The following is a 72,089-nucleotide window of genomic DNA, read 5'->3' as shown; positions in this document are numbered from 1 at the left end:
CCTACCGGTGAACTTGTCTGGTATACCCCAGAGCGTTTTGAGCCGGTGATTCCTGATTTTGTAGGCCAACCAGGAATCCAGATTTCCACAGTGGGCTTCACTGAATACGACTACTTTAGTCTTTTTTTCAGTGACCACTTTGTAAATCTAATGGTGGAGCAGACGAACCTGTACGCCCAACAGTTTGTTGCTCAACACCCGGGCTCCTTTTTGGCTAGGCCCGGTGGCTGGACTCCGGTCAGTGCAGCCGAGATGAGGACGTTTTGGGGCCTCGTGCTGCACATGGGCCTAGTCAAGAAACCTAGTGCCAGGCTGTACTGGATTGGGGACGTCCTCTACCAGACCCCACTGTACAGTATGGCCATGACACGCTCCCGGTTTGAGGCCATCCGGAAATGCCTGCATTATGCAGATAATGCAGCATGTCCCCCCCAAGGTGATCCTGCCTATGACCGCCTGTACAAAATCAGGCCGGTCATCGATCACTTTGGGGCCAAATTTGTGCAGGCCTATGTACCTGGAAGGAAGGTCGCGGTTGATGAGTCTCTCATTGCTTTCAAGGGGAGACTCATTTTCCGCCAGTATGTTCCCTCTAAGCGGGCGAGGTATGGCGTGAAGCTGTACAAACTATGTGAGAGTACCTCAGGGTACACTTACAAGTTTCGTGTGTACGAGGGGCAAGATTCCCATATTCAACCCCCAGAATGTCCCACCACTCTGGGTGTTAGCGGGAAACTTGTGTGGGACCTTATGGACCCACTGCTAGATAAGGGTTACCACCTGTACATGGATAACTTTTATACTAGTATCCCCCTTGTTCCAGTCCCTCGCCGCCAGATCCACGTCCGCTTTTGGGACCGTGCGGAAAAATCAACGCGGCCTCCCTACCCACCCCCTCCAGGTACCTATCCCCAGGGGTGAGACCATGCCCTTACCAGTGGAAACCTGTTGCTGGTCAGCTATAAGGACAAGAGGGGATGCCCTTGTACTGTCCACAATTCACGGTAACAGCATCACCACTGTCCCTGTGCTAGGTCCTCAAGCCCGATTGTATCGCCGACTACAAACGGTATATGGGAGGAGTTGATCTCTCTGATTAAGTCCTCAAGCCATATAAAGCCATGCGCAAAACCCGGGCATGGTACAAAAAAGTTGCGGTCTACTTAGTGCAGGTTGCCTTGTACAACTCTTTTGTGCTGTCCCGGAGCACTGGCAACACAGGGACATTCCTTCACTTCTATGAGGCAGTCCTCAAGGACCTGATCTTTTCTGACCGGGAAAGAGCAGGCCGGAGTACCTCGAGAACTGGAGGCGCCCGGATCATCCCTGGCCAACACTGCAGGTGTGATCCCCCATACTGGAAAGAAGGGATGGACCCAAAAAAGGTGCAGAGTGTGTCACAGGAGGGGGATACGGAAGGACACCACTACTCAGTGTGACACGGGCCCCGATCATCCGGGCCTCTGCATTATTGGTTGCTTCAGGGAGTACCACACTTCCACGGAGTACTAAATTTATTTTCCCCTTCCCCAATTTAGCCACTGACAATCGGATAAAAAACTATGGTTCTCAGACTTGAGACACTAAAACTAAAACAAAAAAAATATATATTATATAGACATATTAGGTATCGCCGCGTCCGTAAGAATCTGCTCTATAAAAATACCCCATGACCTAACCCCTCAGATGAACACGGTCAAAAAAATAAAATAAAAACTGTGCAAAGAAAAGTTTTTTTTGTCACCTTACATCACAAAAATTGTAATAGCAAGCGATCAAAAAGTCATATGCCCCCCAAAATAGTGCCAATAAAACCATCCTCTCATCCCGCAAAAAATGAGCCCTACCTAAGATAATCAGATAAAAACAAAAAAAAATTTACTTAGACTATGGAGATACTAAAATTTTTATTTTTTTTTGTTTATAAAAAGATAATATAGTGTAAAATATAAATTTAAAAAAAGTTGACATATTAGGTATCGCCGCGTCCGTAAGAATCTGCTCTATAAAAATACCCCATGACCTAACCCCTCAGATAAACACGGTCAAAAAAAATGAATAAAAACGGTTTCAAAACAGCAATTTTTGGGCAAATTTTCCATTTTAATCCGTTTTTCTCCAGTAACAAAGCAAGGGTTAACAGCCAAACAAAACTTAATATTTATTACCCTGAGTCTGCAGTTTACAGAAACACCCCATATGTGGTCGTAAACTGCTGTATGACTAAACGGCAGGGCGCAGAAGGAAAGGAACGCCGTATGGTTTCTGGAAGGCAGATTTTGATGGGCTTTTTTTTTTTTTGGCACCATGTCCCATTTGAAGCCCCCCTGATGCACCCTAGAGTAGAAACTCCATAAAAGCGACCCCATCTAAGATACTACACCCCTCAAGATATTCAAAACGCATGACCGGTTCGGCATGTTTCCCGAGTCCTTAAGGACCCATGACGTACCGGTACGTCATGGGTTTAAACCGCGGCGGGGGTTAATGTCAATTCAGACCTGCGGTTTGCGGCTTTACCTGCGGTTGCGGCGGCTGTGCGGCGGTGCCATCGGGTCCCCATGCGGCTGTGGGGGGGACCCGATGGCATTGCGATGTCTAAGGAAGACATTGCGCTGCCTTCCGGTGAAGAGCCTGTGAGATCCAGCCCCCTGGATCTCACAGGCCCCGGAAGCTGTATGAGTAATACACGGGTAATACACACAGTATTACTCATACAGCCAATGCATTCCAATACAGAAGTATTGGAATGCATTGTAAAGGAATATACCCCCCAAAGTTCAAGTCCCAAAGTGGGACAAAAAATAAAGTGAAAAAAAAAGTTGAAAAATTTAAGTTTTCCCCCCCAAAAATTTAAAGTTTCAAGTAAAAATAAACGTCATTTTCCCCAAATAAAGTTTAAAAAAATTGGTAAAAAATAGGCGGGGGGGGGAGTATACATATTAGGTATCGCCGCGTCTATAAACATATCACATGACCTAACCCCTCAGATGAACACCGTAAAAAATAAAAACTGTGCTAAATAAACAATTTTTTTGTCACCTTACATCACAAAAAGTACAACAACAAGCGATCAAAAAGGCGTTTGCCCACCAAAATAGTACCAATCTAACCGTCACCTCATCCCGCAAAAAATGAGCCCCTACCTAAGATAATCGCCCAAAAATTGAAAAAACTATGTCTCTCAGAATATGGAGACACTAAAACATCATTTTTTTGGTTTGAAAAAAGCTGTTATTGTGTAAAACTTACATAAATAAAAAAATGTATACATATTAGGTATCGCCGCGTCCGTATCGACCGGCTCTATAAAAATATTACATGACCTAACCCCTCAGATGAACACCGTAAAAAAATTGAAATAAAAACTGTGCTAAATAAACCATTTTTTGTCACCTTACATCACAAAAAGTGTAATAGCAAGCGATCAAAAAGTCACACGCACCCCAAAATAGTGCCAATAAAACCGTCATCTCATCCCACAAAAATCATACCCTACCCAAGGTAATCGCCCAAAAACTGAAAAAAATATGTCTCTCAGACTATGGAAACACTAAAACATGATTTTTTTTTGCTTCAAAAATGAAATCATTGTGTAAAACTTACATAAATAAAAAAAAAGTATACATTTTAGGTATCGCCGCATCCGTGACAACCTGGTCTATAAAAAATATCACATGATCTAACCTGTCAGATGAATGTTGTAAATAACAAAAAATAAAAACTGTGCCAAAACAGCTATTTCTTGTTATCTTGCCTCACAAAAAGTGTAATATAGAGCAACCAAAAATCATATGTACCCTAAACTAGGACCAACAATGCTGCCACCCTATCCCGTAGTTTCTAAAATGGGGCCACTTTTTTGGAGTTTTTACTCTAGGGGTGCATCAGGGGGGCTTCAAATGGGACATGGTGTAAAAAAAAAACAGTCCAGCAAAATCTGCCTTCCAAAAACCGTATGGCATTCCTTTCCTTCTGTGCCCTGCCGTGTGCCCGTACAGCGGTTTACGACCACATATGGGGTGTTTCTGTAAACTACAGAATCAGGGCCATAAATAATGAGTTTTGTTTGGCTGTTAACCCTCATATGCAAATCTGGGGCTGAGGGAGAGGGAGATCCTCCTGACTGATTCCCTGCCAGTGGCCCGCAAAGTACAGTATTAGGGGCGTTATATTGATGATCTTTTCATTATTTGGCAGGGGTCAGAGGAGGAATTTGGGTCTTTCATACAACAACTGAACAACAACGACAAAAATATCAAACTTAGGCCTCATGCACACCACAGTATTTTTTCACGGTCCGCAAAACGGGGTTCCGTTGGTCCGTGATCCGTGACCGTTTTTTCGTCCGTGGGTCTTCCTTGATTTTTGGAGGGTCCACGGACATGAAAAAAAAGTCGTTTTGGTGTCCGCCTGGCTGTGCGGAGCCAAACGGATCCGTCCTGACTTACAATGCAAGTCAATGTGGACGGATCCGTTTGACGTTGACACAATGTGGTGCAAAATTGCAAACGGATCCGTCCCCCATTGACTTTCAATGTAAAGTCAGGAGTTAATATACCATAGGATCGGAGTTTTCTCCAATCCGATGGTATATTTTAACTTGAAGCGTCCCCATCACCATCGGATTTAAGTTACATCGTGAAAACTCATATCCGACAGTATATTCTAACACAGAGGCGTTCCCATGGTGATGGGGACGCTTCAAGTTAGAATATACTATGAACTGTGTACATAACTGCCCCCTGCTGCCTGGCAGCACCCGATCTCTTACAGGGGGCTGTGATCAGCACAATTAACCCCTCAGGTGCCGCACCTGAAGGGGTTAATTGTGCGTATCATAGCCCCCTGTAAGAGATCAGGGGCTGCCAGGCAGCAGACCCCCCTCCCTCCCCAGTTTGAATATCATTGGTGGCCAGTGCGACCCCCCCCCCCTCCGTCTATTGTATTAATATCATTGGTGGCCAGTGTGCGGCCTCCCCCCCCCCCCCCCCCCCCGATCATTGATGGCAGCGGAGAGTTCCGATCGGAGTCCCAGTTTAATCTCTGGGGCTCCGATCGGTAACCATGGCAACCAGGACGCTACTGCAGTAACTGCAGGACGCTACTGCAATATTAGAAGCATCATACTTACCTGCTGCGCTGTCTGTGACCGGCCGGGAGCTCCTCCTACTGGTAAGTGACAGGTCTGTGCGGCACATTGCTTAATGATCTGTCACTTACCAGTAGGAGGAGCTCCCGGCCGGTCACAGACAGCGCAGCAGGTAAGTATGATGCTTCTAATATTGCTAAGTAACCATGGCAACCAGGACTGCAGTAGCGTCCTGGTTGCCATGGTTACCGATCGGAGCCCCAGCGATTAAACTGGGACTCCGATCGGTACTCTCCGCTGCCATCAATGATCGGGGGGGGAGGGGAGGCCGCACACTGGCCACCAATGATATTAATACAATAGAGGGGGGGCTGGGGGTGGGGCGCACACTGGCCACCAATGATAATACAATAGACGGAGGGGGGGGGGTCGCACTGGCCACCAATGATATTAATACAATAGAGGGAGGGGGGGCCGCACTGGCCACCAATGAAATTAAAACTGGGGAGGGAGGGGGTCTGCCCCCTGCTGCCTGGCAGCCCCTGATCTCTTACAAGGGGCTATGGTACGCACAATTAACCCCTTCAGGTGCGGCACCTGAGGGGTTAATTGTGCGGATCACAGCCCCCTGTAAGAGATCGGGTGCTGCCAGGCAGCAGGGGTCAGTCATGTACACAGTTCGTGGTATATTCTAACTAGAAGCGTCCCCATCACTATGGGAACGCCTCTGTGTTAGAATATACTGTCGGATATGAGTTTTCACGAAGTGAAAACTCAGCTCTGAAAAAGCTTTTATGCAGACGGATCTTCGGATCCGCCTGTATGAAAGTAGCCTACGGACACGGATCATGGACACGGATGCCAATCTTGTGTGCATCCGTGTTTTTTCACGGACCCATTGACTTGAATGGGTCCGTGAACCGTTGTCCGTCAAAAAAATAGCACAGGTCATATTTTTTTGACGGACAGGATACACGGATCACGGAGGCGGATGACAAACGGTGCATTTTCCGAGTTTTCAACGGACCCATTGAAAGTCAATGGGTCCGCAGAAAACCACGGAAAACGGAACAACGGCCACGGGTGCACACAACGGTCGTGTGTATGAGGCCTTAGGCTGAGTTCACACTTCAGTTATTTGCTCAGTTATTTCCATCAGTTATTGTGAGCCAAAACTAGGTGCGGGTCAAAAGCACAGAACAGGCGCTGCATACAGAGCATGCGCGGCTATGTCCTATATTCGGCCAGGAAGAAGTCACCATTGCGCATGCATGCGGCAGCGCGGACATCGGCGAGGGACATGCAGAGAGAGAGGACGTGCAGGAGAAGTATCGGAGGACCGGGACAACTTCAAAATATGTGAGTATCTTTTTTAGATAAATAAATTCACCGCCAGTTACTTAGCTACTTGTTAGGTAGTTAGCGCCCACCGCACCGCAGTCACTGATTAGTCGCTGATTAGCGCTATCGCTGTCGCTAATCAGCACTAGTACTATATAGTATCTGTAAGTGATCAGGACTGATCGCAATCAGATCTATATCAGTACATTAGGGTCACCTTAGGCTCTACAAAATAAACGCAGTGTTCGCCCGATCATGGCCTGATCTTGTGCGCACACTTGCGTTCAGTCCGCCCCACCGCAGTGACAGAAATTTTTTTTTTCTGATCAATGCAAAAACACCATAAAATCGCTGCGGCAAGATCACTTTTGAGCTTTTTGGATCTTTATTAGCGATCGCAGCTTTTTTTTTTTTGCACATTTTTTGGCAGAGATTTTTTAATCCACATTGATCGATGCGAATGAAGAAATCTGTGCCGTTCATTTTTTCTTTCAGCCCAGAGGCTGAACGGAAAAAAAAATCTCATTACCCGTATGCTCAATATAAGGCCTCATGCACATGACTGTGCCGTTTTTTGCGGTCCGCAAACCGCGGATCCGCAAAAAACAGAAGGCGCCCGTGTTGACTTCCGCAATTTGCGGAACGGAACGGGCGCCGACAATATAAATGCCTATTCTTGTCCGCAAAGCGCGGACAAGAATAAGACATGTTATTTTTTTTTTGCGGGGCCGCGGAACGGAGCCACGGATGCGGACAGCACACGGAGTGCTGTCCGCATCTTTTGCGGCCCCAACGGTCGTGTACATGAGGCCTAAAGAGAATAGCAGAAACTCCTAATGCTGGCCATACATGTAATGATTGCGGAGACCCTCAAATGCCAGGGCAGTACAAACACCCCACAAATGACCATTTTGGAAAGTAGACACCCCAAGGTATTCGCTGAGGTGCATATTGAGTCCATGAAAGATTGAACTTTTTGTCACAAGTTAGCGGAAAGGGAGACTTTGTGGGAAAAAAATAAAATAAAAAATTTCCGCTAACTTGTGCCAAAAAATTTTTTTTTATACTGCCCTGGCATTCTAGGGGCCCCAAAGCGTGAGAAGAAGTCTGGAATCCAAATGCCTAAAAATGCCCTCCTAAAAGGTACTCGTTGGACTTTCGGCCCCTTTGCGCATCTTGGCTGTAAAAAAGTGTCACACATGTGGTATCGCCGTACTCAGGAGAAGTAGGGCAATGTGTTTTAGGGTGTATTTTTACATATACCCATGCTGGGTGAGAGAAATATCTCTGTAAATGACAACGTTTTAATTTTTTTTATACAAAGTTGTCAATTTACAGAGATATTTCTCTCACCCAGCATGGGTATATGTAAAAATACACCCCAGAACACATTGCCCTACTTCTCCTGAGTATGGCGATACCACATGTGTGACACTTTTTTGCAGCCTAGGTGCGTAAAGGGGCCAAAAGTCCAACGAGTACCTTTAGGCTTTACAGGGTTGCTCACAATTTAGCCCGCCCAAAATGCCAGAACAGTAAACACACCCCACAAATGACCCCATTTCGGAAAGTAGACACCCCAAGGGGCATAGTGAGTCCGTGGGAGATTTTTTTTTTTTTTTTTTGCCAGAAGTTAGCAGAAATGGAAACTTAATTTATTATTTTTTTTCCTCAAAAAGTGTCATTTTCCGCTAAGTTGTGAAAAAAAATTAAATCATACATGAACTCACCATGCCCCTCCGCGATAACTTTGGGGTGTCTTCTTTCTAAAATGGGGTCATTTGGGGGGTATTTATACTATCCTGGCATTCTAGCACCTCAGGAAACATGACAGGTGCTCAGAAAGTCAGAGCTGCTTCAAAATGCGGAAATTCACATTTTTGTACCATAGTTTGTAAATGCTATAACTTTTGCGCAAACCAATAAATATACACTTGTTGGATTTTTTTTATCAAAGACATGTAGCACAATAAATTTTGAAACAAACTTGTATAGAAATGTAATTATATTTGAACAATTTAACCAGAGAAAGTTAAAAATACACTTTTTTTGAGAAAATTGCGGCCTATTTTGATTAATATCAGAAAAACTAAAAATGTCAGCAGCAATGAAATACCACCAAAAGAAAGCTGTATTTGTGAGAAGAAAAGGAGGTAAAATTCATTTGGGTGGTAAGTTGCATGACCGAGCAATAAACCATGAAAGTTGTAGAGTTCCGATTTGTAAAAAAGGGCCTGGTCACTAGGGGGGTATAAACCTGTGGTCCTTAAAGGGGTTATCCCACTTTGCGTTTTTATACTTACCTGCTGCCACCGCGCGTTCACTTCCTGGATTCTGGCTGGGGGCGGGCTTCATCTTGATTTAAGTCTTCTCCCGGCCATGCGCAATGTGACTTATTTCTGGCCAGTATAGTACAGAGCCGGCGTGCGCGTTCGCAGCTCTGTACTATTCTGGCAGGGAAGAAGTCACCGTCGCGCATGTGCGGCAGCGTGCGCGTTCAGGACAGCGAGTGGCCCGGCCGGGAGAAAAGAAGGAGTCTTCTGGGCAAGCGCGACCATCGGGATTTTGCAGAAGAGCGGTGGTCGTAACCAGGGGAGACCGAGTCACAACAATAAGGTAAGTGGGGATGAATTTTATCCTAATCGGTGGGAATTTGTTAATAAAGTATATTTACAAAAATGATCACTGTCAAATCATTAACAGATTTAACAGTGATCATTATGATGGGATAACCCCTTTAAGTGGTTAATGCCGGATTATATCAAGAGACTTAAGTGGTTAAAGAAACTCCCAGTGTATTATTATGGACAGGGTCAGAGCTGAGAGGGCTTCTAGGTATAGAGGAAAGCTGCCAGTACAAGTTGCTGCAGGGACCCCCACATCCAATCATCTGATAGCATCTTGCTGCTATGTGAGTAGGTAATATTTAAATGGTAGAAAAAGGGACCCCCCTGCGCTCCTATTGTATTGATACGTGTGGTTCTACCTGTATGGGGAGATCCTGCTGCTAAGTGTCTGAAAAAGGAGCTATTGTTCACCTTGATAAATGTACAGAGAGTAAATGTATCACCCGCAGGTGATAGGAGACACAAGCGCTGGTACACAGTAACAATCGGCTAGTCCTTAAGCTTTGCACTCTACCTGTAGCTAGTCTGAATGGCCAGGTAATGTGCTGCCAAAATAAATAAATGGTTTCGGAATACAAGTTAGTATCGGAATCAGACCATGTAATCAGTTTTCAAAGGAAAGACATATGGTTAAATATGTACAGATATTGGCATCGGGAAATAGTATCAGGATGCGAATGGGTGACTAAATCAGACCATATAATGGGTTATTGGGGAGGAGTACATGGTTAGGTATATGAATGTTGGCACTGGGAATAGGGTAATAGGGGGGTGGTTAATGTTAATGTAACCACCACCCTCAGTACCTTGTTTGTTCTTTTCACCAAAGTATTCCTTCTGTCGATGTTCCAGTATGCTGGTTTCTTCTGGGTTCCTTTTGTGAAGGTATTGATGTCCTTTCTGATCGCGGCGTTCTTCTTGCTCTTCTAGCTCACCTGCCAGCAGCAGTGCGGCCCCGGCCGGAAGCACGCGCGGCGCGAGGGAGCTTGGTGTGTTACCCGGGAAACCTGTTTGCGGTGACGTCACCTGGTACGAGTATGGTAACCTCCGTAGGACAAAAGACTGTAACCTACGCGTTTCAGAGCCAAGGCGGGCTCCTTCGTCAGGGTTAGTCTACACATTGTTCATTGGAGGTTTAAATAGCTCGTCAGGTTTCCTATGGCAACGGATAAACACTTGATCTTGAGGAGAAGAAGGTGCCAATATGTCAGTCTTTAGTGGACATATTAAGTGTGATTATTTACCCATGGATTCTGTCTGGTATTCATTATTTATTTCATCTGTTTATTGATCCAATATTTTTGTTTAGATTGTTATAAAGAGCAGCAACTACAATTTATTTATACATTCATTTGTACGGTACCACAGATCTGTTGATAATTATAATTGCTGTGTTAGTTGGTGATTGTTTGTTACTGAAACGCAAACAGTTCTATCTCCTGGTTTAGTCCGTTTGGGGCTAAACTGTTGCATCTGAAAATCCATTTGCTTTCAGCTCTGGACATGGCTTTAATAAAGTCGCCTCCTCTCCTATCCTGCTTAACTTTTTCTATGCCCCCAAAACTAGATCCTAGGAATTTTCCCAGATGAAATTCGGTGTAGTGACGTGATAGTGGGTGATTCTCTGATTTCTTTTTTATGTTATTGGTGTGTTCTCTTATACGGACTCGGAGTTCCCTTTTAGTTCGCCCCACATACAATTTCCCGCATGGGCACTTGATATAGTAAATGACCCCTCTGGTGTGGCAGGTAATATAGTCCTTTATTATATGTCTGCCTTGTGGGGTGTCTATTTGGAGTGTCGGTTTGACCTGCTGTCTTAGGATTTTGCAATTAGAGCATAGTCTGCACGGGTAAAAGCCTTTTTTGGGGCATGTTTTTGGGTTCACTTTCTCGTTTTTGATGGAGGGGGCTACTAAATTGGCTAGGTTGGGAGCTTTTTTAAAGATGAAAGTAGGTTTATTAGGCATTTTATTGCCAATAATTTTGTCATATTTCAGAATGTCCCAGTATTTATATATGATTTTTTTAAACTTATTGACCCCTGCACTGTATGTTGTAATAATAGGGATTTTGATATCTTCACTGTGCTCAGCGTCATCTGTTTCTTCTTTTGTCCTAGGTTTTTTGTCCACTAATAGGGTGAGGCGGTCTAGACCTTCTACAGTTCTGGTGATAGGGGTGAGTGTTTCTAATTTGTAACCCTTCTCTATGAATTTGGTGTTTAACATTTTCGCCTCTTCTTGATAGTTAGTATTGCTAGTACAATTTCTACGGGCTCGTATGTACTGGCTATAAGGGATGTTGTTGAGCCATATGGGTAGGTGACAACTATCCAGAGGGATGAATCCATTGGTGTCTGTCGGTTTGTGGTACGTTTTCGTGTGTAATTTGCCATTCTCGACATATATATTAAGATCAAGGAAGTTAATCTGTACTTTGTCATAGGATGGAGTAAATTGTAGATAAAAGTCATTTTTATTTAAATTAGTTAAAAAACTGTCAAGGGATATGGTGTCCCCTTGCCAGATAAAAACAATATCATCGATAAAACGCCTCCAGAGGACCAGACCCGCACCGATCCTGCCATGGGGAAAGATGGTAAGCTCCTCCCATCTGCCCATGTATAGGTTTGCGAAGCTCGGTGCGAATCTGGTCCCCATCGCGGTCCCCCACGTCTGGAGGTAAAAGTCAGGTCCATATTTAAAATAGTTGTGGTCTAAAATGAACATGATGCAATCACCTATAAAATTTATTTGGTCACCTGACATAGTTTTATCTATGTTTAAAAAGTGTTCCACAGCTTCACGGCCCTTTGTTTTTTCGATAACTGTGTACAGAGCGGTGACGTCAAGAGTACCCAAGATAAAATCTGCCTGCCACTGGATACCATCTAATATTTGGAGGATATGTTTGGTATCTTTCAAGTATGCAGGTAATTTAACTACTTTATCCTGTAGCATAACATCTATATATTTGGATAAATTGGAGGTGAGGCCCTCTATTCCAGAGATTATGGGTCTGCCGGGGGGGTTGGTTTTATTTTTATGGATCTTGGGTAGGTAATAAAATATGGGTATTCTGGGGGTCTGGTTATTAATAAAAAGGGTCTCTTCTTTGGAGAGTATGCCCATTTTTTTTCCTTTTAGAATTAATTGGTTCAATTTGAAGGTGTATTGGTTGGTGGGGTTACCTGGTAGTTTTCTATATGTTACATTAACATTAACCACCCCCCTATTACCCTATTCCCAGTGCCAACATTCATATACCTAACCATGTACTCCTCCCCAATAACCCATTATATGGTCTGATTTAGTCACCCATTCGCATCCTGATACTATTTCCCGATGCCAATATCTGTACATATTTAACCATATGTCTTTCCTTTGAAAACTGATTACATGGTCTGATTCCGATACTAACTTGTATTCCGAAACCATTTATTTATTTTGGCAGCACATTACCTGGCCATTCAGACTAGCTACAGGTAGAGTGCAAAGCTTAAGGACTAGCCGATTGTTACTGTGTACCAGCGCTTGTGTCTCCTATCACCTGCGGGTGATACATTTACTCTCAGGTAATATTTAAATGTTTCCATACAGTGGGCCCCCAAAATAAATTTTGCCCTCTGTTCACACTATGCCCGATGACCCCGTCATCCTGCGATCGGCAGCCGTTCATTCTTCTCACCGTCATGTAAAGCTCAAGGTTTTGAAGGACAAAATATTCCCGCCCAACAATAACATCTCCATGGCAACGCTCAAGCTTTTCCGCCAATCCCTCGCTTGTTAACTTTTAGCCACGCCTCAATATATTGTTGCTCCAATAAGATTCGAGGGCAGGGCTGACCGCGGTCGGCGATTGGTCAGAGTGGTAGGCGTTGTCCTCTGCCTTCAGTAGAGGTGACTCGCGGAGTGCCATTGGCAGCAGTCAGTGCAGTCATGGCCTTCTGCATCCCGCGTCCTGCTGCCCGCCTGTCCTCCGGGGTGAGTGTCTCCGCCGCGGCTCCCTGCTCTGTGCACGGCCTGCAAACGTCTCCAGGCTGCGCTTCTTATGGAAAATGGCGTCCGGGGAGCAGCTGTTTAACGTGAAGGCGCCAAGTGTGCATAGGCAGCTGTCAGCGGTGAAGCCTAGGAGGGCAGTGCTGTGGTGGGTGTACTGCTGGCCTCCAGTACTCCATTATTCCTCCTGTCAGGGCGCATTGTGTTAGCTATAGGTGGCTTTACCCATGTCATTCTGCCAGGCCCACATCTGCAAAGTCATTGCGTTTAAAATCACTCTGTGGGCATGCTACAGGGCCATCCTGCAATGTGAGGCTCCAATCTGGTGGCCGGGTAATTGCACTGGCTCGGACTGCAGGACTTTTATGATACTTCATGCAGGTTGGAGGTCGACTCTGAGGACATGTTCCTCTCCCAGTTTTTGGAAGGGCCAGGGGTGCACCACCAACGAGGTCAGGTGAGGCGATTGCCTCAGGCAGCACCAGGTAGGAGGGCAGTGGAAGGGCCATGGGCAATGAGTGCATTCATTGTGGCAAAGGGGTTAGATTAAGAAATTGGTATTGAGGGGCGCTGTTTTAGTTTTCGCCTCAGGCAGCAGAAAGGCTAAGTGTCCCCCCTGGGAGGGGAAGCGACTTCTTTCCATACTGCGATGTGTAATGGCCGCCCACAACCACAAGGTGTTTAGGGTGAATTCACACCTGGTAGATTTGCTGCAGAAATTCCTTTTTACTTAAAGGAGTATCCCGTTTGTTAGAAGTTATCCCTGCCCACAGGATAGAGGATAAATATTAGATCGATGGGGCTCCAATTGCTGGCTGGGGACCCCCACTGATCATGAGAAAGTGGATCTCGTACTCCTCGCAGCCCCCCAAAATGAACAGTGTGGAAGGTTCAGCATGCTCTCTGCCAGTCCATTCATCTCTATGGGAGCTCCCGAAATACTGAGCTGTCTCCGGAGCTCCCATAGAGGTGAAATGCTTTTCTATTTGGGGGCTTTTAGGGATGAGGATTCTCTGTTCTCGTGATGGATGGGGGTCCCTGCGGTAGGGTCTGATAGTTTTTCCTGATTCTGTGGATAGGGGATAACGTCTAACAACCGGAATACCCCTTTAAAAACCTTTTTCGTTTAACTGAGGTTGCTTTGCCGCAAGCGAAGAAATGTTCACCTCGAATCTGTCGCAGGTGAAGACTCCTTGGGTCGAACCGTGTAGAGTTGGCAGTGGGTTGTTGGCGCCCCCGGCCAGTTGCCTATTTTACCAGTGCTGTAATCTAACCCTAGTGACTGGCAGAGTGCCCGCTCACACCTAGGAGACCGGCGCATGGACTGCTACTCGAGTACTAATGACTGGTCAGTGGACTGAAAATATCCCCAAAAAAGAAGTGTCCCAGGAGTCTTCTCTTCGGGAGGCTCTTGTCTGCAGATCTGCTAATGTCTTTTCTCCTAAGGCCACGTGCGCTCCATGTGTATAACACGCAGAGGATTCGCATCGTAATCCAGTACCAGCCACGTAGATGAGATTTTCAAAATGGAAGTTTTCCGTGCATAAGTTGACCTGCTGTGCGGATTTTGAAATCTGCTGCATGTGAATTGTTTGCGCAGATTTCGCACTTTGCAATGCAGATCGAAGGCAAATCCGCATCAAAATCTTGGGCTCATGCACACGACCGTATGTATTTTACGGTCTGCAAAACGTGCGTATAAACTTCACTGCTGTGTGCATGCACCCTAAAGCCTCATGCACACGTCCGTGGAACACTGACCGTGCGATACCAGCCTGGATTCCTGCTGAGTGCAGAAGCGCATGGCGTCATTGGTTGCTATGACGCCGTGCGCCCACTGCTGTACAGTAATACACTTGTATTATCTATACGAGTGTAATACTGTACAGCAGCGGCGGCCTGAAGCGCACGGCGTCATAGCAACCAATGACGCCATGCGCTTCTGCACTCAGCAGGAATCCAGGCTGGTATCTCACGGTCAGTGTTCCACGGACGTGTGCATGAGGCTTTAGGGTGCATGCACACAGCAGTGAAGTTTATACGCACGTTTTGCAGACTGAAATCTAGTAAACTTTTCATTATGCCGACCGTATGGATTATTCTGCCTCCACGACAGACAGGAATACATCTTTAAAGGGGTTGTACAGAATTACCAATACAAGGCTGCTTTCTTCCAAAAACAGCACCACAGTTGTCTTCTAGACTGTGGGTGGTATTGCAGCTCAGCCCCAATCACGTCCCTGGAGCTCGGCTGCCGAGACACAATACCAGACACAAGCCGTGGAGAGGTGCCGCCATGTATTTCTAATCCTCTATAAGATGATGACTGCGGTGGGGCATGAAGACATTGAGGGGGAAGTAGGGCAGCAGGGAAGCCACACAAAATCTCTCTCCTCTTAGCGGTCCATTCACACGTCCGCAAGTGTTGTCCGCACCCGTTCCGCAATTGTGCGGAAGGGGTGCGGACCCATTTATTCTCTATCGGGACTGAATGGATGAGGAGAGCACACTGTGTGCACTCTGCATCCGCATTTTCGGAGTGCGGCCCCGTTGTTCCAGTCTGCAGCTCCGGAAAAAAACAGAGCATGTCCTATTCTTGTCCGCAGTTGCGGGCAAGAATAAGAATTTCTATGGGGGCAATTTGCGGATCTGCAATACACATACGGATGTGTGAATGGACCCTTAGGGTCCATTCACACATCGTATGTGTTTTGAGTACCTGAAAAACACGGACATCGGCAATGTGCATTTTGCGGACAAGAATAGGACATTGTTAATTTTTTTGCGTATCCAGACAGCACATTCCGGCCCCATTGAAAATGAATGGGTCCGCACCTGTTCCGAAAAATTGCAGAACGGATGCGGACGTGTGAATGGACCCTTAGGACTCGCTCTTCATAGTTAATATATTCTGGGCCATAAATCCGGCCACGCAAGTCAGCTGAATACAAAGTCTAATTATTGGGCTGATAGCGGTAGTCATAAATGCGGCGACCGTGCGCAATACTTCTCCATACAAAGATCACTCACTGAGGACCTTTTGTCTTCTACTGTGTAAGCCACCAATCACCTACAGAATACAGAACATTATGGTGACTTTCCAGGTATCCAGGGGTTAATTTTTATTAGGCTATTGGCTATATAAATGATTTGGTAATCAATACCTTTCCTTCCAGTGGCTTGAGAAATTTGGCACCGGCCCGCCAGCTTACATGTGCCACTTATAAGGCCAGAAACAGATGAGCGTGTCAGTGTGAGGTCCTGTTCTGACCGGATCACACAGCCTCTTCTTTTTTTTTTTTTTTTTTTTTTTTGCGGACCGTATGCGGAACAATTCATTTCAATGGGTCAGCAAAAAAAAAAAAAACACTCACGTTACTGTGTGCATTCCGTTTCTGTATTTCCGTTCCACAAAATAATAGAACATGCATTACAGACAAGGATAGGACTGTTCTCTTAAGGCCTCTTGCACACAAACGTTGTGTGGCCGTATTGCGGGTCCGTAATACACGGGCAACGGCCTGTGTGCACTCCGCATCACGGATGCAGACCCATTCACTTGAATGGGTCCGCAATCATGGAGATGCGGATCGGAAGCACTACGGAGTGCTTCCTTGGTATTTCTGTCCGTGCCTCCGCACCGCAAAAAAAATAGAACTCAAGTTGAATGGATCTCGATCCGTCCCGGATGCCGCACGGATGTTGTTCGAGCATTGTTGCGGTCTCCAATGCATGGAACAGATGCACAACTATCGTGTGCAAGAGGCCTAAGTGCCAGCTGTTCTGTTCTGCAAAATACGAAATGCACATGGACGTCATCTGTTGTGTGGTGTGTTTTTTTTTTTTTTTTTTTTTCTTTGCAGATCCGTTTTTTGTGTATCGCAAAATACATACGGTCATGTGCATGAGCCTTTAGGCTGCTGCCGCATGTTCAGGCTTTTAAAGCGTTTTTTAAAGACAAAATCAGATGTGCATCATATCAGGAGAGAAAGTATTACGGATATAGATAGAGATTATATATATATCTCACTGCTCACAAAAATAACACATCCTAGATCTGAATTAATTAAATATTCTTCTGAAATACTTTGTTCTTTACATAGTTGAATGTGCTGACAACAAAATCACACAAAAATAAAAAAAATGGAAATCAAATTTTTCAACCCATGGAGGTCTGGATTTGGAGTCGCACTCAAAATTAAAGTGGAAAAACACACTACAGGCTGATCCAACTTTGATGTAATGTCCTTAAAACAAGTCAAAATGAGGCTCAGTAGTGTGTGTGTGGCCTCCACGTGCCTGTATGACCTCCCTACAACGCCTGTGCATGCTCCTGATGAGGTGGCGGACGGTCTCCTGAGGGATCTCCTCCCAGACCTGGACTAAAGCATCTGCCAACTACTGGACAGTCTGTGGTGCAACGTGACGTTGGTGGATAGAGCGAGACATGATGTCCCAGATGTACTCAATTTGATTCAGGTCTGGGGAACGGGCGGGCCATTCCATAGCATCAATGCCTTCGTCTTGCAGGAGCTGCTGACACACTCCAGCCACATGAGGTCTAGCATTGTCTTGCATTAGGAGGAACCCAGGGCCAACTGCACCAGCATATGGTCTCACAAGGGGTCTGAGGATCTCATCTCGGTACCTAATGGCAGTCAGGCTACCTCTGGCGAGCACATGGAGGGCTGTGCGGCCCTCCAAAGAAATGCCAAACCGGTCATGCTGGAGGATGTTGCAGGCAGCAGAACGTTCTCCACGGTGTCTCAAGACTCTGTCACATGTGCTCAGTGTGAACCTGCTTTCATCTGTGAAGAGCACAGGGCGCCAGTCTTGGTGTTCTCTGGCAAATGCCAAACGTCCTGCGCGGTGTTGGGCTGTAAGCACAACCCCCACCTGTGGACGTCTGGCCCTCATATCACCCTCATGGAGTCATGCACATTTGTGGCCTGCTGGAGGTCATTTTGCAGGGCTCTGGCAGTGTTCCTGCTTGCACAAAGGCGGAGGTAGCGGTCCTGATGCTGGGTTGTTGGCCTCCTCCACGTCTCCTGATGTACTGGCCTGTCTCCTGGTAGCGCCTCTATGCTCTGGACACTACGCTGACAGACACAGCAAACCTTCTTGCCACAGCTCGCATTGATGTGCCATCCTGGATAAGCTGCACTACCTGAGCCACTTGTGTGGGTTGTAGACTCCGTCGCATGCTACCACTAGAGTGAAAGCACCGGCAGCATTCGAAAGTGACCAAAACATCAGCCAGGAAGTAGGGATTGACCGATATTGATTTTTTTAGGGCCCATACCGATAATTTATACCGATATTCTGGGAATTTTCATTAAAAAAAAAAATCCTACACAAATCTGCTGAAAATTAATGTTTATTGTTAACGTGTTTTTTGTAAATCTTTCTCTTTCATTTATACTTAATATTTTTATTTTACTAACTTTTAGCCCCCTTAGGGGCTAGAACCCTTGTCCTATTCACCCTGATAGAGATCTATCAGGGTGAATAGGATCTCACACTGTCCCTGCTGCCCTGTGCTTTGTGCACACAGCAGCATGGAGCTTATCATGGCAGCCAGGGCTTCAGTAGCGTCCTGGCTGCCATGGTAACCGATCAGAGCCCCAGGCTTACACTTCTGGGGCTCCGATCGGAGGAGCAGGGGAGAGGGGATTCTGTGGCCACTGCCACCAATGATTAATACTGGGGGGGCGCACTGCGTCACCAATGAAGATAAGTCTTTCATTAATTCATATACAGGAGGCGGGAGCTGGCTGCAGAATCACATAGCCGGCTCCCGACCTCTATGAGCGGTAGCTGCGATCCGCGGCACCTAAGGGGTTAACTAGCGCAGATCGCAGCTACCGCTCGGAGGTTGGGAGCCGGCTATGTGATTCTGCAGCCAGCTCCCGCCTCCTGTATATGAATTAATGAAAGACTTATCTTCATTGGTGGAGTGGTGGCCACAGCCCCGCCCCTTCTTTTGTCCTCTCCTCTAATTGGCGGCAGCAGCACAGGGGGGAGGGAGACACTGCTTCCTTCTCCCCTGTGCTGCGGAGGGAACACAGAGAGTGCTGAGAGCAGCGCGTTCTGTGTTTCCAATACGTTATCGGTATATCGGCAAAATAGATGCCAATACCGATAACGTTCAAAATCCTGAATATCTGTCTATCGGTAAAACCGATAATCGGTCGATCCCTACCAGGAAGCATAGGAACTGAGAAGGGGTCTGTGGTCACCACCTGCAGAACCACTCCTTTATTGGGGGTGTCTTGCTAATTGCCTATAATTTCCACCTGTTGTCTATCCCATTTGCACAACAGCATGTGAAATTTATTGTCACTCAGTGTTGCTTCCTAAGTGGACAGTTTCTGGCAGCACTCCCTTCAGCAGCATCACACGGTGCAGGCGGTTGTCCCTCGATTCAGGACAGAAGATAAGAAAAAAGATCCGCAGCACTCCTTGAAAGATAAAATGTGCTCTTTATTCACACATCTTTCAAGGAGTGCTGCGGATCTTTTTTCTTATCTTCTGTCCTGAATCGAGGGACCACCGCCTGCACCCTGTGATGCTGCTGAAGGGAGTGCTGCCAGATTTTATATATATATATTTATATATTTTCGCTTTATTAGACGCACCTAGTTTTCAGAGGAGGAAAATGGGGGGGGGGGGGATAATTTGAACTTAAAGGTGGGCTAAAACATTTTAATAAAATAACATATAATGTGTGTAAACATTACCAACAGCAGCATTAGGAAACATTATTATTGTAATTAACGATAACAGATGAGGAAAGATTTACAACATGACCTAGTCATCTGGAAACCCCAAAAACTCCTCACTATTGTCCGAATACTAGCCCAGTGGCTCACTATCGGTGGTATCACTGGTGTCTTCATACAGGACACCATCCTCAGAACCGTCCAGAGCATTAATGATGCTCATTCTGATGTAAACAGAATGAGAACATGTATCCATCCTCTGATGGCTACTTCCAGCAGGATAATGCACCATGTCACAAAGCTCGAATCATTTCAAATTGGTTTCTTGAACATGAAATTGAGTTCACTGTACTAAAATGGCCCCACAGTCACCAGATCTCAACCCAATAGAGCATCTTTGGGATGTGGTGGAACGGGAGCTTCGTGCCCTGGATGTGCATCCCTCAAATCTCCATCAACTGCAAGATGCTATCCTATCAATATGGGCCAACATTTCTAAAGAATGCTATCAGCACCTTGTGGAATCAATGCTACGTAGAATTAAGGCAGTTCTGAAGGCAAAAGGGGGTCCAACACCGTATTAGTATGGTGTTCCTAATAATTCTTTAGGTGAGTGTGTGTAATATATATATTATATTACACACACACACACACACGATATAAAAAGTCCACACACCCCTGTTAAAATGTCAGGTTTCTGTGATGTAAAAAAAATGAGACAAAGATAAATCATTTCAGAACTTTTTCCACCTTTTTTAATGTGACCTATAAACTGTACCACTCAATTGAAAAACAAACTGAAATCTTTTAGGTAGAGGGAAGAAAAAATATAAAAATTAAAATATGGTTGCATAAGTGTGCACACCCTTAAACTAATACTTTGTTGAAGCACCTTTTGATTTTATTACAGCACTCGGTCTTTTTGGGTATGAGTCTATCAGCATGGCACATTTTGACTTGGCAAATCTGTCAGATTGCGAGGGCATCTCCTGTGCACAGCCCTCTTCAGATCACCCCACAGATTTTCAATCGGATTCAGGTCTGGGCTCTGGCTGGGCCATTCCAAAACTTTAATCTTCTTCTGGAGAAGTCATTCTTCTGTTTTGGATGTATACTTTGGGTCGTTCACGTCGTTGTCATGCTGAAAGATTAAGTTCCTGAAGGTTTTGTGCCAATATTGACTGGTATTTAGAACTGTTCATAATTCCCTCTAGCTTAACCTCTTCCGGACACAGGGTGTACGCCCTGTGTATTTCCGATCACCGGCGGGCGATGATCGGAATAAGGTGCCTGCTCAAATCATTGAGCAGGCACCTCGGCTAAATGCGCGGGAGATTCCCGTGACACAACCCCCCCCAACCGCAGGTCAATTCAGACCTGTGGGCGGCGGTGCCATCGGGTCCCCATGGGGCTGTAGGGGGGACCCGATGGTATGGAAGGCAGCGCGATGCCTTCCTGAGGCATCGCCGCTGTCTTCCTGTGACGTGCCTGTGAGATCCAGCCCCCTGGATCTCACAGGCCGGAAGCTGTATGAGTGATACACACAGTATTACTTATACAGCCAATGCATTCCAATACAGAAGTATTGGAATGCATTGTAAAGGATCAGACCCCCAAAAGTTGAAGTCCCAAAGTGGGACAAAAAATAAAGTGAAAAATTAAAGTCCCACCCCCCCCCCCCCCCAAAAAATTCAAAGTTTCAAGTAAAAATAAACAAAAACGTCATTTTCCCCAAATAAAGTAAAAAAAAAATAGGAAGGGGGGGATCGCCGCGTGCGTATCGATCGGCTCTATAAACATATCACATGACCTAACCCCTCAGATGAACACCATAAAAAATTAAAAAACTGCTAAATATTTTTTTTGTCACCTTACATCACAAAAAGTATAACGGCAAGCGATCAAAAAGTCATATGCACCCCAAAATAGTGCCAATCAAACCGTCATCTCATCCCGCAAAAATCATACCCTACCCAAGATAATCGCCCAAAAACTATGGGTCTCAGACTATATTTTTGTTTAAAAAATTAAATCATTTTTATTTTTTTACTGCATTTTACCAGTGTCATGAAGTACAATATGTGATAAAAAAAAAAAAAAAAAAATCTCAGAATAGCCTGGATAAGTCAAAGCGTTTTAAAGTTATCACCACTTAAAGTGACACTGGTCAGCTTTGCAAAAAATGGCCTGGTCCTTAAGCTGAAATAAGGCTGCGTCCTTAAGGAGTTAACTAAGGCCCCAGTTCCAGCTGAAGAAAAACAGCCCCTTGGCATGATGCTGCCACTACCATGCTTCACTGTGGGTATGGTGTTCTTTTGGTGATGTGCAGTATTGTTTTTGCGCCAAACATATCTTTTTGGAATTATGGCCAAAAAGTTCAACCTTGGTTTCATCAGACCATAACACCTTTTCTTCCACATGCTTTTGGGAGACTTTAGATGTGTTTTTGCAAAATGTAGCCTGGCTTGGATGTTTTTCTTCGTAAGAAAAGGCTTTCGTCTTGCCACTCTACCCCATAGCCCAGACGTATGAAGAATATGGGAGATTGTTGTCACATGTACCACACAGCCAGTACTTGCCAGATATTCCTGCAGCTCCTTTAATGTTGCTGTAGGCCTCTTGGTAGCCTCCCAGACCAGTTTTCTTCTCATCTTTTCATCAATTTTGGAGGGACGTCCAGTTCTTGGTAATGTCACTGTTGTGCCATATTTTCTCCACTTGATGATGACTGTCTTCACTCTGTTCCATGGTATATCTAATGCCTTGGAAATTCTTTTCTACCCTTCTCCTGACTGATACCTTTTAACAATGAGATCCCTCTGATGCTTTGGAAGCCCTCTGTGGACCATGGCTTTTGCTGTGGGATGTGACTAAGAAAATTTTAGGAAAGACCAACTAGAGCAGCTGAACTTTATTTGGGGTTAATCAGAGGCACTTTAAATGATGGCAGGTGTATGCTGACTCCTATTTAACAGGATATTGAATGTGATTGCTTAATTCTGAACACAGCTACATCCCCAGTTATAAGAGGGTGTGTACACTTATGCAACCACATTATTTTTTATTTTTTCCCCCCACATTAAAGGTGGAAAAAGTTCTGAAACGATTTTATCTTTCTCTCATTATTTTTTATATATATATATATATATATATATATATATTTTTTTTTTTACAGCACAGAAACCTGACATTTTAACAGGGGTGTGTTGACTTTTTATATCCACTGTCAGCTTTTCAACTCCCCCCCCCCCCCCCCCCCCCCCCCCTCCCCTTCTTCCTCCAGGTTTAGCTGCTCATATCTCTGGATTGAAAGCAGCTAGAGACATGACATTCCAAGCTTTCAAACAATACCAGAATCGCAGCATTATCTTCCCTACATGGGAAGATGTCGCTGTTAGAAATCGGGTGCAGTGAATGCAGCTGAAAGTGAAAGCAGTTTTTACCACGTTTATTCCTGACTCCATTTTTAACAGTGTCTCCTCCTGATGTTGTGCTAATGATGGGCCCATGTCTCTAGCTTCTACCAATCAAGAGATATGAGCAGCTAAAGCAAACTAAGGGTATGTTCACATCTATACTGTCAGATAACGTGAAATCCTGTACTTTTTTCCTCTGTCTGAACAGACTATCGGATCAGGTAGCGCAGATGTGACTGCAGCATAAACGTTCCCAATAATTGCCTGATCATTATTGGTGATGAGGGCTGCAGATCACTGCTTACACCGCACGACCTGCTGCCCAGAAACAAGGATTTTGGTGCCTGCAGAAGGATAGGATCGCCCAATACCTTTTACACGCACCAATTATCTAGCATTTCTAGCTCATCCCCCGATAACTGGTCTGTTTTATCAGTACGTGTAAAAGGACCTTGAATGACGAAAGAGTTTGTCTCAATGTCGGTACGTTCTAATTGTGGAGTACGAGGTTATGTAAGATCAGTCGGATGACCCGCAGCACAGTCTACTAGTTTTTGCATATGTGTGACTTGGAAACGGTTCTGTCTGTGGTTAGAAAACTGTGCCAAATTTTTGCCTTCTGGGATTTTTCAGCTTTTGCTGCCTAATATGCATGTGTAATCGGACTGGACGCAGCCACACATGGCTGACATTCCTCTGCTGGTTTGCAGCAGGTTTTACTCTATGCATTGTAATGGGTTAAATTTGCAGCAGACGTGCTGTAAACTGAAAATCTGCACCGCAGGTCAATTTGAGGGTGAATGACTTTACAAACCCTCAGTATGTCCGCCACGTGTAGATCTACCTTATTGCAAATTCTGTCTATTGTTGCTTGCAGGTGCTGCCTGGTTTTGGAAACCCTACTTCTGACACCCTTTCAGGGCATTAGTGGTTAATAGAGGCCCATCTCTCATTAGGAACGCCTACTAATGCTAGTTTCACACTAGTGTCGGGACCCCCACCAGTCACGAGTACGGGGTTAAATTATATTACATAATAGTTTATCCACTAACTGGAATACCCCTTCCTGCATCACTGGTACTGCTGCGAGTGGAGGGGTTAATTAAAGAAGTATTCCCACCTTAAAGTCATGACTTCTATGTAGGATATGCCATCACTTTGGTTAGAATCTGACCTCTAGAACCCCTGTCAGCCTTGAGAATGGAGGGTAGCGCTGCATTATCTTCAATGTTGCGGTAAATGCTTCGCTAAATCGGCATTGCAGCCCAGTGATACCGTTTTCTACCGATATGCCGTTAATTTTATAAAATGGGAGAAGCCCTCTTGCTTTTTTTTTTTTTTTTCTAGGTTTTAACTGACACATTTGGGGTGTGTGTGTGTGTGTGTGTGTGTGTGTGTGTGTTTTATTTTTTTTATTTCCTTTGTTGCATTTATAAGTAATGATCTGTCATTTGTTCCTTTTGCAGGCGCTGAAATACGCCCAGCGGTCTTATGCATCTCAGAGCTCCTTAAAGGTACGTGTTTTTTATATTTATATTGGCCAAGGCACCTATACTGTAATATATGGTCATTCTGATGGTTTCTTAGGTTGTATATGAAGATGATTGGTTGAAGGTTTTTAGTATGTTACTATAAAGCCTCATACACAACTGTCTGTTTTGCAGTCTGTAACTTGCAGATCCGCAAAACATGGATATCAGCTGTGTGTGTCCCGCACTTTCCTGTCCCGCCCTGTTGTAAAAAGGCCTATTCCTGTCTGAAAAACAGACCTTTTTCAATGTAATTTTTTTTCCGACTGATATACAGCCACATGGATGACATCCATGTGCTTACCGCAATAGCTGCACGCACATCCTGCACACCATTCACGGCGTTCTGATACTTTTCCAGTCCAATGAGACCTTGTCATTGACATCTGTTGAATTATTATTTTTATTTTTTTCTTAGGAGGTGGTGATTGCAAGTGCAGTAAGAACCCCCATTGGATCATTCCAGGGGTCCCTGTCCTCTCTTCCTGCCACTAAGCTTGGCTCCGTCGCCATTAAAGCTGCAGTTGAACGAGCCGGTATGTGCAGTGCCTTCTCTTTGTAATCCAGTACCCTCTGTATGGAGGTAGAAGAGCCACAGTTCACTTTCTTTTTCTTTTTTAGGTATTCCTGTAGAGGAGATCAATGAGGTGTACATGGGCAATGTCCTGCAGGCAGGGCAGGGACAAGCACCGACACGACAGGCCACACTTGGTGCAGGTACTTTTCTGGGCATGCTTTACTTTAAAAAAAAAACTAAGAGCCCATTAACAATGTTTGATAATGTCATTTTTGCTTCTTTGGTTGACCACAGGTCTGCCTATCTCTACACCCACCACCACAATCAACAAGGTCTGTGCCTCTGGCATGAAGTCCATCATGTTAGCAGCCCAGAGCCTGATGTGCGGACACCAGGTGAGACTGTGTGGACATAAGATTACCTTGAAGAGAATCTGCCAGACGGCTCTGATGCCATTTATCTCTGGGGAAGCTGTAGGATCAGGCAGAGAATACTCTGCTCCTTCCCAGTTTTTCCCCCATAGTGTCAAGCAAGCGTCTGGTGCCCCATGCAGATATAGATGGCAGTGACATTGGCACAATGTGATCTGATTATTACAATTTCAGTACTTAGGCCAGACTAAAGTGTACCTCTAATACTGAAGGATGGAGCTCCCTATTTCAGTTAGGCCTCAAGCAAACGACCGTTTCTCGGGTCCGCATCTGAGCCGCAAAAACGGAACGTTTGTGTGCATGAGGCCTTACAGAGATGAAAATCACTTGGTTTTACATAAAGGTGTTGTCCGGCCATGAAGCTGTAAATTGCCCCAATTAAAAGTTAGAACAATGTTGTTATCCTGCAGAATGTGATGGTGGCTGGCGGGATGGAGAGCATGTCTAATGTACCCTATTGCATGAGCAGAGGAGCCACGCCGTATGGTGGAGTAAAACTGGAGGATCTGATTGTGAAAGATGGACTTACTGATGTCTACAACAAAATCCACATGGTATGTTCTACTCTACATTGCAGATTGACTAATCCTGTAGATAGTGTAAGCTTAGACCAGCTGTCTAGGCGTGCACAGGGGATCAGGCTGGATGATAAATGTGGTGCAGGGATAGCTGCTTTTCTCTGCCTCTGGTTGGCTTTCTTTGATTTTATTTATTTTTTAATTTTTTTACACTAGAATTGTGGTATAATTTTGGTGCAAAATAGTGCATCTTGGGGGCACCCCTTTCAGCAAAGCTCAAAGCAGACATCTTAGTAAATCTGGGCCATTGTGCATGTGCTTTCCCTGTCAAATTACTACAAAGCTAGATATTCCTAGTAAGATTGTGTGGAATTAAAGGGAGGTGTCATAGATTTATACTATTCATGGCCTATTCTCAGGATAGGTCATCGGTATTTAATCAGAAGGGATCCGACACCCAGTACCCCTACCAATCTGCTTTCCTGCCGTAATGTCGGCACTACAACTCCATCCGTTCTGTAGGGGTGCTACAGCTACCGGCTCCATCCATTACATAATGGACAGAGCTGTGTAGTTACAGAATCGTGCCTTCAACCAATGCTAGGTGTTGGACCCTTACAAAAAATGGTGCACTACACTGGTAAATGTAATTGCCAATATATGGCTAAACCCTCACACTGATATTAAAATGAGACTTTCTAATATATTCTTATCAAGAACATACCGCAGCCTGCGCACCCCGTCAAGGTATCTCAACGTGGCACGGGACCTAACGCTAACCTACCTGTGCCATATGGGCAATTACAGGGGCCGTATGGGCTATTACAGGGGCATAAGATCTAAAACACAGTGAACAACTCCCAGTTACCTCCAGCGTGGTTTAAATCGCACATACAATGGGAGGAGGCTGAGTCTCACCTATCACTGACTCATGTGACGCAGTCCGCACAGGTGCACCTGAATGTTACCCATAGATCAAAATCGAGGCACATTTAAACCTGGAGTTGCAACACACCTCCAGGTGTGCATGTACAAACAGAATAAAGTGGTCTTAGAAGGCAGAAAATGCTGAAAACTCCATATGCTGTTATACATTTCTAACTGGGGGAGCAAATCCTGCACATGTCCGTTGCTAACAGCAATCCCCAGCAAAAATGCATACAATGGAGGATGCCCATAGCGGACCACATATACCACAAAGATCCTACACAGGATAGCCAAATGTGTGGATTTAATTGGCTATATAAAACTGAAATTTACAAAAAATTGTACACTACACTGGTAAGTGTTACTGACAATATATGGCTAAACCCTCACACTGTTATTAAAATGAGACTTTAGCCAATATATTGTTATATCAAGAACATACTGGAGCCCGCGCACCCCGTCAAGGTATCTCAAAGTGGCACGGGACCTAATGCTAACCTACTTTTGCCATATGGGCAATTACAGGGGCATAAGGTCTGACACACAGCGAACAACTCCCAGTTACCTCCAGCGTGTTGTACCTCCATCGATCAGATATTGATGTCCTATCCTAGAAATATCAAGTTGTATGTTGAATTGATTTGTGTTAAAATTATTGATTTTCTTTAAGAATGGAGATTTGGGAACATTTTTATACTGCTTAAAGGGGTTTTCTGTTAATTTTAACATTGATGACCTATCCTCAGGATGGGTCCTCAATATCCGATCGGTGGGGGTCCAACACCTGGGACTTCCCGTCCAATCAGCTGTTAGAAGAGGCCTTGAGCATCGCAGCTTCCTCCTAGGCCAGTGACATCACTGTACATCGGTCACATGGCCTAGTTGCGGCTCAGCCCTATTGAAGTAAATGGGGCTGACCTGCAGTATCGAGCACCGCTCCTATACAGTGGACAGCGCTGTGCTTGGAGACCTGTCGTAAGCCGGCTGCATTCGCCAGAGCTCCGGAGAGTGCGGTGGGGGACAGAGTCCTGGCCCCCTGCCGATGTGATGATGGTCTATCCTAAGAATAGATCATCATTATACATTACTGGATAACCCCTTTTAATCATGTTAAACCTGACACTTGAGGTTTATGTGAACGCTGCACGACATATGTTTTTATAGTCACGTATCCAATTGTATTGCAGGGAAACTGTGCAGAAAACACGGCAAAGAAGTTCAGCATTGGGCGGGAAGAACAAGATAATTTTGCAATCAGCTCTTACACCAGAAGTAAAGCCGCCTGGGACGCCGGGTTAATGGCAAAAGAGATTGCACCTGTTACTATTGCACAGAAAGGTACCTGCATGACAAATATCTTTTAGTGAGGCAGAACTGGGTGCAATGGGAAAAAAAATTAACCACAGGGAAACCCAATTCTCATTGCGCAGTAAAGTTGTTGTTTTTTTTTTTTTTTTCCTTCAGCAATAACTTGGACAACCCTATTTAATATAGAGTGATCCCTCAAGATACAATGGCCTCAGGATACAATTATTTCAAAATACAATGGTCTATGCTGGGCCATCGTAAGTTGAAACTAGACTCAACATACAATGTCTCAGACTTAAATCTAACCAATCAAGGCCACTTCTGGTAAAATTGTTGTTTTAGTTGTTAGTTAGCAGCTATTCCTGACTGTTATACAGGTGAAACTCAAATTGGTATATCGTGCAAAGTTCATTTATTTCAGTAATGCAACTTAAAAGGTGAAACTGAAATATAAGATGGACTCATTACTTGCAAAGCGAGATATTTCAAGCCTTTATTTGTTGTAATTTGGATGATTATGGCTTACAGTTTATGAAACAGCAAAGTCTCAATTTTGAGGTACCCTTTGCTTAGGGCGTATGGATTAATTAGCTGACTACAGTGTGACACTTTGAGCCTAGAATATTGAACCTTTTCACAATATTCTAATTTTAAGCTCCATTAATGCAATTCCTCTTAATTTGCATTACTAAAATAAATGGACTTTTGCACTATATTCTAATTTTTCGAATTTTACCTATAAGTAAGGACTTGTTTTATCATATATTTTTTTTTTTTTTTTTTTTTTTCTTTTAATCTTAATTTTCCAGGACGTCCTCCATGACAGCACACGTGGAGAATGTCCTTTATACATCTAAAGGGACTGGAAGCACACAGATTAAAAGCCCCTCCCTTCCAATGCCAGTATTCTTCCTGTCCCCTTAGGTTGGGAGTAACAGAGGTTTTCTGTTATATGCGAAACTTTATATCTATTTCAAAGGCCGAGATTTGATTAGGGGGTTCTTCCTCTCCTTCCTTTCTATCCTTGGGCCGGCTAGCACCCCTCAAGGTGGGGTCCCCTGCCCTTACCAGTACCCATGAAGGCCGCCGGGTCTGGTTACCATGTCCGCCTCCTTCTACGTTGGAGGATCTCAGCTTTACGTGGCTCCACGTGTATGTGCGTTGCCTTGTTTGAGGCGGGCCCTGGCTGGCATTCCAGCGTAGGAGCATGCCTGTGAAGTATTCTCGTGAGATTCGCGAGAGGACGGACAGGCCTGAGTAAGCAAGCAATGGATCCCATTCTGAGGACGGATCCATTTCGGGATTGCCGGGGGCACGCTAGGAAGGCGCAGATTTAACGGCGGCAGGAGGCAGGACTATAAAATCGGGTAAGAGATCAGTGTTGTGCATCTCTCTCCATGGAAGGTCCTGTGTCTGGTCGGTCCTTGCCGAGTTCAGACCCCTCTGCCCAGGGGCATGTAAGTTATTTCTATATATGACCCTGTCTGAACTTTTTCTGTCCACAGAAAGCAGTATTTCCTTATGTAATTTCAGGATGATAAAGAGATTTATAAAACATCATCTGAACCAAAAAAAGAGTTAAGATGTGCTACGTGTAATAAGAAGCTGGCGGATTCATACATTAAGCAACTTTGCAGCTCTTGTATTGATAAACTCATTAAGGAGTAACAACCATCTTTTATCTAAAATTACAAGAATCATTAAAGATGAAGTTTATTCCTCTGTGGCTAAATTAATACCAAAATCTGTTTGACTATCTCAGGCTAAAAGACCTAGAATGGATATAGATACAGATTCAGAGGAAGAATCTGTTTATTATAGATCTGAAGGAGAGATTGAGGATGATGATCTCCAGGAGACCCCTCTGCGCCGGCTGCCGAACGTTTTCCTGTGGGGGGAGTGTGCCTATATCACCAATGCTTGATTGCACCTGTGGTCGGGGAACTCGGGTTCCTCTCCTCCTCTGGCTTTGGGGGCAAATATAACATTCAAATTTGTTTTTTGTTATATCAGCCTGATTGAGGTCGCTCTCCCCTCCTAGGTCCCTAAGGAGGCGCAGAAGAAGGTTAGGAAGCCCGCCAAGTGTATCGTGCTTTAGGCGGCTTCCTGATTACCATAAAAGACTATGTAAGGATTGTTTTTCAAGTGTTATACGTGAAGAACAACCTTCCCTAATTGAGGAATTTAGGTCCATGATTCACGATTAAGTCAGATCCTCCTTATCTCAGCTTACCTCTTTAACTAGGGATCCACCCCCAGCTAAAAGACAGAAAATAGCGTCCCCCTCTTCCTCAGACGGAATAGCCGAAGACGCTTCGTCCTCTAGACCCTGGGATGACGAGGAAGCCTCCTCTGACATCGAATTCTCTGAATCTGACAGAAGAGTTTGTTTTTCCTCCGAATGCATGCCAGACTTATTAAAGGCTGTCAGAGCCACCATGGGGGTAGAGGAAGCCCTGAAGTCCCATTCAGTACAAGACCAAATGTTCAAGGGGCTTTGTGTTTTAAAAAAAAACAAAAACGAGTTTTCCCCATAAATGAGAATATTCGTGAGATGGTCCTCGACGAGTGGTCCAATCCCAAGAAACGTCTGGGGGTACCCAAGTCCTTTCAGAATAGACTTCTATTTGATCCTAATGAGTGCAAAAAATTTAATGAAACACCTAAAATTGATGTTCAGGTCGCAAAAGTAAATAAGAAGACAGCTCTACCATTTGAGGACGTCTCAGTTACGCGACCCCATGGACAGGAAGGCTGACAGCTTATTGAAGAAATCCTGGGAGGCTGCAATGTACAACTTAGTCTAATATTGCTGCTACCTCGGTGGCGAGGGCCATGGGGTTGTGGTTAAACAAACTAGAGTCTCCTATCCGCAACAAGACCCCTAGGGAGGAAATCTTGAACTCCCTTCCCCTGCTGAAGTTGGCCACTGCTTTTTATGGCAGACGCCTTGGCGGAATCGGTAAGATTCGCCGCTAAGGATGCCGACCTATTCAATCCGGGCCTTGTGGATGAAGTGCTGGTCCGGGGATTAATCCTCAAAGATGAAGTTGTTCTCCATCCCCTTCTCGGGGGAATACGTCTTTGGCCCGGTGTTAGACCGTATTTTAGAAAAGGCGGCAGACAGAGGTTTCCCTGAGGAACGACCCTATAAAAGGAAATTTCCCTTTCGTGCCTCCGCTAGTAAAGGTAGGCCCTACAGAGAGAAAGGGAAGTCGGGTCGCGGGAGCTACCCCAAGGGTGGCAAGGGAAGAGGCACTCCCCTCCCCTCCTCTCAAAGTAAATCTAGCGACAGACAATGACGCCAGAGTTGGGGGGGAGATTGAAGAATTTTCTAGCCTCTTGGGTTTCCATTACCCAGAATCCTTGGGCCCGGGAGATCATAAGATCCGCTCTCCAAATAGAGTTTTCTTCATCTCCCCCAAACCGTTTCATTGTCACCAGTCCCGCCTCATCCTCAGTAAACAAGAAAATCCGGCAGGGAGTCCAAAGCCTTCTAGAGATGGGCGTTGTAACCCAGGTCCCATTTTCACAGGTAGGGCAGGGGTTCTATTCAAACCTTTTTCTGGTCCAAAAGAAGGGAGGCTCATTTTACACTATTATAAATTTAAAGACCCTAAACAAACAAATTTATAGTTTATCAAAGATTCAGGATGGAGTCTCTAATACCACTGATAGGAAGAAACGCTCTGATGTGCTCTGTAAACCTAAGGGACGCCTACTATCACATCCCGATCCACCCAGATTCCCAAAAATTTCTGAGATTTGCAATTCGGGATCGCAAAGGCTCAGTCCTCCACTTCCAATTTACGGCTCTCCCCTTTGGAATATCATCTGCTCCTAGAGTCTTCACGAAGCTGGTGGTCGAGATGGTGGCCTCCCTGAGGCACAGAGGCTTGGTGATCGCACCATACCTGAACGATTTTCTCATAATTGGGAACAGCGAAAGTCGGCTCATAGCGGATCTAGACACCTTCCTATCATTCATACAGAATCTAGGTTGGTTAATAAACCAGCAGAAATCTAATCTCCAACCATCCAGTATGATTCAGTTTCTGGGGGTCATTCTAGATTCCCAAGTTCAATGCACGTTCCTACCATTGGACAAAATCGGGAACCTTCGTTTTAAAGATTCAACATTTTCAGAGCAGAAGGTCCTGCACCATAAGGGAAGCCATGAGCCTTTTAGGTGGTCTTTCATCTTGCATACCCTCTGTACCTTGGAGTCAGTTGCACTTCCGGATCCTCCAAGCCTGGATTCTCAGAACATGGAACAGGCAGCAGAACTCCCTAAATCAGAGTGTCCATCCCTCTACTAGTGAAGACTTCCCTAGACCGGTGGACGAACACGAACAACCTCTCTTTGGGAGTGGCCTGGGAGAAGGCTCCTTACGTTCAGATCCTAACGGATGCAAGCGAAAAAGGATGGGGAGCGAAGGTGGGGGAACATTACTTTCAGGGTACCTGGCCGCCAAAAACTCATTCTCAATCCTCCAACTTCAGAGAGCTGAAGGCGGTTTGGGAGTCATTGAGGGCAGCGGAAGACCTCCTCAAAGGCCTTCACATAAAAGTCCTATCCAACAACACGACTACAGTAGCGTACCTTTCTCGTCAAGGTGGGACAAGATCAGGGAAACTGATGTACATATCGGAGAAGATTTTCAACTGGGCAGAGCTCCATGTAAAATCCATCTCTGCGATTCACCTAAAGGGGGCTCTGAACATAGAGGCGGACTACCTCAGTCAACCTAATGGACCACACGGAATGGTCTCTGAATCGGACAGTCTTTCAAATGCTGATAGACAGATGGGGCGTCCCTCAAATAGATCTGTTCGCCTCAAGAGAAAATGCAAAGGTGCCAACATTCCACGGGACTGACCTTGTGCGCTGGATGCATTAACCATACAATGGAACTGGAACCTTTGCTACGCATTTCCTCCATTGCTTCTGATTCCCAGAATAATCCAGAAACTCTGCCAGGAATATACAACTCTGATACTGATAGCTCCTTACTGGCGGAAGAGAAGTTGGTTTCCTTCTCTGAAGAACCTCTCTGTAGAAAGCCCGTGGCCTCTGCCGCCCAGGAGGGATCTCCTTCATCAAGGAGCAATCTTACACCACAACCCGAACTTCCTAAAGTTGACAGCCTGGATCCTGAGGTGCGGATGCTAAAATCTCAGGGTCTCTCCGACCGAGTAATACCGTTCCTGGATAGGCGGTCCAGTCCCCAATTCTGAACCTCCTAACATTCAAAAAATCTTGTAGTTTCTCCAGCAAGGCCTTGAACTTGGCCTCAGACCTTCCACCCTTAAAGTACAAATCTCAGCCCTGGCTTGCTGCTTTGACCAAAACCTAGCTAACCACCGCTGGATCAGAAGATTCATGTGAGCAGCCTCACGCCTCCGTCCTTCTCTGAAATCTCGTATCCCTACTTTGGACCTCAACATGGTACTCGCAGGCCTGACACTCGACCCCTTTTGAACCTTTACTCGATTGTTCTATTAAGCATCTGTCTCTAAAGACTACTTTCCTTTATAGCCATTACGTCTGCAAGGAGGGCGAGATGGGAGCCATATCTCCGTATCACTGATGATAGATTCATACTTGGATTAGATCCAGGTTTTCTCCCTAAAATCTTATCTGATTTCCATCGTAACCAGGAAATAATATTGCCTTCCTTCTGTAACAATCCCTCTAACAGTAGAGAATCCACCTTTTCATTCCCTAGATGTTAAGCGTTCAGTTTTAAGGTATCTTGAGGTTACGAAAGATTTCCGCAGATCGGATAACCTTTTTGGTCCTTTTTCTCAGATGAGAGTAAAGGTTTAAAATCCTCCAAGTCCTCCCTAGCTCGATGGATTAGGGACACCATCTCCCTTTTTTATGTGATCCAGGGCCTTCCTTGTCCCTCCAATTTAAAAGCCCACTCGACTAGAGCCATGTCTTCCTCTCGGGCTGAGAGGGCCGGGGCTTCTTTGGAGGATATTTGCAAAGTTGCTACGTGGTCCAGCATACATACCTTTTATGAGACACCTATAGACTCGACCGCTCTAGTAGCTCGGACCCCCGCCCCCCTTAGTTCTATTATTTTTTTATATCTCCTTGTGGGCCGTCGTGGTAATGAAATGGAAAGCCGGAATTCGACTTGCCAGTAATTCAGTTAACACAAAATCACCACGACGGCACATATATTCCCTACCCTAATTTATTTATTTTATATATTATTATGTTTTTATTTTTTTTTTGCTTTGTTTCTGAGGTTATGAATTAATATCCTCTCGAGTTCTTTTTCTATCCACCACCTTTTTGTCTCTGTAATTTTGGACACACTGGTGTTTGTGGTGGGAGGGGGTGATTTAAACCCTCTCTCTGTTCCTGCCCCTACAGAGGTCAGGGGTCAATCTCCTTGTGGGCTGTCGTGGTGATTTCGTGGAAACAACGGAATTACCGGTAAGTCTAATTCCGGGATTTCAAAAATAGTGGCAGAGGTGATGTCCTGGTTGAGAAGGAAAGTATAATAATACCTTATCTGGACGATTTCCTATTGACTGCTCCATCGGCCACAATGCTAAGTAAACAGCTGGAATACACCCTGTCCAGCCTCTCTCGCTTAGGGTGGATCCTTAACCTAGAAAAATTAAACCTAGTTCCAGAAACGAGGAAGATTTTCTTAAGTACACTTTTGGATTCAGAGAAACAACGTTAATTACTTCCAATAGAAAAACAAGTAAAAAATGTGCCAGGAAATCTCCTTATTCCACAAGAAGGTCTGGTCCATAAGATCGTCCATGAAAATCCTGGGATTAATGACATCTTGCATTTCTATGTTCCCCTGGAGTCAGTTCCACTCAAGACCACTGCAGAAGACAACCCCGCCCTCTGTAATCCGGAGTATTTCATGGTGGAAAGATCCAGAGAATCTTTAGTTTGGGAATTCCTTGGACTATAGAACCTCAGATTATAGTGACAACAGATGCCAGCAAGTCAGCCTGGGGCGCCCAGGTACAAGACTCTTACTTCCAGGGCCACTGGGATCATAAAATTTCCGGGAGTTAAAAGCAGTGTTGGAGACCTTTCTAAAATCAGAAGATCTACTACAAGGTCATCATGTTCGAGTTCTCTCGGACAACATTGTAACAGTGTCCTTTCGGAAACATCAAGGGGGATCAAAATTCCCGCCCCTTCAGCATCTATCAGTACAGGTTTTCAGCTGGGCAGAGAAAAATGTTCTGTCAATATCAGCAGTCCACCTGAAAGGGGAACAAAATGTTACCGCGGACTCTTTAAGCAGACACTCCATACAACCAGGGGAGTGGGGTCTCAAGAAGGAAACTTTTTCATCTACTTTGCAGAAGATGGGGGACGCCGCAAGTGGATCTTTTTGCAACACGGATGAATTCCCATCTTCCCTGTTTCTTCTCACTAAACCCGTGGGACAGCCTACTAGCAGTGGATGCCTTGTCTCAAAAATGGCACATGGATCTGGCTTATGCCTTTCCCCCGTTTCCTCTGATTGGGTCGATCAGAAAAAAACTGCTCTGATCCTAGTAGCTCCCCATTGGCCGAAACAGAGCTGGTTTCCAGTTCTAGAAAACTTGGCATTGGAGGTTACGTTTTTTTTTCTTTACCCAGAAAAAGACCTATTGTCTCAAGGGCCGCTATACCATCCACAAGTGCACAAATTAAAACTGACAGCCTTGATTCTGAAAAGCAGATGCTGAGATCCAGAGGCTTGTCGGAAAAAGTGAGATCTACTATGGAAAAAATTGAGTTCCTGGTATCTGTGCTTGCAGAAGGATTCGGACTCTCCTTCCGTACAGGACATTTTAGAGTTTCTGCAAGAAGGTTTTGATATGGGTCTTCGACCCAGTACAATAAAAGTTCAAATGTCGGCCATAAGTTGGTTTTTTGTTACAGATTAGACCTCTCTTCTAATACAGACCTTGCCTTTGGACATAGTCTTACAGGCAGTAGTCCCTCCCTAAAATAGTTATCTGGTATTGCTCCATGTGTGCTGTCATGGAGGACATCCTGGAAAACATAATTTAGTCTTACCAGTAAATATCTTTCCAGGAGTCTGACATGACAACACCCTTATTCTCCCCCCATTATTGTAGATATGTATATATTGAGTATCAGTTTCTTACATGCCTTCTGTTACTTGACCGGTGTGATGGTTTAGAACACTGGCATTGGAGGGGAGCGAGGGGCTTTTAACCTCCTGTGCTTCCTATCCCTTTAGAGGTATAAAGTACATCCTCCATGTGTGCTGTCATGTCGGACTCCTGGAAAGGTATTTACTGGTAAGACTAAATTATGTTTTCTCTCATCTTGAGTGACATTTTGGAGCTTTGGAACAAATTACTCAAGTTACAATGGTCGTTCCTAGAACCAATTAATATTGTATCTTGAGGGACCACTGTAATTTTAAATGGTAAAATCTGATGTACTGAAAAGAAATGACATGCCAAAATGAGCCACTACTTGTATCCGTGTCCTATGACGTTGCGAATCAGCTTATTTGCTGAATCTCAGATTTTTCTTGCAGGGAAACCAGATGTTGTTGTACAAGAGGATGAGGAATATAAGCGAGCAGATTTCACAAAGTTTCCAAAACTCAAGACCGTTTTCCAAAAAGACAATGGTGAGGAGAGCTGGGATATGAGTGACGCAGAGGGGCTCATGCATTTATTATGTAGAGAACTGAATAGACTATAGACTGTCCATGTCTTCCCCTCTAATCTGTCTATCGTGAACTAACATGATCACGGAGAAAATGAGCAGTAAAAGGACCAATCCCAGTAAATTCTATATTGATTATTCTTTTAATCACATCTCGTACTATAAAAAAAAAAAAAAAAACTCGGTACAGATCCATCTCTGATTGTAAGGCAACTAGCTGACACAGGAGCCCTACCCCGCTGGTCTGTCTGCAGTAGTTGACTATGCATGCTAAGCACGATTTTTGTTGGCCAAAGCCTCTACCCTCAGCTACATGCAAAATCTGACTGTCAGGTGCCAATTAACCCTTGTGTTCTCTGCAAAACGTGCTTCAGGTACTGGCAATAAATCCTGCAGACTTGCACTGTGTGGGCAAGATTTTATCATGTATTTCCACAGCTTATGGTATAGAAGCTAACCATAGAACTGTCCCTTATTTTGATCAGAAGCGATGATCTGCGATTCCATTGACAATGTACTTAGTATGAATGTCTGCTCTGCTTGGCTGCTGGTTGAGGAACATTTCTATAATTTTATCTTCTTTTCATCTTTCCAGGCACAGTAACTGCAGCCAATGCCAGCACGCTGAACGATGGGGCAGCCGCCTTGGTTCTTATGACTTCAGAAGCTTCAGACAGACTCCAAGTCAAGCCTCTGGCGCGGATCCTTGGTACAAAACAAAATGCAATGCTTCAAGTTGTTACATTGATTGCAGAGCATAGTCTACGTCGACATCTGCGTCTCGGTGACGCTGGATAAAACCTAGAAAATGCTTTGTAATCATACGGCCACAGGAACCCATACTAAGCATTCACTGTGTATTTTAAATAATGTAATTCTATGGGTCGTTAAAATTATGGGGATACCAAATTTATAGTTTTTCTAGCTTTGCACTTCTAAAAATCTTTAAAAAAAAAGTTTGTGTTGCTTGTTCCAAGAGCTGTAATGTTTTTATTTTGACAGCTGTATTAGGGCTTAGTTTTGCAAGGTGACTCGTCATTGGTTACATTTTAGGGCACACATCTTTTTGATACATTTTTATTCAGTTTTTTTTTTCGATGGGGGGGGGGGTGAAGGATGAAAAAGAAATGGTTCTGACAACTATAAAAAAAAAAATCAGCATTAAAGGGGTTCTACATCCGTATTACTAATATATCCTTTGGATAGGTCACGAGTATCTGATCAGTGGGGGTCCGACACTCGGGATATCTGCTGATCAGCTGTTTGAGAAGGCAGCGGCACTCGCAGTTGTGCAGTGGTCTTCTCGCTGTTTCCTGCAGGCCAGCGACGTCACGACTATAGGTGATGTGTCCTGGACACAGCTCTGCCCCTTTGAAGTGTATGGGGCTGAGCTATGGCCAGGCTATTGAAATAGTCTTGACCTCACTGGCCTGGGGGAAACAGCGAGAAGACCACTGCACCTTTTATAGTTTGGGTAGTTTTAGGCCATTGGCATAAAGTGTGTGTGGTGGTTTTGTTTTTTTTAATTTTAGTGTTATACTTGGTGTACAGACAGCATATGGTAGGTCCTGTTTTAGGCATGTCGAAATAGGCTTACATCCATGGCAGACCCTGTTTGCCTTTGGATTTATAGTGGAGTGACCACTTCTGTCTGTAAAACCACTTAAATGATGTGTTTGTGTGCACAACACTTAACAAGTTTTCCAAGATTTTGATGATGATGACCAATCCTCAGGATAGGTCATCAATATTAGATTGGTGGTTGTCTCGCTGCACCACTGCCAAACAGTTGTTTGAACAGGCTGCATCAATCCGATGAGTGCCGCAGCTTCTTTCTAGGCCATGTGACGTCACATTTATCAGCCACATGGCGTAGGTGCGGCTCAGTTCACTTCAAGTGAATGGGGCTGAGCTGCAATATCAAGCACAACCTTTGTACAATGGACAGTGCTTGAGGAGGACGCGGCCTCCTCAAACTGCATGTCAGCGGGGGGTGCTGGGTGTTGGACTGCCACCAATCTGATAGGGAATAACTATCACAAACAGTATACCTCTTTATTAGAGAGTGTAGTGTCCTACTCATCATATCTATATGCTGTACTGTCACATGTGTGTTGCTTTATGTAAAATATATATATATTTTTTTTCCTCTACCCTTGTTCAGCTTTTGCTGATTCTGCCGTAGACCCAATTGACTTCCCTATTGCACCCGCATATGCTATTCCTAAGGTAAGGATTATTTCTCCGCTGGTTAGAGTAGCCCTGGCACCAGAGGTTGGCAATGGAACTACACAGCTCGTTCCACTGTGTAGTGGATGCGGCTGATTCCTGCAGCGCTGTTCCCATTGAAGTTGACTACACAGTGGACAATGCTGTGTAGTTCAGTATCGAACCTACGCTGAAACATCTGGGGTGCGGGATGTCTGACCCCCAGCAATTAGATATTGATGGTCTAAGGCAAGCTGAGGATGGGCCATCAATAACAAAATCCTGGAATACCCATTTATTTAAATGTCTACTTTTTAACAGTGTAATGTTTGCATCTAACTTTGGGCTGATAAATTTCTTTAATATGTTTGTACAACAGTTATAACTCTATTTTTCTGATAGAGCTTCAAATCATTACATAGACAGTTAATGAGAATCTGGTGCAAAAAGTATAAACAATAGGAGGGCACTCAAATATCTTGGACCACCAAAAACAGTTGCCTATAACCACATTTAATATAAAAAATTATTTTCATAAAATTGTACATACATGAAATAATAATACTATGCAAGTGTTGTACGAATGTGCCCACTTGGGCATAAAAGGCCTGAACGGCACCAACAAGCAATATAATAACCGCTCTTGAAAACTGTGGGCTTGATCCTAGGAAGGCACTCTGAGTCCCAATGTAATGTCCTATGGGGATCTACAATGGTATTGGTCTATGAGTTAGACTGCGCTACCATGAGTGACATAGCGAGGGTGTAACCCCATGGGGCAAGCTACATTACCCCTCTTCTTTTGCTTGGCGGAGGTGGAGAGCAGTCCTTGCTTCGCCGCCCGGACTCACCTCGTCATCCCGTGTGGTCTCTAGGTCTGATACGCGGCGTCCCACGTGACCTGGCGGCATACCACGTGATACACGCGGCTCGTTGGGGAACAGATCGATTGATATGTTGGGTCCTAAAGTCCAGACCATGCAATTATCCACAACTCCAGTCAATAAGGATCCAGGGGGCTGCCTTATAGTATCGACACCTCAGGAACTCGAAAGGAGGACTTGAAAAAAGAAGAACTTTGCTGTCTCGATCCAGACCTAGAGACCACACGGGACGCCGAGGTGACTCCGGGCGGCGAAGCAAGGACTGCTCTCCACCTCCACCAAGCAAAAGAGGGGTAATGTACCTTGCCCCATGGGGCTATACTCATCGATACACCATCGCTACGTCACTCATGGTAGCACGGTCTAACTCATAGACCAATACCATTGTAGATCCCCATAGGACATTACATTGGGACTCAGAGTGCCTACTAGGATCAAGCCCACAGTTTGCAAGAGCGGTTATTATATTGCTTGTTTGGTTCCATTATATTGCTTATTTGGTGCCGTTCAGGCCTTTTATGCCCAAGTGGGCACATTCGTACTACACTTGCATAGTATTATTTTATTTCATGTATGTACAATTTTATGAAAATAACGTTTTATATTAAATGTGGTTATAGGCAACTGTTTTTGGTGGTCCCAGATATTTGAGTTGACAGCACTAGGCAGGGGCTGAGGAGAGCAGAGCAAGCATTCCTTTTCATGACGCTTTTATCAGGAGAAGTGTAAATGTGAAGTTTTATTCTGCTCCTGAAAGTACCCAGGAGGCGGTGCTTCATTGTAATCTCTGCATTGAGCTGCTTCATAGCCCCTCCGCTCTGAGTGACAGCTGTATTGGTCTCCTGGTTGGATACTACAGCTGTCACTAAGAGCAGAGGGCAGGGGCTGTGAAGCGGCTCAATGCAGAGGGCAATTCACAGCAGTCCTCAACAGAATAAAGCATATTATATTCATATTCACCTTACTGATAATAAAAGCTCTACAATAGGTGCCCTATATGGCGTGGTCAGCAGTTTTGCCTGGGCAAAACTGCTGACAGACCCCATTAAAATGATTAAAATTCTGTGGGGTGTGGTCTGATTCAGGATGTGACAGGATGCTTTGCTCGGGGCTTCCGCCATAATTTTCTGCATATCTGATATTCTGTACATCTGGGCTCCTGACCGCTTGCAGCATGTTTTGAGATGCTCATGACTTGGAAAAAAGAGAGATGGAGGAGCGGCCACCCCATTATGGCGCCAGAGCCACTCCCAAGCTGAATATGGCTACCTGACTGGAGCGGTTCGCTTGTGTGACGGGGGACTCCAGATCTTACCCAGCTGGACCTTCCATGAATTCTCCGGTGAACGTTCTCCGACCCTGGATCCGGTACAGTGAGTCCTGCTGCCACTTCTAGTCTGGGAACTGTTTCGGACATGAGATGGCCCGCTCATGATACTGGCCCACAGTCTTTACATTTTTGATTCCTTGTACCGGATCAAGGTTCGGAGACAGTCGCCGGAGAATTCAAGGATGGTCTAGGTGGGTCAGATCTGGAGTCCTCTGTTGCATGGGCGAACCGCTCCAATCGGGTAGCCACTAGAGTTGAGTGAAGTGAGCTTCGGATGCTTTATCTGAAGTCGCTTCGTGCAAAACATCGAAATAATACTGTACAGTTTCGTCTCCGTACAGTAATAAAATGTGTGGGCTCCGATGAGCTGAAGTTATTCACGAAGTCGCGCGTGACTTTATTAAATAACTTCGGTAGTTGATTTTTTTTAAAACTTGAAACAGAACTCTGCTTCGGTTCCAAGGTACTAGTAGGAACCGAAGCAGAGTTTGGTTTCAAGTTTTAAAGATCAACTACCGAAGTTATTCAATGAAGTCACGCTCAACTTCGTGAATAACTAACTTCAGCTCATCGGAGCCCACACATTCTAATACTGTACGGAGATGAATCTTCGTACAGTATTCCGAATTTTTTAAAGAAGTGACTTTGGATTAAGCCTTCGAAGCTCTCTTTGCTCAACGCTAGTAGCCACACTTAAAATGTCTATCAAGCGGTGACAGGCTGCACTTCTTCCTTAGCTATGCTTATGGCACAAATGAGTGGCCTTAAAGAGGAAATTACTCTTAAGAGACAGGACATACGCAATATGAATGAGCACATACCAGCAGCTGAATGGCGAGTTAGTGACCTGGAGGACCGATTTCCGCCTGTGCAAAGAAATGTGAAAAAAGCGGGACATACACTGCCCTTCCTGTTGATCTTGAAAATTAGTCACAAAGAAGCAACATTAGGCTAGTAGGGCTGCCAGCGAAGGTTGAGAGGGCACTAATGCTACAGCCTCTTTTGAGTTTTGACTGTTGGAGAAATTTGGCGCAGAAACGCCATCTCAGCTCTTTGCTTTTGTACGCACCCATAAGGTGCCATTCCACCCTTTGCCATCGCCCTTGAGACCGGTCCTTCTGAAATTGCCATATTTCCTGGATCATGATACCATCTTCAGGAAGGCACGAGACCACCTGGATCTTCCTATAAATGGAGGAAGGGGGGGGGGGGGGGAATCGGAGAGTCCGGATAGTAATATTTTATTTTTCTGTTAGCGTATACTCCTGTTCACCATTTATACATCGGGGTGTAATGGCGAACCAGACTAATATTATTGCCTGGAATGTGTGATGTTTGGGGGATGCTGACAAGGACTATGCCATTTTACTTTTATTTTTTTTGTACTTGCAACAATTTCACCCATCCATAGTTTCTCACACAAACGTATCTTGTTGCGAATACTGCCCATTCCTATCATTCAAGATTTACTACTCGTGCTGGAGTGGTCAGTATCTTAATTCATAGGGCTGTTATTTTTCAATGCTTCAATCTTTTCACTGACCCGAAGGGTAGGTTCGTTTTGTTTGTATTGCTCCCTTTTTGAGAACCCCCTTGATTCTAGTAGCAGTTTATATTCCTCCCCCATACCCTTCTGAAGTTCTTAAACAGGTAATGGCATTTTTGTCGGCATACCCCATTGCTGCTTTGTGCATATTTTTTGATTTTTATATGTGGTATGTGATGTCCTGACTTTAGTTTTTATTTTTACAGATCCTGAGCGCTACTGGGCTAAAGAAAGAAGATATTACTATGTGGGAGATCAATGAAGCATTCAGTATTGTCGTATTGGCCAATATAAAAATGTTGGACATTGACCCTGCAAAAGTCAACATTAATGGTGGAGCAGTGTCTCTTGGCCACCCCATTGGGTATGAAGCAAATATCTCTATAAATTAGGGGAGGTTGAAAAAAATTATACAATGTATAGTTGATAAATGTATGACTACTGAGATCCCCACCAATCTAAAGAATGGAAGTCCCCTATGTGAATGGAGCAATCCTAAGAATAGGGGTCCCAGAGTTTCCTCTCTGAATGGAGTCATTGTGCATATGTTGGACTCCAATGCTCCTTTAATTTCTGTGGGACTGATGTCCCATCCTTTTGGATTGGTATTAAATATTGTTAATTGCACTGCTCCTTTACCAGGCCTTGCATTCTGTGCTCATGACATATTTAAAGGGGTTTTACCATGTAGGATAAGCCGGCACTGGCTGATAGGAGTCCCAGGGTGCAGAATCCAATGAATTGCTTGACTTAAGGATCCATTATCTTCTGTAAAACACAATGGCTCCTCCCTAAATTTTTCTCTGCACTGTGCCACTTCTGTCCAGGTACTGGTACTACAACTCCTTGACTTGCATGGGACTGAGTTGAGGTGCTGTGCACAGCACCTGGAGGGGAGCAGTGACGTGCAGATAAAATACTGAAGAAGCCTATGCCCCATTGATCTCGTGACTGGTTTAACTTTCTTTGATTAGAGTGACTGCATTCCCTAGTTTTTATGTCAACACCTGCAAAAATAGGAAAGCCCTCTTTATGTTGCCCCACTTTATTGCTGACTGAAATCTTTTTATTTGTCCTCCGCCAGGATGTCGGGGGCTAGAATTGTTGGTCACATGGCTCACGCGCTGAAGAAGGGACAGTTCGGTATTGCCAGTATCTGTAATGGTGGAGGAGGTGCCTCAGCGATCTTGATCGAGAAGTTATAGAACTTTAAAAGCCAAATGTCAGACCGTAAATCGGAGCATCCGCAGTCCACGCACTTTATAATCTTTTCTGTTACACTTAGAATTCTGTTACAGCTTTCTTTTTGGCTACAGGGATCCTTTTTATAATATAATTGGCTTACAAGGTGTAGAACCATTAAATGTCTAGGGACCTCTGCACTGCAGGACTTCACCTGCGATTGGGAATTCTCTCAACGTTGGCACGTGCTTGTACCCTGCCTTTACAAAGTATCTGACAATCTAGTACAGATGTACATAAGATGTACGTGAATATACAAGATTTCTGTCATCTCAACGGCTGAAGTGTTTAGACAGAAATCCTACATGTCGGTATCATCGAAGACCTAAAACTACCCCATGCAGTTTTGACCCGTAGGTCACACAAGATGCCGTAAAGTAGTTGTCAAAAAAACAGCGGCACTCTTATTAAAGTGTAACTGCCGTTTTATTTGTGTAATGTATGGGGGCAGTGATGGTGACCATTTTTGTAGTATACTTTAATTACTAAAATTGTACATTTTTATTAGAAAAATAGCTCTAAAGTATACTACAAAAATGGTCACCATCACTGCCCCTATACATTAGCTCAGTCACCGTCAAGTGATCAGAGCTGCGCTGCAATACCATACCCGGCCTGTTTCCAGGAGAGGTGCTATTTCTGGAGGGAAGGACATACCATTTCAAAAACCTTCCACGTTACAATAAATAAGTGACTCAGTTTCTGTAATTGGAAAATAAATGAATAACTTGTGAAGTCTATATGAAAAAGTTGACCTTTTTGTGAGCCATCCCCCATATTTCTACAAATTTTCTCTACAATAACTATCATTACAGTTTATGTAATAAAATCAGTTGCAAACAAACGTCTAATTTTTCAGTTATTTATGACTCGCTGCAGTAAAAAATATACATATGTTTTCAAGTGCAGTGTAATGTATGTACAAAGTCCTCTGGAAAGCTGAGTAGCAGCACATTTTTATTTTTCACACCCCAGCCGTAGCAGCGAAGAGATTTTTCTGCTCCCCAACAATCCGTTCCGGCTCTGTGGCACCTGGGCTGTCTAAACTGCACTTCCACCCTGTCAACTTCTGTGTAAATGTGGTCATGTGCAGCGCTACAGCCCATAACTTGCCTCATTTGTCGCCAAGCGGCACATCACTTCTGCGTCATGTACCGCTTGGGGACACATCACCACTGAGGCCAATCATTGGCTGCAGCAGCACATGTATCACATCCGATCTGTGCAGATCTTGACAGGTTCGGCCTGAAAGTGCAGTGAAAACTGCTACAAAGCCAGAACGGAGCACATAAGTATAGATATAGTCACTGGTAACACTACAGGAGGGTAAGGGGCCATGGAAATAGACCGATTGACTTCAATTTGCTCTAAAAAATAGCCATCACAGGGCCGTTTTTAGCGGTCATGTGAATGGCGCCTAAACTTAGTAGGTTTCATGGTTGCACTAACTGGGTTACTGGCACCACTCCCATGCTGCATACTAGCTTATGGAGGGTAACCAGTGTGGTGGGGCAGCTGCACTGCCTAGTGTTTCATATCCTAATGGATAGTAACGCCTTCAGTAGGACCTGAAAAGAAAAGCGCTGTATGTGGAATCCTCTGAGGAAACGGTCAGAAAATCCATGACTAATCCGCACAAGTTATTTGTGGATTTTGCTGCAGATTTTGCCCTATGGAGAGAAGAAATAAAGAAATGTATTATTGGGACGTTATGGTGTTTGCCCTCTTCAATGACCTCACACTTTCATGCGGTCCACAAAAAAAAGCAGATGCCGTTTGTTTTATTTCTCTTCTTTTTGGTGGATCCGTTGTAACAATGCCTGTCCTTGTACGAAAAACGAAGAAGAATAGGACATGTCTTTTCCGCAAAAAAATAGAACATGTGGATACGGAATGCACACTGAGTAATTTCCAATTTTTTGCGTCCCCATTGTAATGAATAGTTCCATATATGGGCAAAAACGGAATGAATACAGACAAAAAACTGGGGTTGTCTGGGCTTTTAATATTGATGACCTGTCCTCAGGATAGGTCATCAATATCAGATTGGTGGGGGTCCAGAACCCCTGCCGATCAGCTGTATGAAGGAAAGGCGCACGCAGTTCACGCATGTTGTCTCTCTTCCTGCTCGACATAGCAGCAGCGAGGAGGAAGACTGCACACTCCTTCATACAGCTGATCGGCAGGGGTGCCCGGTGTTGGACCCCCGTCGATCTCATATTGATGACCTACCGTATGTTGAGGATAGCTCATCAATATTCAAAGCCCAGAGAACCTCTTTAGTTTTAAAAAAAATTTCATTGACTTACAGAAATAATGACAGCGTACAAATAAGCAATCGACAGATGCACATAGACAAGTTGAACCTATTAAATACAGTTCCAACAAATATTACATACAGTAGTTTTGTCCAACAATGTATTACAATCGGTTGTCATTAAAGCACTTATCATAAACATTAAATTACTTTTATTCTGATAGACATGTTTCTATGTAAGTAAATGAATGATAACAACATATCACTGAGTACAGATAATACTGATTCTATAAAAGCAACTAAGAGTACATGATGTTCAGACAGGTTATATAACTGAGTTTTCTGAATTTCCTCCAATTCCCCCATATCCCTTCAAACACAGAAGCCGTGTTCAACTCCCAATGAGCCAATTGTTCCATTCTGTAGACCTGATTGTGGCACACTGAGCATGAGTGCTTGGCCTGTGTTCTGGGGACTCTGAGCTCCCCCTTATTCAAACAAATAACTGTCCCTTCTCTCCCTCTCGCCCCACATCCTAAACCAGACCACCGCCATAAACTTCTTAGTCCCTGACCCAGAGGTGACAACGATCACTGGCCTCCACGACACTTTATACAAACATGCCTGTATAGTGAAAAGCTTCAAAGGGGGTTTATTACTTTATGATAGGGGCACACTTCCGGAGGGTGGGGTCAAGCTGCTCTCCATACCTCGCTGTCATTGGGAAAATCCAAAAATCTTACTCCGGTCATAACTCAAAAATACAGCTCAATAGAGATTATTGAGGTACGGCATTTTAACTGTCAGGAGGTGACGGTGCCACACATACCATAAACCACCCACTTATGTTAAATCCTGGCTTAGAAAATCTGTTCATCTGATTGGGGTCACGTGGACACCCCATGTTTGGTGACCCCAATACTGAGGGCTGAAAAATGAGCCCACAATTATCGGGCAGGCATTCTCCTGTGTAGAGTTATGGGCAGAAATCCATTTTAGACCAGATTTCAGCGTGACTGTCCGGTCATAAAAGTCACAGCCAACCCATATGTCACGCCCTAAAGGTGGGTTTACAGACTGCCTGGACCAATTCTTATAAGTTGGACAGAGCAGATTGTACCGTGTTCCCCATTTTGAGGCCAATCTGATTGAATGAGGATCCATGTCTTTCTGTCTTGCCTAAGGACCTGATAGCTGCAAGTCTCTGTGTGAGTAAAGTAGGAGTCAGTTTTCTTTCATCCTTTTTATTTTAAAAACTGTTCTGTGTATATTTGTAGGCTTCCGGTTTTTACATCTTTAAATTTTTAATAAAACCAATTATTTAACCTAGCACGGGCAATATTTTTTAAGGCAATTAGAGTTCCTCATTTTCAGCTAATAAAATGCGAATCTCAGAAGTTTTTTAGTTGTTAGAATGAACCGGCAACAATTTGATCTCCCATGCAATCTTGTAGATTGTAGGAAGCAGAGTGATCAAATTTCATAGTGTGTGTGTAGTGTCAGTACTTGTCCCGATTGACCGCTGGTACCTGATCCCAGTCTGATCAGGTACTGCGACCTGAGGAATTGGGCAAGATCCTGACACTGATCACACTTGGCAAGCCATTGTGAGATCGCCAGGGTGGCCGTATCTTTCCAGTGTGTTGTGACAATTAGGCGCGCTGCCGCTAGCAAGTGCTGTTGCAGGTGTGCGTCTTGTCTGTTATTAGTGGTTTCTGGAATCATACCTAAAAGGCAGACCTGAGGTGTGAGACATATTTAATCGTGGCAAATCCTAGACAGTGTCTCACAGACACCTGTCCAAAATGGGACAATCAAGGCACATGTCCACCAAATGTGTAGGAAGGAGCCTGTACTATGGAGGCATCTCCAGCACAATGGCGAGGTTGTAGGAAAAAGCCTATGTAATCTCTCCGGAGTACAGTCGTGGCCAAAAGTTTTGAGAATGACACAAATATTCGTTTTCACAAAGTTTGCTGCTAAACTGCTTTTAGATCTTTGTTTGAGTTGTTTCTGTGATGTAGTGAAATATAATTACACGCACTTCATACGTTTCAAAGGCTTTTATCGACAATTACATTACATTTATGCAAAGAGTCAGTATTTGCAGTGTTGGCTCTTCTTTTTCAAGACCTCTGCAATTTGACTGGGCATGCTCTCAATCAACTTCTGGGCCTTTTCCTGACTGATAGCAACCCATTCTTTCATAATCACTTCTTGGAGTTTGTCAGAATTAGTGGGTTTTTGTTTGTCCACCCGCCTCTTGAGGATTGACCACATGTTCTTAATGGGATTAAGATCTGGGGAGTTTCCAGGCCATGGACCCAAAATGTCAACGTTTTGGTCCCCGAGCCACTTAGTTATCACTTTTGCCTTATGGCACGGTGCTCCATCGTGCTGGAAAATGCATTGTTCTTCACCAAACTGTTGTTGGATTGTTGGAAGAAGTTGCTGTTGGAGGGTGTTTTGGTGCCATTCTTTATTCATGGCTGTGTTTTTGGGCAAAATTGTGAGTGAGCCCACTCCCTTGTATGAGAAGCAATCCCACACATGAATGGTCTCAGGATGCTTTACTGTTGGCATGACACAGGACTGATGGTAGCGCTCACCTTTTCTTCTCCAGACAAGCCTTTTTCCAGATGCCCCAAACAATCGGAAAGAGGCTTCATCGGAGAATATGACCTTGCCCCAGTCCATTCACCATACTTTCTGCAGAAGATCAATCTGTCCCTGATGTTTTTTTGGGAGAGAAGTGGCTTCTTTGCTGGCCTTCTTGACACCAGGCCATCTTCCAAAAGTCTTCGCCTCACTGTGCGTGCAGATGCGCTCACACCTGCCTGCTGCCATTCCTGAGCAAGCTCTGCACTGGTGGCACTCCTATCCCGCAGATGAATCCTCTTTAGGAGACGATCCTGGCGCTTGCTAGACTTTCTTGGACGCCCTGAAGCCTTCTTAACAAGAATTGAATCTCTTTCCTTGAAGTTCTTGATGATCCTATAAATTGTTGATTGAGGTGCAATCTTAGTAGCCACAATATCCTTGCCTGTGAAGCAATTTTTATGCAACGCAATGATGGCTGCACGCGTTTCTTTGCAGGTCACCATGGTTAACAATGGAAGAACAATGATTTCAAGCACCACCCTCCTTTTAACATGTCAAGTCTGCCATTTTAACCCAATCAGCCTGACATAATGATCTCCAGCCTTGTGCTCGTCAACATTCTCACCTGGGTTAACAAGACGATTACTGAAATGATCTCAGCAGGTCCTTTAATGACAGCAATGAAATGCAGTGGAAAGGTTTTTTTGGGATTAAGTTAATTTTCATGGCAAAGAAGGACTTTGCAATTCATCTGATCACTCTTCATAACATTCTGGAGTATATGCAAATTGTTATTATAAAAACTTAAGCAGCAACTTTTCCAATTTCCAATATTTATCTAATTCTCAAAACTTTTGGCCACGACTGTATAATACCATCTAGTGAGCATTTTATAATAATTCTCTTGGAGACGTACATATCTGGACACTTTACGGGTTCGGGCTAATAACGACTTCACTTCAGCCTCCGTGAAGGGTGTATGCAAATCATCCTCCCACTTCTCTATAAAGGACAGTCTCCTAAGCATTTCATTAGGAAGGAGCAGGTTATATATTTTGGATATCTTCTTCATGGGCTCTCCCCTACCCATAATTATATGTTCAAAATCTGTGAAGAGTGTCCCCCGGCACCCTAATTTTCTTCAGAGCCTGGAGAAGATGTAGCTGATGTATGCTGCAGAGATTGGTAGGCGGGAAACTCTCACTCTCTGAATCGACTGTCCCAGTATGATGCCCCAACACATCCCATACCACGCTTTTATTGCATTTGCCTACATCAGTAATGGTAGACCTGAACTCTGCTGAGGAGTCCCACAGCACATCCCTCACCTGAAGCAAGGGGGTAAGAGGGTTTGTGAGTAGGCGGTCAGCCAGCCATGTGTACCAAATCTTAACTGTGTTATATATTAGGGAGTTAGTGACCGTCTTGAGCATGTCAAGCCTGTGGTTCCTGGCCAGAGCCAAAGCGTGCAAGGGTATCTTTGACATAGCTTGCTCCAGGGATACATCCATTCTATTCGGCACACTACGGAACCAGTCTAGAACTCTCATGCTTTGAATAGCTCTGTAATACAATTGAAAATCCGGCACCCCCAAGCCACCAATCTTAACCGTCATGATTACCTGAGAGTGTAAGAGCCACGATCTAGATCTATTCCAAAGAAAATGGGCAATTATTTTCTTCACTTGCATAAAGAATACTCTAGGAAGAGGTATAGGGTGGACTTATAATATAAAACTTTTGGAAGGATAATTGTTTTAATTAGTGCCCTAAGTCCGAACCAGGAGGTACAGGAAACATCCCATGACTTAATGAGAAAATCAATAGTGGTAGGGAGACTTTTATAATTTTCTCTATATAGATTCCTAGGGTTAGGAGTGAGGTTTATTCCCAGAAAAGGGATGCTATTTAAAAGGTGTGCACCTCTCTAGCTCCAACTGTGTTAACGGATCCAAGGTAATGTTTAAGACTTGCGACTTTGCAAGATTCACTTTAAAGTTAGAGTAAGTGCCATATTGATCCAACAGGGCATAAATCACCGGGAAGGCTTCCATGGGATTGGAGACGACTAGCAGTTTGTCGTCTGCAAAAGCCGCTAGTGTATGTGTTTCGCCTTGTATCTGTACGCCCCGAATCCTAGCATCTAACCGGAAGGCCTGAAGAAGTGGTTCCAAAGCAAGGACGAACAATAGTGGGGATAGTGGGCACCCTTGCCATGTGCCCTTGACAAGGAGGTGCTAATGTGTTATTGACTAAGACCCGGGCACTAGAATTGGTATACATCGCCATTACCGCTGCTATGAAGTTTGCCGGTATTTGAAAGTTGAGCAAGGCTTTCTCCATATACACCCAATCCACCCTATCAAATGCCTTCTTGGCATCAGTGCCGAGAAGCACCATAGGTGTTGACGTGTTATGGGCATACTGAGTTAGGCTGATAATACGGCTAGTATTCATTCTGCCCTCATAGCCACTAATGAATCCAACTTGTTCCGCATGTATCAGCCCAGGGAGCAAAGGTTGAAGCCTCAAGGCCAATATTTTCGCCAGCAGCTTCAGATCGTTATTAAGCAGCGAGATTGGCCTGTAACTCGAACAGGAAGTTGGATCCTTGCCCTCTTTTGGAATTATCGTAATTTGGGCTGATAGCATATGTGGATGTAAGGGTTTCCCATCCCAAATCGAATTATAAATTAGGAGTAATCTGGGAAGCAACAGATTCTGGAAGGAGTTATAATATTTCATGTGAAGGCCTTCACTTCTGATCGCAGTCGTCTCTGCACGGTGTAGCAGGTCCTTGCTTTCTTCTTGTCCTGTAGTTTCTTCTCGTCCCAGCCGAAGTCCACGGCACCACCATAGGGAGGGCTGGGAGTTGTTCGCTTTGGAAGAATCCAGTAAAATAGCTCGGAGCTTATCCCAGCCTTTCCTGCATTTATATTGGTGGTGTTGTGGTGGGGATAAATGCATTAGGGGGGTAATTTATTAAGACCGGTGTTTTCCACACCAATCCTTACAGTGTCTCTGTGCGGCTGGAGGAAGCTCCAAATTTATGTGGAGGCGCAGGCCTCCATATACCTTTGGTGCTTCCTCCAGCAGACCGTGCGACAGACTTAAATCTGCACCAGTTCCTTTCATGGAGTAGATTTAAGCCATTTTCTATGGCATAGAAAATGATGGAGACATGCCTGTCGACCCACCCTCTTCGCTACCCATGCCATGCCCCCTTTTCTCGACATGTCGGAAAAGTGACGTGTGCAGGGAAAAGTAGCAGATCTTTCAGCAAAATGGCATGCGACAAAATCTGCGACTGATATGTGCCATAAAAGTGCAGTATATAAATTAATAAATGTTTAAAACGTGTTTTACAGTAGAAAAAGGTCTTTTTAGAAACTGCGGTTTTAAGGGCACATTCACACGACCGTATGTATTTTTGCTGACCCATTGAAATGAATGGTTCTGCATACGATCCACAAAAAAAACTGAACAGACACGGAAAGAAAATACGTTCGTGTGCATGAGCCCTAAAATGCAAGTAACACAGTAGACAATCTTATCAGCGCCAATACTGCATTATTCCCAAAGTAAATAATCAGCACTGTTCGCTGTGTTTGTAGAAGAGGAAAGACATTTAATTGCACCTCTGTCTTTAAGTTACAGAAAGCACGCTTGGAATTTTGCTGTAACTGTCCTGTGTACCAAACCTGTGACTTTTTGTTTAGGAAAATTGTGAGTTTACATTAGACCTCATAATAAAATGTCTGGAAATGGAAGGGTTCGAAAAGAAAGATCGATGCCTTGTCCTCCTAGAGATAGAATGTGGGTAGTAGCAGCAGCAGTCACCCAGACGGTAGTAGTAGTATTAGTAGGCCATAGGTCTCACTGGCTTCAGAAAGGTGTGACATTATCAGTGAGGAGAAAGAGGATAATTGTCTTCACTGTCCTCTCCTAGTGGGGCACCTTATTTTTTTTCTAAGAGGCAACAAAACTCTAACACACCCTACGGCAGATAGTCAGGAGAGTCTTCCGGTTCATGACTTGTGTGAGAGTTGCCCTAAGCAGAAGGTTCAGCGGGAGGCCGGGGCCCCAATGCATAGATGTGTTGGTCATGGTGGTGGTAATATTGGCACTCGTAGCCGTAGTATTGATGGTGGGGACAGTGGTAGTGACAGTGGCAGTCAGGACAAATACAGAGCAGGGAATAGGGGGGGAGCAAGGAACCCACCATGATATATCAAAGTCTGATAAAAGTGGCGGTATAGGGTGAAAACTCTGATGATGATTGTGTGTTGGACAGGACCTGGGAGCTGGATTGAAGTACTGAAGAGGAAGTAACATCTGATGAGTAGGGTAGTGGCAGCGACAGCAATAAAGAGAAGAGGCCACATATGGCAATAACCTCCCAAAGAACTGCCAGGGACAGATCTGCTTCGGGAACTGGTGATGACGCTGGTGCTGTCACCTACTGACTCCAATTAGGATAATGGAATCAACACCTTTGACCCCATGCTGGGTATAATGGCCTCTGACCCCATGCTGGGTATAATTACCAGATGTTGATTCAGTTACATATTTATTCCCAAAGAATTCTTGTACAGTCACTCAGAATTGAGAAAGCTCGTTGGAAGAACGAGTGAAACGTTTTCAAGAAATCTACAGTAAGTCCAGTTGCCTTGATTTATTCTTTACAAGATACTCCAACACCAGAGTGTCCCCATAATGTGCCAGTATAAGATGCCCCCATAGTGTTCCCTATGTGCTAGCAATGCCCTCAGTAGATGCCCCCCATGTGCCAGCAATGTCCCCAGTAGATGCCCCCATAGTGTCCACATGTGCCAGCAATGTCCCCAGTAGATGCACCCATAGTGTCCACATGTGCCAGCAATGTCCCCAGTAGATGCCCCCCATAGTGTCCCCAATGATGTGCCAGTAGATGCCCCCATAGTGTCCCCATGTGCCAGCAATGTCCCCAGTAGATGCCCTCATAGTGTCCCCATGTGTCCCCATGGCTTAATATCTATATGGGATTACTTGTAAATTGCGGACTGGCACTCTGTATGTGTGGTTACAAATGAATACACAATAAATTATAAATATGGTGATCACACTCAATTTAATAAATGAACCAATTTTAATAACACTATAAAACTGTTGTAAAATTCCATAAAAACATCAATCAAACACGTGCATGCTCACACATTAAATACTAAATGGGAAAAATACACAATATATCGTATATGCAAGTGGTTCCTGAAATAGATGAGAATTACTTCCCAATAAGACTAACTAAGGGCTCTTTCACACCTGCGTTATTGTCTTCCGGCATAGAGTTCCGTCGTCGGGGCTCTATGCCGGAAGAATCCTGATCAGGATTATCCTAATGCATTCTGAATGGAGAGAAATACGTTCAGGATGCATCAGGATGTCTTCAGTTCCGGAACGGAACGTTTGTTGGCCGGAGAAAATACTGCAGCATGCTGCGCTTTTTGCTCCGGCCAAAAATCCGGAACACTTGCCGCAAGGCCGGATCCGGAATTAATGCCCATTGGAAGGCATTGATCCGGATCCGGCCTTAAGCTAAAAGTCGTTTCGGCGCATTGCCGGAGCCGACATTTAGCTTTTTCAGAGTGGTTACCATGGCTGCCGGGACGCTAAAGTCCTGGCAGCCATGGTAAACTGTAGCGGGGAGCGGGGGAGCAGTGTACTTACCGTCCGTGCGGCTCCCCGGGCGCTCCAGAGTGACGTCAGGGCGCCCCAAGCGCATGGATCACGTGATCGCATGGATCACGTCATCCATGCGCATGGGGCGCTCTGACGTCATTCTGGAGCGCCCCGGGAGCCGCACGGACTGTAAGTATACCGCTCCCCCGCTTCCCCGCTCCCCGCTCCTACTATGGCAACCAGGACTTTAATAGCGTCCTGGGTGCCATAGTAACACTGAAAGCATTTGGAAGACGGTTCCGTCTTCAAATGCTTTCAGTACACTTGCGTTTTTCCGGATCCGGCAGGCACCTCCGGCAACGGAAGTGCATGCCGGATCCCAACAACGCAAGTGTGAAAGAGGCCTAAGGCTACTTTCACACTTGCGTTGTTCTTTTCCGGCATAGAGTTCCGTCACAGGGGCTCTATACCGGAAAAGAACTGATCAGGTATGTCCCCATGCATTCTGAAAGGAGAGTAATCCGTTCAGTTTGCATCAGGATGTCTTCAGTTCAGTCGTTTTGACTGATCAGGCAAAAGAGAAAACCGTAGCATGCTACGGTTTTATCTCCGGCTAAAAAAACTGAAGACTTGCCTGAATGCCGGATCAGGCATTTTTTCCCATAGGAATGTATTAGTGCCGGATCCGGCATTCAGAATACTGGAATGCCGGATCCGTCCTTCCGGTATGCGCATGCGCATGCGCAGACTGAAAAAAAGGTGAAAAAATAAATGCCGGCTCCGTTTTTGCCGGATGACGCCGGAAAGATGGATCCGGCATTTCAATGCATTTTTTCGACTGATCAGGCATTTTTAAGACTGATCAGGATCCTGATCAGTTTTACTAATGCCATCAGTTAGCATACATTTTGCCTGATCCGGCAGGCAGTTCCGGCGACGGAACTGCTTGCCAGGTCTCTCTGCCGCAAGTGTGAAAGTAGCCTAAATCTTTGTATTGATTCAAAAGTCCGCATAAAATGCACTATTCATTCATGTAATTGTAACTACTTAGCTCCTACTACTTTTTTCTCAACATTTAATATCTATATGTTGCTGGTGGTGCTCCTTGCAATTGTCGCTGTGCGAAAAGGTGCACACAATGGTGGACACCTGAAGTGGCTGTTATGGGCAGGAACAGTACACGTCTTTCAAGGCCCACTGGGTCAATGTTTTTGCAGTAGTGGCGAGGCAGCACCCCTGCAGCAAGGCCATATCTATTTGACACCTCAATGCTTGTGTCAGCCTAGCTCCCACACCAGGCACGTATTAGCCTCTTTCTCCTCCATGGACATCCTCCTGCCCCTCACAGTAGCAGGGCAGAGCGTTGATCCCATTTCCCCTCCCTCCTAGTAATGTGTCAAGTCGAGGGTCTCCATGCGGTGTTGGAGCTGATCGGCCTGGGAGAGTAGCCACACAGTCGATCATTTGCTAAAGTGATTCAAGCAACAAACATCCCACTGTCTGTCTCCCTGACAACTCCAACTAGTCCAGGTGGGCAGTGACAATGGCCTCAACATAGTGGCCATGCAAAACCGGAGGGAAACAACATATGTTCTCCGCATGGAGCATGTGATTAAAAGTACACAGCCTTGCAGAAGGTGATGGCTATGTCCAGGAGACTGTCCTCACATTTCAGCCATTCTCATGTGGCAAGGAACATTCTCCTGGACTTCCAGCAACAGAACGGTCTGCTGCTGTACCTCTTATTCCGCAATGTTCCAACTCACTGGGATTCAACATTACACATGCTAGAGTCCCAGTGATGGCTAACCTCTGGCACTCCAGCTGTGGTGAAACTACGAGTCTCAGCAAGCTCCATTCATTTCTATGGAGTTCTGAGAACAGACAAGCAAGTGTGAATCTTGGGAGTTTTACCACAACTGGAGTGCCAGAGGTTAGCCATCACAGTGCTAGACTGTCTGTAGGAGCAGTGTAAAGCTATGAATGATTTTGTCATGCACTAGACCGCCTCAACAGGGAGCATATGTTGTTTCAAATTCAGGCAGTGGCAGCTCATCAGACACGCCTGTCGCATGCTGAAGCCCTTCAAAGAGGCCACCAAATTTGTCAGTAGGGATAACTACAGCATCAACAATCTCATCCCCCTTATATTTATCCTAGAACAGATGCTCATGCGGCAAGGAATGATAGCAGAGGAAGAACAGCTAACACATCTTGCTGTCCATCCTGTAGCTGTTGGGGACCCACAGGGAGAAACTCCCATGGAAGAGGAAGAGGATGAGGAGCTGCCACTGGAGCAGGAAGAAGATCATTGGGTGTTATGACCAGTGTTTTTGTCTTTGTCTCAGTGAGGGGAAGAGCCAAAAAGAACGGGCTACTTGGGCATGCTGACCAGAATGGGGAGCTGTATACTTGCCTGCTTACGCACTGACAGGCGTATCATTCACATTAAGCAGTCTGATGATTACTGGATAGCCATTCTTTTAAACCCTCCCTATTAAAGAAAAAAAATTTGGTTCCACCGAAAGGGAGATCAAATCACTTTATTACCAGGAAACACTGTATATGCAGCTTGCCGCAATTAAAGAGGTCCTTTCACCAGAAAAAAGTATCTAAACTGACTATACAGACGTGTAAAGCGGCGCCCAGGGATCCCCCTGCACTTACTGTTATCCCCGGGCGCCGCTCCGTTCTCCGGTTATAGCCTCCGGTATGTTCGTAGTTAGGCTCCACCCAGGGGAACCTGCCGCGGTCTCCTTCTCCTATGCTGTAGCGCTGGCCAATCGCAGCGCTCAGCTCATAGCCTGAAAAGGGAGTGTATAGCTGTGCCGCCCGGTCTCTCTACTACGAATGATTGGAAAGATCCAAGCCAAACGGAGAAGGAATCTCTAACTAATTTATAACACTTAGGCCACTATATCATATCGAATAATACTATTAGGAGGTGGATTCTTATCTCCTGACATAGATACAACCACGTTTACAGCTCACTCTATGGGGGGCTGCTTTTTCACTAGCTGCCACAAAGGATGTTCCTCCAGAAACAATAGTAAAGATAGCTAGATGGTCTTCAGAACACAGGTTCATTAAGTTCTATTGGCATTCATCAAAAATTTTAAGGTTTACTATTTATAAGAGCTACCATCTTGTGTGTGTGCTACTCTACCTAATAGCTGATGCTAGGTGACTACCACCCGAATTACAAAGCACAGTACAAACCGTTTTTCTTCTAGGGAAGGGACAGCCACCTAGAAACAGCAACCCTCCCACTACCCTACCAACTTGGTTTCCTGTTGGTAATAGGAAATAATAATTCGACTGTACATACATTCCTCTAGGCTGACAAAGGAACAAGAAATAAGGTACTCAACCTCAAACAGAGCCTAAGAAATAGAGGATGACTGTCTACCAGAGACGTGCGACCATTCTGAGTTATGAAAACTTAATTGACCACATATAGATATTACCACAGCACTTGGCAGTTTATATTTAGCAAGGAACTTTATTGATGCATTGAGTCATAATACATCCGGAAAAATGTAAATCTGTGATTGCCAGTAATACTTATTACAATTGAACGTTTTTGGATATAAGACCTTGATCAGCACAATGGGGGAGATTTATCAAACTTGTGTAAAGTAGAATTGTTTATTTGCCCATAGCAACCAATCAGATTCCACCTTTCATTTTCCAAAGAAGCTGTGAAAAATGAAAGGTGGATTCTGATTGGTTGCTATGGGCAACTAAGCCAGTTCCACTTTACACCAGTTTGATAAATCTCACCCAATGAGTCTTAAAGGTGTTGTCCAAGTTATTTTTATTGATGACCTATTGATGACCTAGCAATTGATGTAAGCAGAATGGTCCAGAGTCTCTGGTAGATATTACCTCTTAGGCTCAGTTTGAGGTTCAGGACCTTAAAGTGATATTCCGATTGTTTGAAGTTATCCCCTGTCCACAAGATAACTATTAAATTGGTGGTGATCCTACCATTGAGACCCCCGCTGATAAAAAGAACGGGGCCGCTTACTCCCTGCAGCCTCCCTGAAATAAACAGAGGGGCCGACTAGGCGTGACGGCGAACGCTCCATTCATTTCAATGAGACTTCCAGAGATAGCCGAATACAGCGCTCCACTATCTCTGGACCTCCCATAGAAAAGAATGGAGCGATATCATAAGAAATTTATTAAAGAAGTTTACAGAGTTTCAGGTTCTGAAGCATACAATAAGTGAGAGTATTCAAAACTGGTGCAAATGAAAACTAACACTTTCCCATAGTAAACAATCAGATTAATCCTTTCATTTTCCAAAGGAGCTCTGAAAAATGAAACTTGGAATCTGATTGGTTGTTATAGGCAGTTAAGTCAGTTTCCTTTTGCACTAGTTTTATTAAAACTTCTCGAGTGCGTCATCAACCCTAACAAGAAGCGCAACTACACTTAAATTGTTTTGTGTTGCATTATTAAGGTGGCTGCTTTGTGTCATTATTAGTCTGGTAGTTTAATGGATGAAATGTTGATATTTAGTCTTTTTGCCATCAGATTTTTAGCAGCTAAGATCATCTTTGGGCTGCAGTTTCTCCACACCAGAGGCATCATACACAGGGACATAAAACCAGCCGATATCTTAATGGACAGTGCCGGTTACTGGAAGATCGCCGATTTTCGTCTTGCCGTGATGAACATCTTTGGGGATAAGAAAATCTCAGAATTTGCCGGAACTCTTAGATACATGGCTCCTGAGGTGAGGAATCATCGACTGCACATGCTACTGAGCTGTTTCTTTCTACAGGGCTGGACAGCTCCATGACTTCTGCTGGCCTGGACAATGTTCTAACTCTTATTGTCTGCTGGATGTTGTCACAGATTCTTCTACGGAAGCCTTACAATACGGCAGTGGACTGGTTCTCAGCTGGTGTAATGATATGAGATGGCTACAGGCAAATATCCATTCTATGCCGGTATACTTCCTGGAACAATCGAAAAGTCACTGATCAATGATGTTCCTACCTACCCAAAAGGACTCAACCCCCAAGCTAGAGACCTTATAGTAGGGGTGAGTAGAAAGACACATAGCAGTAATACAGCGGCTAAATATTATGAAAATGAGGACATTGAAAATCAGGGATAGCATTCCCACGTGTGATGGAATGAACTATAACCTCCTCGCTATAGCTTTACACTGCTCCTACAGACAGTCTAGCACTGTGATGGCTAACCTCTGGCACTTCAGCTCTTAAACAAGTTACCAGAGAGTCGCCAGGTAGCGGTAGATAACATCAGGGAACATCCGTTTTTCATGCAAATCAACTGGACAGATATAGAGGGAGCAGGAGCTCGTCCACCATTCCAACTAGGACCAGTAAGTAAATGATCCAGGGAAGATGTGGCTAGTAGTACAGTTCCATTGTGTTCCTTCTTTATCAACACCGCTTTTGGTATTTTCTCTCCATAGCCACCAGTGATGACATTGACAAAAATCGATGGTCCCCATTCTGGTCAGCATGCCCAAGTAGCCCGTTCTTTTTGGCTCTTCCCCTCACTGAGACAAAGACAAAAACACTGGTCATAACACCCAATGATCTTCTTCCTGCTCCAGTGGCAGCTCCTCATCCTCTTCCGTGGGAGTTTCTCCTTGTGGGTCCCCAACAGCTACAGGATGGACAGCAAGATGTGTTAGCTGTTCTTCCTCTGCTATCATTCCTTGCCGCATGAGCATCTGTTCTAGGATAAATATAAGGGGGATGAGATTGTTCATGCTGTAGTTATCCCTACTGACAAATTTGTTGGCCTCTTTGAAGGGCTTCAGCATGCGACAGGCGTGTCTGATGAGCTGCCACTGCCTGAATTTGAAACAACATATGCTCCCTGCTGAGGCGGTCTAGTGCATGACAAAATCATTCATAGCTTTACACTGCTCCTACAGACAGTCTAGCACTGTGATGGCTAACCTCTGGCACTCCAGCTCTTAAACAAGTCACCAGAGAGTCGCCAGGTAGCGGTAGATAACATCAGGGAACATCCGTTTTTCATGCAAATCAACTGGACAGATATAGAGGGAGCAGGAGCTCGTCCACCATTCCAGCTAGGACCAGTAAGTAAATGATCCAGGGAAGATGTGGCTAGTAGTACAGTTCCATTGTGTTCCTTCTTTATCAACACCGCTTTTGGTATTTTCTCTCCATAGCCACCAGTGATGACATTGACAAAAATCGATGACATCCTGTCCTCCACCGAAGCCAATAAGTCACCAATGGCTGAAAGAGATCAACAACTGTTCTGTGGATTCACATTTGCCAAGGAGAACTGGCAGGTCGTAAAGCCAATTAAAGAACCTTTCATACGACCATACAGGTGAGTCATTGTAGCTGAGAGGGGAATACAGACGGGGATTATTGGAGATTCCCTGTGAATCTGTGCAGTGTGGATTCCATTTACTGGCTTATAGTCTGCTCATGGGTGGACAGAGCAAACTTGAAGGTGGTTACCATTTTGCAAGGCTATTTCATTTCATTTCATTTCATTTTTTCTTGGTAGAACGTTTGGCAGATTTGTGAGAGAGACCATCCACAGGATCTGGAGGAAGATGAAAAACTGGAAGTAAAGAGCTCCACTCTGTATACAGATGTCCCCAGTAGATCAGTGGCTGAAAAACATCATGTTCCAGCAGAGCCTCTTGCTGACATCATAAACAGCAGAAACACCAACCAACACTTGCTGTCCTTGTATGAGCCTCAGATTCCAAACTCTGACCTCTATCTGCTCTCCTGACTACTCATCGGTACTGTGCCACACCAGTCCTTGTTCCTCAGCTTCATTTCCAGCTGCCACTAGAAGTAACCTGAGGGCTGTGACTTGCAGTCTAGCATGCAGCAAAGAAGCTATGGAGTCGATGAAGATTCTTCCAAGAGTCTAGGCTTCTAGTCGACAAGTTGCCTCTTGTGCCCAAGGGAAGGCTGGTCCTTAGGCCATGGTTCCCTAGAGGTTTCCTCCACAGAGGTTTTTTCCTTTCCTGCGTGCCAATGGATCATAACATCGACAAGAAAATGGCGACTTGTTAGACTTTTCCCTCAATGGAGATCACACCATCCACTAGTGTTACAGAGGGACAGAAAGGACATCTACCATCAATAAACAGTACCATTCACCATCATGTGGTTGTAGCTTATTTATGTTTTATCCAACAAGTCCCACATGCATATTAGGGCAAGAGCCATCTATGTACTATGGATTGCTATTTATCCTGTAGTTGGGGGAAATCTGAAGGCACTTTCATTGGATGTTGTCTTTTTTAGGTGGTACTCCCCAGTTGCATGCGTTGAACTGTATTCTGTTACTGATGTTCAGTGTAGAAGCTGCATGGAAAAAATTTGCTACAAATCTGTCTTGTTTGCCCAGAGTCTAAAACAGGCTGTAAGGCCCAGACTCCCTGCCCACATATTCAAGCCATTTCTTGGATATCCATGTCAAGACATGGCATGATGAACTGTGTAGTTATAGTTAAATGAATTGGAAAACCATCTGAGAAATAAAACCCCTAGAGAGGAGGTTATAGTATCTATTCCCATATTAAAATCAGCCATGCGGGTTTTTAGCTGATGTTTCTGCTCAGTCTGTCCCTTTTATAGCCCATGATGAAGCATTGAAATCAGAGCATTAAATAAAAAACGTAGAAACTTTCAGAAACCGGCAGACAAAAAGAAACATTTAGGTTAGATAGGCTACGCCACCTAACCTCAGCTTGATCCCTGTTCTGTCTGCCCTGGTTTGTAAACAGTCAAAGTACAGTGCAGAGGTAGTCATATAAAAGATTACACCTTCACTGGTTACTAGAGACTAGAAAACCTCAAAGCTCGGGCAAGTAGGTGGATCCAAAGCCCAGCTAAATAGGGAGGCTGATCAGCTCCTTAGTCATCAGCTGGACAGGGAGCAAAAGGGAAGGATTTACTCTGGCAGTGCTGAAAGAAAGTTCCCAGAGTACTAGACCCAATACACAAAGGGAGTGCGGAGCAACGCCCGCACCTGCTCAGGACAGCGGTGGACTCAGACCACCAGCCTAACAGGTTTCTTTAATGAAGAATTAAATTGCAAACAATTCAGGACAGGTCATACTTGCAATAAACCGGCTGATGTTACACAGAAATTCAGTATCCTCAGATGTTGCAGTTTTCACAGCTGCACAGGTAATCACAGGCCAAAAGGTGTCTCATTAAAATTGTTGAAGCAAACTTTCCTACTCTGCACTTTGCTAGTTGACTTGTACTTTAGCATCCCAGTGTGTGGTGTAATACGTTACCATAAGCAATATCTTCCAACCTTCTGATACATTATTTGAACAGGCTGCTAATCCACTCTTCCACCTTGCAATATGGAAATCTACACAGGTGGTCCAAACGTTGTGACGTGTTCTCAGGCACTGAAGGCTTCTCCTGAACACGGGTGCATTAGAGTCCATAAAGTCATTTTTAAGACTGATTCCCTCTACAGCTCTTTCTCTACACCTCTCTTGCATCGGGCTCACTTTCTGGAGATGTTCTGGCTGTATCCTGATTGGTACAAGGTCCAGGAAGAGCTGCCCTGTCAGATTCACATATGCTTCCTTCTCCTAGACCTAGGCTGCAGTAGGTTACAACAGACTAACTGGAATAGATTGACTCTAGAATGTTTTGCCCTCTCTTATATACAGGGTGACAGGGAGGCTTTTTGACTTTTACCTAAGCAAAGTTTTGGAGGGGGGGGGGGGGGAGAACAGACACACTGACTTTCTGATTGTCTGGTTTAGCACAGTTGTGTATGTTTAAAGACTTGTTTATATCTGGAAAACTGCTTATGCATTTGCATAGCCTTGAATTAAAGCTCTATACAATGATAAACAGAAATTGCAACATTGTTTGTGCTTCGGCTGTGCTTCTCCATTCCACCTTTACATCTAGAAGGTTGTAATATAGCTAGAAACTGTATATAAGAAGAGCAACCAGGGCTGCATTTACAGCTCATGCTACGCTAGGCCCTGGTCATATACGCCCCCATTAAAGGTACTTTTACGCTTGACAATTACCACCATGTTTTGCTGCTTTTCATAGAAGTGTAATAATAAAGTGGTCAGTGTTAACAGATGAGAAGATCAATGCTAAAACTGTTGTTTATCACTAAACATCAGTGGGGATGTGGTTACATTAATTGTGCCAGCACCACTCATTGTTACATAGCGCACAGCCGGGTCCTGGAAATCGGTGGTGTGGACTGTGTTCTCCAAGGCTCATTTGCTCAGGGCTAAATAATTTCACACTAGCGTTCCGAGTTCCGCTTGTGAGCTCCGTTTGAAGGCTCTCACAAGCGGCCCCGAACGGATCCGTAGAGCCCCAATGCATTCTGAGTGGATGCGGATCCGCTCGGAATGCATCAGTCTGGCTCCGCTTGGCCTCCGTTCCGCTCAGCAGGGGGACATCCGAACGCAGCTTGCAGCGTTCGGGTGTCCGCCTGGCCGTGCGGAGGCAAACGGATCCATCCAGACTTACAATGTAAGTCAATGGGGACGGATCCGTTTGAATTCGACACAATATGGTGCAATTTCAAACGGATCCGTCCCTCATTGACTTTCAATGTAAAGTCAGAACGGATCCGTCTGAATAACTTTCACACTTAGAATTTTTTCTGAACTATAATGCAGACGGATCCGTTCTGAACGGATCCCAACGTCTGCATTATAGGAGCGGATCCGTCTGTGCAGACACCAGACGGATCCGCTCTGAACGCAAGTGTGAAAGTAGCCTAAGACCCCTGGATAATAGCTCATACCATGATTGAATAACAAACATTGTATCCTCATAGCCCCATACTCTGACTGGACAAAATCTCCATACCATGACTGAATGATACCACCATACTGTGACTGGATAACACTGCCATTCAATGAATGCATAACACCGCCATACAATGACTGGATAACAGGGTATAAGGAGACACAGTTTAGGGTTTAAGGTGGCACAGTACAGAATATGATTAGGGTGCAGAGTACGGTGTATAATAAAGGGGCAAAGTACAGGGTATGACTGGGGTGCTGTGCAGGGTATGATAAGGGGCAAAATGCAGAGTATAAGAGGGCATAGTACATGTTGGGAAGCACAGTACCACCTATAAGGTGGCTCAGTGCAGGGTATAATAGTGGGGCATATTACAGGGTATAAAAAAGCCAGTACAGATTAAGGGGCACAGTACAGGGTAGGGGGCTTTGTATAGGGTATGACAAGGGGACACACTACAGCTGGTTCCCTGAGAGGGAGTTGGGATTTATTATAAAAAATGAAAAGAAAAAAGGTTACCTATCTCACAATGCCTATCCTGATGGCCCCACCCTAGGCACGTGTCCTTGAGGGCCTAATTATAAATACTGTCCTGATCAGAACCCCTAGTTTTCTGCAGATAGAAACCAGTGCTTAATAGGAGAGACTCTGCCAGACCGAATATGAGTGACCAAAAGAAGACACTGAGACGGGGATACTCTGCCACAGATCCTGGGTCACCAGCCCTATGACCAGAGAACCGGCTGGACGACTGAGCCACAAACCCTGGGCCACCAGCCTTGGGCCAGGGAGCCAGCTTTCTGAGAGAGACAGAGAGGGGGGGGGGAGACAGCTAGCTCAAGTCTCAGACTGAAGAAGTCCGTTCTGTGCTTTGCCTGTGTTGACTTGTACTGAGTTCCTCCAGTAAAAAAGCACACTGGTTTACTGCAAACATTGACTCTCTGGAGTTATTTCCCATTGGGGTGCACCATGCCTTACCAGCAGCAACATATGGTGACACCTCGGCAGTGTTTGGAGGACCCAGCGTAGCATTGGGCCCACCCCAAAACCCGGCAACAGCATACTGCCTAGAAAAGAAAAAAAAAAACACAAGTTGTTTCTATGGATTTTTACAGTAAAAAACACCAGAACAAATCTATATGTAGAGAGTCAAGGTCTCATGGATTTCAAATAGCTTTTGCCACAGATATCATCCTATATGGATGAAATCTGCAGAGAACCTTATGTTCTCTTCTGGGTGGAAATCTTTTTTGCAGCGTGTGGATTTGATTAAATCTCATCCACTTTGCTTTTATTGTACGTTCACATCCACACCTGCCAGAAATTGGAGCAGGCAGTTCTGCCTAAAAAAATGAAACTAAACGAGCAACAAAAACCACGTGTACGATGTGCGCTTTTGCCATGGAAAAGCCAGAGGACTTTTCCCTCTCCATTTCAAAGGGTGAAATCCGCTGGGAAAAACTGCAGCATAAACTGACATGCAGCAGATTTCAAATTCGATCTGTCCGATCCAATCAACTGAAAGAGGGGACCCTGTGTCCCCTTCATTGTTTACCCAGGAACAGCACCTTCAATTCGGTTCTGGTTGCGTAACATACTGTAGCTCACAGAGCTCAATCTCTTTCAAGTTCATGGGATTGATCTGCAGTACCACACACAGCCACAACCGTATGTATGGTGCTGTTCCTGGGTAAATAAAGCCACCCGGTGGTCCAGCTGGAGTGCCCTGCACTTTTGCATAGAAGTCGGATAGGCCAGTGTTTCCCAACCAGTGTGCCTCCAGCTGTTGCAAAACTACAACTCCCAGCATGCCCGGACAGCCTTTGGCTGTGCGGGCATGCTGGGAGTTGTAGTTTTGCAACAGCTGGAGGCACACTGGTTGGGAAACACTGGGATAGGCCATCAATATCGCAGTTTGCGTAAACGACATAAGAACTAATGGATGGCTACGAGGCATTCTAAAGGATACAATGTGTCATTGCCCCTGACAAGAAGCGTGACTGCACTTGAATTGTCTTGTGTTGCATTGTTAAGGTAACTGTATTAAGGAAAGTTTTTACTTTGGTGATATATTGTTTCCAATGGGATTAAAATGATAGAGAGAATAGGTAAATAGCAGAAAAGCATGGAACTTTGTAGCTGCTGATAATTGCAGGCCTGTCAGCCTGGCTGATGATGCCACAGGTCCCTCTGTCATGTCATGTGACCTTTAGAATATGGTGATGTCACAGGGCCCTTTGTGACATCATGCAACAGTTAGGTTTAGAACTCTGCAACCTGAACGGCAGCCATATTTCTTCATCGTTTGACTGGTGAAGGCGACTTTTTCTAGTGCTTGGCAAATTTTTTAAATACAAGACTAGAAAAGAAGGACTGTTAGCCAAACCGTTCCAAGTGTCACCCCGGAACGTGCTGAAGGCAGACAGGACCTTCCTCAGCCTAACATAACATCTAGGGGCTGAATATGGAGACTTCCAGGAATCTTCCAAAGAAAAGGAAGAGGAAGAGAAAGAGGAGAGTTCAGCCGCCAAATAAGAGGAGGAGAATAGTAACACCGGAGAGGGCAAATGATGGCGGCAAAGAAAAAATGATCAAGGCTTCAAAAAGACCTGGAAGCCCTATACAGGAGAGTATCCAGAGAAAGAGGAAGAGGGGAGAAGAGATGGGGGAAAAAGCTGATGACAGACCCAGCATGTCCTACAATACTGACATGGAACAGCTGTCAGGTGAGTGCAGATCTAAGTTTCCTAGAGCCAATACCCCCTAATGTACGAATTCATGGAATTCTCCACTTCTGGAGAACCCTAATTATGACCAAGATTATGAATTCCTTTCTTTGCTACCCCCTAATGTAGTTACATTGTATTGTAATGGCAAAAATATAGAAATATTAAATCTTACGGTATCTCTCCTGTCTCCACCAGGGACAATCCCAGCAGACGCCCCCATCCTTGTGACTGGACTGGAAAGCTTCACCTTCCATAAAATCCTTGGAGAGGGTGGTTATGGTAAAGTGAGTATTAGGAATTCTTGGGGCTTCTTCCTCATGTGTGTCATGTGTATCGCAGTAATATCACTCTAGGCAGTGGCGTACACACAATCCATGGGGCACCGGTGTGAAACTGATCTATGGGGCCCCCTCCCCGTCGCCCACCCAACCTGCCTCCAAGCCCCCCCCCCCCCACTACCTCTCCTACTAGTGTTGTAACTATAGTGTAATGGGCCACAGTGCAAACATTTTTACAAAGAATCTGCAGATTTTCTTACTAAGGGCTGTTTCCGTTCGGGTAATCCGCTGCGTGACTGAGTGCCAAGCCCCATTCTGGACAGCAGAGACACGGAGCAGTAACATGATTGACTGTGATCTTTTTACTACAAAATCACGGTGACAACTTTACCTCACTGTGATTTTGTAGTAAAAAGATCACAGAGAGGCACAGAGCATTACCAATCATGTTAATGCTCCGTGTCTCTGCTGTCTTTCACGCAGCGGATTACCCGCACGGGATCCGCTCATGTTAAAGAGCCCTAAGCCCAATGCATGGCTACACTCACCCAGTCCTAATAAAATCTGGTCCTACCTCATCCAGGGTGTTGCTGGTATCGGCGTGATGTCCGCTGGATCCAGAACAAGGTCCCTGTGGTGAGAAAAAATAAATAATCACATAAGGAAGGGATGGTGACTGCCCCTGTGAAATCACCAGCAGGGGGGCTGTGCTGGCCTGTAAAACTGAGCCATGCCAATGTATAGCAGGGTAATCTAGGACATTTACCCTAAGTGCAACAACACAGTACTAATGCCCACCTTGTGGCCCCTCACAGTAGTTATGCCCACCTTTGTTCCTGTCACAGTAATTATGCCCAGATATGTGCCCCCTCATAGTAGTTATGCCAAATATGTGTCCCCTTACAGTAGTTATGCCCAGATATGTGCCCCCTCAGAGTAGTTATGCCCGATTATGTGTCACCTCACAGTAGTAATGCCAGACTATGTGCCCCTCACCTAGTAACGCCAGATTATGTGCCCCTCACAGTAGTTATGGCAGATAATGTGCCCCTTCACAGTATTTATGCCCAGTTATGTGCCCCCTCAAAGTAGATATACCCAGATATGTGCCCCCTCAGAGTGGTTATGCCAGATTATGTGTCCCCTCACAGTAGTAATTCCAGATTATGTGCCCCTTCACAGTATTTATGCCCGGTTATGTGCCCCCTCAAAGTAAATATGCCCAGATATGTGCCCCCTCAGAGTGGTTATGCCAGATTATGTGTCCCCTCACAGTAGTAATGCCAGATTATGTGCCCCTTCACAGTATTTTTGCCCGGTTATGTGCCCCCTCAAAGTAAATATGCCCAGATATGTGCCCCCTCAGAGTGGTTATGCCAGATTATCTGCCCCTCACATTAGATATGCCCACATATGTGCCCCTCACATTGGTTATGCCAGATTACATGCCCCGTCACAGTAGTTATGCCTTTATATGTGCCCCCCTCACAGTAGTTATGCCACATTAGGTGCCCCCTCAAATAAGTTATGGCAGATTAGGTGCCCCCCTCAAATTAGTTATGGCAGATTAGGTGCCCCTCAGTAGAGATGCCAACTTTTGTGCCCCCTCACTCTAGTTGTGCCCATCAAACACCCCCCCCCCCTGCCCCCAGTCTGCAGCGGAAAAAAAAATACACATACCTTCTTCCCTGATGAGAGGAGGCAGATTGCCGGGCTTTCAGCTCTCCTCCCACAGCCAGCAGCGTGATCTGGGGCCAGCAGGGGGAGCTCCTGAGCTCTAAAGATCAGTGAAGCAGGGAGCAGAGAGGTTTCCGTGCTTCACTATGGAAACGGAACTGCCTGGCCGGGTGTGTGTGAGTGTGCGTCCCCCCCCCCCCCCCCCTCTTCCTTGACCCTCCGGCCCCCCCCACCCCCATATTATACATGTAATGGAGGCATGGAGCGCTCTGATGGGGCCCGAAATTGCCACTGTACTTCATGCGCAACTGCGACCCCTGCGACCCTGGTATGTACGCCACTGACTCTAGGGATATCAACGCTTCATGTCTTCTCATCAGGTCTCATGGCAGGACAGGCCTTTCTTCCAGTTCTAATGCTCTGTCTCCTACAGGTCATGCTGGCCACACATCCCGCCTGCCAACAACAACTGGCAGTGAAGCTGGTGAAGAAGAGGGTCCTGCTTCAGGACTTTAAAGACACTGTCCTGATTGAGCGACAGGTCCTGGAGGTGACTGGGAAGAGTCCATTGTTTACCCATGCTTATGCCACCTTCCAGACCAAGGTAAGAGTCTGATCCATTATCAAGGCTTAATTAATGGGTTAGCTCTACCCGATCCCAACTGAGGAGGCTGCAGGACCTTTACTATAATATTTTAGAAACCTGGATCATATTTTCTGTCTTTTATCATAGGACTATGCCTTCTTCATCATGGAGTTTCTTAGCGGAGGAGATCTAAGTGGCCTCATGAGAGCCAACGCCCTATTCACCATTCCAGTCACCAGGTAAGACAGAACATGGATATATTATATAAAACTGACGATTGCTGTCAGGAACATGCAGCTTTGTGTCATTATTAGTCTGGTAGTTTAATGGGTGAAATGATGATATTTTTTCTTTTTGCCATCAGATTTATGGCAGCTGAGATCATCTGTGGGCTGCAGTTTCTCCACACCAGAGGCATCATACACAGGGACATAAAACCAGCCAATATCTTAATGAACAGCGCCGGTCACTTGAAGATCGCCGATTTTGGTCTTGCCGTGATGAACATCTTTGGGGATAAGAAGATCTCAGAATATGCCGGAACTCTTAGATACATGGCTCCTGAGGTGAGGAATCATCGACTGCACATGCTACTGAGCTGTTTCTTTCTACAGGGCTGGACAGCTGCATGACTTCTGCTGGCCTGGACAATGTTCTAACTCTTATTGTCTGCTGGATGTTTTCACAGATTCTTCTACGGAAGCCCTACAACACGGCAGTGGACTGGTTCTCAGCTGGTGTGATGATATATGAGATGGCTACTGGCAAATATCCATTCAATGCCGGTATACTGCCTGAAACAATCGAAAAGTCACTGATCAATGATGTTCCCACCTACCCAAAAGGCCTCAACCCCCAAGCTAGAGACCTTATAGTGGGGGTGAGTAGAAAGACACATAGCAGTAATACAGCGGCTAAATATTATGAAAATGAGGACATTGAAAATCAGGGATAGCATTGCAACATGTGATGGAATGAATGTCTTTATTCTACATTTTTCCAGCTCTTAAACAAGTCACCAGAGAGTCGCCAGGTAGCGGTAGATAACATCAGGGAACATCCGTTTTTCATGGAAATCAACTGGACAGATATAGAGGGAGCAGGAGCTCGTCCACCATTCCAACTAGGACCAGTAAGTAAATGATTCAGAGAAGATGTGGCTAGTAGTACAGTTCCATTGTGTTCCTTCTTTATCAACACCGCTTTTGGTATGTTCTCTCCATAGCCACCAGTGATGACATTGACAAAAATCGATGACATCCTGTCCTCCACCGAAGCCAATAAGTCACCAATGGCTGAAAGAGATCAACAACTGTTCTGTGGATTCACATTTGCCAATGAGAACTGGCAGGTCGTAAAGCCAATTAAAGAACCTTTCATACGACCACGCAGGTGAGTCATTGTAGCTGAGAGGGGAATACAGATGGGGATTATTGGAGATTCCCTGTGAATCTGTGCAGTGTGGATTCCATTCACTGGCTTATAGTCTGCTCATGGGTGGACAGAGCAAACTTGAAGGTGGTTACCATTTTGCAAGGCTATTTCATTTCCAACCTGTTTTAATTTTTTCTTGGTAGAACGTTTGGCAGATTTGTGAGAGAGACCATCCGCAGGATCTGGTGGAAGATGAAAAACTGGAAGTAAAGAGCTCCACTCTGTATACAGATGTCCCCAGTAGATCAGTGGCTGAAAAACATCATGTTCCAGCAGAGCCTCTTGCTGACATCATAAACAGCAGAAAAACCAACCAACACTTGCTGTCCTTGTATGAGCCTCAGATTCCAAACTCTGACCTCTATCTGCTCTCCTGACTACTCATCGGTACTATGCCACACCAGTCCTTGTTCCTCAGCTTCATTTCCAGCTGCCACTAGAAGTAACCTGAGGGCTGTGACCTGCAGTCTAGCATGCAGCCAAGAAGCTATGGAGTCGATGAAGATTCTTCCAAGAATCAATGACTTGACCGCCAGCGCTTCTAGTCGACAAGTTGCCTCTTGTGCCCAAAGGGAAGGGTGGTCCTTAGGCCATGGTTCCCTAGAGGTTTCCTCCACAGGGGGTTTTTCCTTTCCTGCGTGCCAATGGATCATAACATCGACAAGAAAATGGCGACTTGTTAGACTTTGCCCTCAGTGGAGATCACACCATCCACTAGTGGTACAGAGGGACAGAAAAGGACAT

The 72,089-nt window shown here is 44.9% G+C and overlaps 2 protein-coding genes across 3 annotated transcripts; both read left to right on the top strand.

The window, feature by feature from the left end:
- Positions 1-12,921: 12,921 nt before the first annotated feature.
- ACAT1 (acetyl-CoA acetyltransferase 1) lies at positions 12,922-44,639 on the top strand. Of its 2 annotated transcripts, none has more exons than XM_040426261.1 (12): positions 12,922-13,064; positions 24,666-24,713; positions 25,147-25,264; positions 25,350-25,445; positions 25,540-25,640; positions 26,087-26,230; positions 28,309-28,459; positions 36,979-37,074; positions 37,708-37,821; positions 39,277-39,341; positions 43,287-43,444; positions 44,165-44,639. In XM_040426261.1, the coding sequence occupies exons 1-12, from the start codon at positions 13,002-13,004 to the stop codon at positions 44,283-44,285; spliced, it is 1,275 nt and encodes a 424-aa protein (XP_040282195.1). In that variant the 5' UTR covers positions 12,922-13,001; the 3' UTR covers positions 44,286-44,639. The 2 variants fall into 2 exon arrangements, with proteins under 2 accessions (XP_040282195.1, XP_040282196.1); XM_040426262.1 differs by having other exon boundaries at positions 12,965-13,046.
- A 25,246-nt stretch (positions 44,640-69,885) lies between these two features.
- On the top strand, positions 69,886-71,555 carry LOC120994010 (protein kinase C delta type-like). The gene is made up of 7 exons (XM_040422470.1): positions 69,886-69,929; positions 70,059-70,150; positions 70,276-70,477; positions 70,600-70,791; positions 70,915-71,043; positions 71,137-71,303; positions 71,489-71,555. Exons 2-7 carry the CDS (start codon positions 70,077-70,079, stop codon positions 71,553-71,555), a joined length of 831 nt encoding a protein of 276 aa, XP_040278404.1. The 5' UTR covers positions 69,886-69,929; positions 70,059-70,076.
- Positions 71,556-72,089: the final 534 nt, after the last annotated feature.

The sequence above is a fragment of the Bufo bufo genome, chromosome 3 (assembly GCF_905171765.1).
Source record: "Bufo bufo chromosome 3, aBufBuf1.1, whole genome shotgun sequence".
NCBI classification, from domain to species: domain Eukaryota; kingdom Metazoa; phylum Chordata; class Amphibia; order Anura; family Bufonidae; genus Bufo; species Bufo bufo.
The sequence above is the reverse complement of the archived record's forward strand: the minus strand, read 5'-3'. Positions and strand labels throughout refer to the sequence as shown.

Excerpts from the sequence above, each read along its gene's own strand:
- ACAT1 (XM_040426261.1), top strand. The coding sequence starts at position 13,002 with ATGGCCTTCTGCATCCCGCGTCCTGCTGCCCGCCTGTCCTCCGGGGTG. Across the intron at positions 24,714-25,146 it reads CATCTCAGAGCTCCTTAAAG|GAGGTGGTGATTGCAAGTGC; the intron begins GTACGTGTTTTT and ends TTTTTTTCTTAG. Across the intron at positions 43,445-44,164 it reads TCTCTTGGCCACCCCATTGG|GATGTCGGGGGCTAGAATTG; the intron begins GTATGAAGCAAA and ends GTCCTCCGCCAG.
- LOC120994010 (XM_040422470.1), top strand. The coding sequence starts at position 70,077 with ATGGAGTTTCTTAGCGGAGGAGATCTAAGTGGCCTCATGAGAGCCAAC. Across the intron at positions 70,151-70,275 it reads TTCACCATTCCAGTCACCAG|ATTTATGGCAGCTGAGATCA; the intron begins GTAAGACAGAAC and ends TTTTGCCATCAG. Across the intron at positions 70,478-70,599 it reads TTAGATACATGGCTCCTGAG|ATTCTTCTACGGAAGCCCTA; the intron begins GTGAGGAATCAT and ends ATGTTTTCACAG.